The sequence below is a fragment of the Helianthus annuus genome, chromosome 2, assembly GCF_002127325.2.
Source record: "Helianthus annuus cultivar XRQ/B chromosome 2, HanXRQr2.0-SUNRISE, whole genome shotgun sequence".
Classification (NCBI taxonomy): domain Eukaryota; kingdom Viridiplantae; phylum Streptophyta; class Magnoliopsida; order Asterales; family Asteraceae; genus Helianthus; species Helianthus annuus.
The window spans coordinates 58,472,657-58,544,745 of NC_035434.2; the positions used below are offsets into that span (position 1 = coordinate 58,472,657).

Here is a 72,089-nt window from a genome sequence, read left to right on the forward strand (position 1 = left end):
CTTTCTCAGGTTTGTTTTCGATCTGAGGTCTTTGAACTGCAGGCTGTTGGTTTGGGCGATGATATATAGCTTGCTTGTAGTAATCGTTGGTGAATGGATTCTGATGATTCTTGACTTCACGATTAGGACATTCCCTCTTAAAATGACCTTTTTCTTTACATTTGAAGCAGGTGACTTTGCTTTTGTCAAACCCCAACTTCTGATCCGGTCCTGACAAACTATTTCTTCCCGTGATTTCCATAAAACGCTGAGCTCTCCGTACCAAACTTGCCATTCCCCACTTGATATCGATCAATTCCAGCTCCTCCGGGTCTATTTGATCGTAATCCTCTTTGGTCATGTCAGGATTTCCGATCTTGCCCGCAACCAACCCTTCATACGCCTCCAAGACCGATCCCAATAAAGCAATATGTTGTTTTGCTGCAGTTTCAGTAATCTCATTACCATTTTTGATGTTGATTGCTATATTACAATGCACCCCAGTCACAACTGTTTGTTGATTCGATCCACTTGAACTTTGAGGAGAATTATCTGAAGCTTTTGCGTTCGGCTCATAACTTGCAAATTTTGTTGTTTGATTTGTCTGATATGCGTTCGGAGTAACCGGAGAACTACTATCTGCACTAAAACCCGTATGAATTTTTGGACTTTGAACGTTTGTCATTGCAGGACTGCTCTTGAAGTACAGTGAGACATCTTGAGGTATGTTTGCCGAATTCATTTTCTTAATCTTCACTAATTCTAGTTCATGCGCCTCTATCTTTTCAATAAAATCACTCAAGCTGTAATTGATAAAATCAGTACTATTCTTCAGCATCATTAAGTATGTACCCCACTCATCGTAAGGAAGAGCATCACAAAGCTTATCAATCCATTCTTCGTTCGGTTTTACAATATCCAAACGTCTCATCTCCAACACTAAATGACAATATCGTTCGATCAGCTGTTTCGTTGATTCACCTTTTATCCCAGTAAATATATCGAACTCCTTTTTCAGCAATGCTGTTTTGCTCTTGATCATCGACGCACTACCCTTGAACTTTTTCTCCAGTGAAAACCATATCGATGCAGAGGTATCTTTATGCTGTAAAAGCACTAGGATATCTTCTTTTATAGCTTGCTGCAGGATGCTAATCATTTTCTTCTCAGCCTTAAATTCTACCTGCTCTGTATCTGTTAAGCTTGCAATTGATTTCTTATCCCCCATCCCGTCTACCGGAGCTACATACTCTCTTTCAATCTTGATCCAACTCTCCAAATGATTGGCTTGTACCCAGTTCTTAAACCTAACTGACCATCCCGAGTATTCATCTAAACTCATTAATTTTGGAGGTTTCTGCATCGTGCCCAACTCATTTTCTAGATTCACATTCTGCAAAATGTTGGTTTGGCCTTGAGTAGCACTTACACCCGAGAACATGTTGTAAAAGTCTTGACTATCCATTTTCAGATTTTGCGAAAAATTGATCAAACAGACACAAAAGTGATCCAGGAATTTTCAATACAAGCGGTTCACAAAGTACTAAGAGCGATCCAACACAATGAGCGATCCAGAGAGGGCTTTTGGAGCGATCCAAGAGATTGACAAATGAGCGATCCAGGAATCTTGACAAACGAGCGGTTCAGAAATCTTGACAAACGAGCGATCCAGGAATCTTGACAAACGAGCGGTTCAGAAATCTTGACAAACGAGCGATCCAGGAATCTTGACAAACGAGCGGTTCAGAAATCTTGACAAACGAGCGATCCAGGAATCTTTGAATTACGAGCGGTTCCAGGGCTTGAATTACGAGCGGTTCCAACACTTTGAATTACGAGCGGTTCCAGCACTTTGAATTACGAGCGGTTCCAGGGCTTGAATTACGAGCGGTTCCAACACTTTGAATTACGAGCGGTTCCAGCACTTTGAATTACGAGCGGTTCCAGGGCTTGAATTACGAGCGGTTCCAACAATGACATCAGGGCGGTCCATATTTCTCGAGTGTTTTTAACCCACTTTTACTCCGAATCTAGGTCTGAAACTTACAAGGGTTTACCACTACTGTATTTTCTACCTACTGTCCAAAATTCAGGTCATTTTCACCGCTGAAACAGTCTAGATCTGAAAAAATATCATAAAACTACCTCGAATCTGGCAACTAGCTTACAACTGGCTCTGATACCAATTGTAGGATCGAGTATGATCTCACTGAGGAGTCAATCTAAGCTAGAGCCTGCTAAAAAACGTGGCGGAAACACGTTTAAGCATGATACTAAGGTGTACGGTACAGAAATGAGTAGAAAACAGAAATATCTTCACTTTTAATACTTTTACTTCATTCAGCAACGATTGACAGAGAGTCAGCACTTCGACATACAATTCAAGACAACCGTTACAAATGAACAAGAGATCAGGGTATATATAGGAAACTGGAACCACCCATGTGACATGTCCACATGAGCGGTCCAGCCTGGGTCGCTTATGTGGACAACTGTCACAAAAGCGGTCCAGACCTATATACTTCATATAATTACATAAACAAACCCTGATCTATTACAAAACAACCTATCTAGACCATATATATGAAACTAACTTCACAAAGACGCAGGCTTTAGACACTATGTACTAACAAAAATAATATAAACCATCAAAGTATCATCACAAGTATCAACCAACCCACAACCCGACCAACCAATATATCATATCAATACAAACCGACTATGAGGATCAAAAAACAGCATAAAAATAAAACAAAAGATATAAATGCTCCAAGCACTGCTGCACATCCTCATGCATCTCCTGCTCCACCCTGCTGTGCACCGGTAGGCTCCTCCTCTCCACCAGCTGGACCCCCCTGCTGTGGCTGCAATACCGGTGGTGGCTGTATATGGAAGTGATCGTATAAAACCTGAAAACCCAACTGCATCTCATGCCTAACCTGCTCCACCCTATTGTACAAACCCTCCAAAGTCAACGGCTCTGGCCGCGGCTGCCTGAAAGGATACTCCCGTGCTGGGAGCTGGTGCCTCTGAAGTGGCACCTGATACCGCTCCGGAATCGTAGTGTGCGCTGCCTCCTCGGCAGTCGGATCCGGAGAGGGTGGTGCTGGCAGAATCTCTGTCCATGCTAGCGGCTCGATAAAAGTGACTATCCTAGCTAGCTGTAAACTCCTCAACTCCACGAGAGATGGAGCGGGTCCCTCAGTCATCCTCTCAGCCGGAAAATCAGTAAACACGCCCAAATTGGCTGCCAACATCGTGATATACGGCCCACCATACAATCTGGCCGTACCTCCCCCCTTCTTCGGCCTCGCTAGGGACCATGCCAAAATACTAGCTAGGTTGGCTGGCCGCCTCTCAACCATGCACATCAAACAAAACAAACTGTGCTGATTTACCTTGTCTCCCTCGTGCTTCCCTATCAAAGTAGACGCTAAGATCTTGTGCACGAACCTATATACCGGATCTCTAATGTCTGACGCCACCAAATTGCTAGAATATGGTGATGATGTGTGTAAAATGCAACATATAAAACACATCAATTAAAGCATAAAACTAACCCTTTTTAAGTACTAATGTTGGAAAAAGAGTGTTTTTGTCTTCCTTTTGTATTTTCAGGATGAAATGAGCTCAAAATCACAAAAGAAGCAAAAAGACCACTAATTCTACCATAAATACAAGAAAAGGAACAAAAGTAGACTGCCCGGACCCTCAACGGCACCTCCCAAAGCAAAAAGGAAGAAACAGAGTCTGAACACGCCCCGTGTCCAGCGAACACGGGGGCGTGCCCAGGAAGCAGCAGAAAAGACAAACCAGTAGAAGCTTCCATTGCCCACCACGGGGCCGTGTCCAGCGAGCACGGGGGCGTGGTGAAAGTACAGCAGGCGCATTAATTGTAATTCGCAATTACAATTAATGAAGAGAGAGAGTGTCAGGCGGGCACGGGGCCGTGTCCAGCGGACACGGGGCCGTGTCCAGCCTTCTGTTCAGCCTATAAATAGAGGAGCTTGGCTTCATTCTCTCTCATCCCTTGGCACACCACCTCTCTCACACCTCATCCACCACCCACCACCACCATAACACCATCATCCACCACCATCATCCATTGTCCATCGTAGAGTGTGTGAGTCGTCTCGGGATCCAAGATTGATCGTAAGAGTTCTTGACAATCAAGGCCATGTTTGCCTAAGTCTCTTACATCACTTGGTGAAGACAAGTGTTTAGTATAATACTTTTTATTTTTAATCTTTTGCACTTTTTATTTGGTTTTGTATTAATGACTTTAATAACTAGTTACTTATGTTGAAGGTGATCTTTCCTTATCGTTTGTCCGTGGTGTCTTGGCATTATTTTACTGTCTATATAAAATAAAAGATTTTCACCATTCATATCTCCACGGTCTATATGGAGGTATGTTGGCTACCTGGTCGGGGGTTAAGGGAATGGTTTGGTAAGGGTCTTGCCCTTGTTCAGCGTTTAGAGGTCCTGCTTGGGACCTGGGTCAAATTTAGTAGGATCTCCTTCAATGCCCATAGGTATTGGATGGCGGGGATCCAAACTCTTTGACCCCCTCATAAGTTAACTACTATTAATACTATAACCCGGCTATTTAGGACTGTATCCCTGCTGACTCAGACTACTTAGCCGAGGGTAACGTCACCGCCAGAAGCGGGGCCTACCACAATTTGCATTAATAACTTAATTCATTATCTTTCAATAATCCGACCCTTTAGGATTGTATCCTTGCTGACTCAAACTACTGGGTTGAGGGTAACGTCGCCTTCAAAAGAGGGGCCTACTACAATAACTAAGATAATCTCTTAAACAAGTGCAAAAGTGCGAAAATAATCAAAGGTTATACTAACACACGTGTCGGATCCAAGTGATTCATCTTGTCTATCTGTTTTTATTTTATTTTATTTTCAGCATTTAGTTAGTTTTTATTTTTCTTAGTTTAAAACAATTTTTTAACCTTTCTGATTTGATTAGACGTTGAGGATAAACCGGTATTAAAAGCTCTTGTGTCCTTGGACGACCTCGGTATCTTACCAACACTATACTACGTCCACGATGGGTGCACTTGCCCATATGTGTGTTTAGTGTTAGTGAATATCGTGTTTTATAAATTTAAAACTTGGCTAAAAGTGTAAAAAGGGCTTAAATATATATCAAAAATATATACACACTGACACGCATCAAGTTTTTGGCGCCGTTGCCGGGGACACAAGGATTTTAAGAAAGTTAGGAATCAACGGCCTAATCATATTTTTATTTTTCTTTAATTTTTTTAGATTTTTTCTTAGATTTTTAGCTTCTGCAGAGCTCAACACGGGGCCGTGCCTGCTGAACACGCCCCGTGCTCAATCATTGGAACTGGCAATCCTGTTTTAAGTCAGACAGTAGGCTGAACACGGGGCCGTGTCCACTCAACACGCCCCCGTGCCCAAGATTCAGTTACTGAAAACAGAACCGTTAGATCCCGGCGGTTGGTAATTTCTGACACAAACATGAGTGATAGTAATTCTTTTTACTTTCGGCACTCTTATGGTTTGTGGTGTCGAATATGTGGAGGCGAACATGAGGAATTAAAATGTTTTTTCCTCACTTATAGGCCCCACTATATAGACCCACCGATTCCTTGTAACCTTAAGAGGGGCGAAAGTAAAAATAAGCACTATTTCTCCCTCGAATGCGCCCAGCCAGATATTCTAGGAGAAATGCTCCTTGACGAGCTATTTCAACTAGAAGAACTACTTCTCAATTGGTCAAAAGAACTTAGGAAGGATTTTTAGATCCATCCCAAGATGATGACCATGAGGAAATGTTGGAACCGCATTCCGACAACCTCGTTGCTCCCGAAAATACCTTCTTACCTAGAAAAGACGCGGACGATAGTCGTCCCTATGTCGATTGTGCCATGAAGGACTCCCCATCGACTTCGTTCGATGCATACATAGACCTGAGCGATTCGGCATACACCTTCTTTAACGAGAGCCCGGGAAAGGGTTGGACTTGTCCACCTAGAATGAAAATAGGAATTACCCTCACCGACAACCTCTTGCGTTCTCGCCTTAGTATAGGACAATTAAGGTATCTTAGGCACTTTGGGGTTGTTCCAACAAGTCAAGAGCCACCCGATATAGATTAGCTCCTTAGTAGAAACAAAACTCCATAAAACAGCCTACCGACACGGGGCCGTGCCCGGTCAACACGCCCCCGTGTTCACTCAGAAGATTCTCTGCTGATTCTGTCAGAATACGGACAAAATGTGTCAGGATTTTCTCTGCACACGGGGCCGTGTCCAGCGGACACGGGGCCGTGTCCAGTGTGCTGTCGTTTTCTTTAAATGCAGCCTGAATTCTGCTCATTTTTTACCACTTCACCAAGCAGAGATTCCTGGGATCTTCACATATACCATCCTAGGTAAGTGCTAAAAGAAGGTTCCTAAGGACCATCTTGTCTTTTCCACTTTTGTTCATTTCTCCTTCTTCCAAAATTTTTCAAACCTTACCTCCATGGAAGCTTGGAAACCCATGATTCCAACCTTCTATGAAAGGGTTTGTAGGAATTTTTGCCACGGATTCTTGTCTAAAGTTAGTTCTATAACTTTGTTTTAAATTATCTAAGCTTAAAACACAATAAAGGTGTATTAAAATAATTTAAAAACCTGGAGTCGTTTGGCAAAAATCCTGCAGATAGCTGAACACGGGGCCGTGCTCACTGAGCACGGGGCCGTGTTCGAGGTACTGTTTTGCAAAAGTTTAGTTATCTTCGGATTATTTCGCAGAAAATGGCCAGCAGAAATAGCGGAACATCTTCAAGAAATAACCGAAATGGAAGGAGGTCGTCTACGGCAGAGGATTCCCTAGTAAACTACGTTTACGCTTTGAGGGAAGCCATAGACGAGATGACGGGAGTAGAGGAAGCTTTGGTGGATCGTATTAATCATCTGACGGTAGGTTTGGAGGGTTGCCTACGGGAAGTAAATCTCCTGCACCAGAGATTAAACCTTCTCGCTTCCCCGCCTTTGGTCCCGGTGATAACCCAAAGGGCGTGGAGTGTAGTACCCTAGGTTATCATTCCAGCAGAATGGCACGCCATGCACCAAGTACCTCGACCGAGGGTGGTGCAAGGAATCCCGGTGAGCGTTCCTCCTCAAGACACCGAAGAGAATGAGGCCACCTTTTACCTCCCTAGGGAGATAGAAGAATGGCTTTGAATGACAACCAAGGAGCCATCGGCTAAAGAGAGTTACTACATCAGGAAGTTATTCCCGAAATTTTCTTAAATAAGTAGAACTCTTATGATAACCTTATGTATCCCCTAGTTATTCAGCTAACTTAGTGTAATGTCTCTCTATGATTTGCAATGTTATGATGGTTTTTATGATTGATGGTTGTTTTGAGAATAAAACACACTCATGGTGGTAATGGATGAAAAAGGGAACGAGAAAAATGGAACCATGCATGAAGAACAGCGCAACCCGACAAAAATCTCCATCACAGAAGGCTCAACACGGGCCGTGCCCAACCAACACGGCCCCGTGCTGAGCCCCTGCAGAAAAATCACCCAGTTCAGGTAACTGGACACGGGCCGTGTTCAGCGGACACGCCCCCGTGTCCAGGCTTCTGTTTCAATTCTGAAATTTTTGTTACTGGCACTTGACCACGGGGCCGTGCCCGGTGAACACGGGGCCGTGTCCAGGATGCCAGTAACATAAATCTTTGCTTTTTAACACACTTTTATACATTCTAATCAACCAAAAATATTATTTTTGGACACATTGGGGACAATGTGTAATTTAAGTGTGGGGGGGATGCTAAAACCTTGAAATTTTGCAAAATCCTAAACACAAGCCTTACACAAAACTCTATTGGAACCGCTAAACACCCCAAATTTTTTCAAAAACTTTTTCATTTTTTTTTATTTACTTGTCTTGGTTTAAGTTGGGAATAACAAGTTCTAAAAAGGTTATATTTTTACAAGTTTACAACCGATAGCGTCGTGATAAAAAAGGAACCAACATAAGAAAATTATGAAACGGCATAACAAGTCTAGTTTAAAATTCGATTATATATGCTTGGTCACATTAAAAACCCATTCCCACAAAAGTGAGTTTTGAGCCTTTATTGAGCATAAAAATACACATATTTAGATTAAATGCTCATTTTTCGTTTCTTGTGTGAATAGCCGCTCGGTCCTTACAAATCTAGAACTTGCCACGACGATACATTCCCGGTCCTTACCAACTTAAACCCAAGTAAGTAAATGATGGAGGCATTAGGACTAACCATTTTTCTTTCAAAACCATTATTTTTCATTTTTTTTTACCTACCCAAAATCCCCCTAGAAAACCCCTTTGAGCCTAAACCTTTCATTTCATTACCCCAAAAACCATTTTTACCCACCAAAAAGCCTTTTTCATTTTTTTTCACCCTTTATTTTAGTAACAAGCTCGGTTTTTCGTCAACTTGCCCTTTCATGTGACATCAATATATATATATATATATATATATATATATATATATATATATATATATATATATATATATATGATGAAGTCAAAAACAAACAAAAGCTACAAGAGCTTGTTTGGAGAAATACTTCAAAAATAATAGGTCACTAAAAACAAGGTATTTTACGAAAACCGACACTTGTTACGATTTTCACCCTTTTTTACTAACCACTAACCAACCACCCACCTTTAAACCCAAGCCTTCACCCAAAAAGTCCTCTTGATATTTACAAAGGTAAAAAGTTAAAAAGGAGGAGGATTGATTGCTTGGCAAGCCTATGGAAAGACGTAAGTTCCGTGCCGCTCTCGAGTGATTCACTAAAATATACACCTTCGGCCGAGTGTTGAGTGATCTCCCGTGAGGTATGTGAACTTGTATATAAATGGAATTTTAATAAGGCATGCTATGCCCAAATAAGAAATTTATCTTATGAAAAGTTCAAAATAAATCATAACGAATAGGATTGTAAATAAATAAAAATAAAGCCTATAAAAACCTTGGATTCCCGACACTCTAGGACAAGCTAAAAACTTCTCTTCTACCTATTCCATTTGGGAGTGTAAGCCACATTTAAAGAGTTTTGCTTGAGGACAAGCAAAAGTTCAAGTGTGGGGGTATTTGATGTGTGTAAAATGCAACATATAAAACACATCAATTAAAGCATAAAACTAACCCTTTTTAAGTACTAATGTTGGAAAAAGAGTGTTTTTGTCTTCCTTTTGTATTTTCAGGATGAAATGAGCTCAAAATCACAAAAGAAGCAAAAAGACCACTAATTCTACCATAAATACAAGAAAAGGAACAAAAGTAAACTGCCCGGACCCTCAACGGCACCTCCCAAAGCAAAAAGGAAGAAACAGAGTCTGAACACGCCTCGTGTCCAGCGAACACGGGGGCGTGCCCAGGAAGCAGCAGAAAAGACAAACCAGTAGAAGCTTCCATTGCCCACCATGGGGCCGTGTCCAGCGAGCACGGGGGCGTGGTGAAAGTACAGCAGGCGCATTAATTGTAATTCGCAATTACAATTAATGAAGAGAGAGAGTGTCAGGCGGGCACGGGGCCGTGTCCAGCGGACACGGGGCCGTGTCCAGCCTTCTGTTCAGCCTATAAATAGAGGAGCTTGGCTTCATTCTCTCTCATCCCTTGGCACACCACCTCTCTCACACCTCATCCACCACCCACCACCACCATAACACCATCATCCACCACCATCATCCATTGTCCATCGTAGAGTGTGTGAGTCGTCTCGGGATCCAAGATTGATCGTAAGAGTTCTTGACAATCAAGGCCATGTTTGCCTAAGTCTCTTACATCACTTGGTGAAGACAAGTGTTTAGTATAATACTTTTTATTTTTAATCTTTTGCACTTTTTATTTGGTTTTGTATTAATGACTTTAATAACTAGTTACTTATGTTGAAGGTGATCTTTCCTTATCGTTTGTCCGTGGTGTCTTGGCATTATTTTACTGTCTATATAAAATAAAAGATTTTCACCATTCATATCTCCACGGTCTATATGGAGGTATGTTGGCTACCTGGTCGGGGGTTAAGGGAACGGTTTGGTAAGGGTCTTGCCCTTGTTCAGCGTTTAGAGGTCCTGCTTGGGACCTGGGTCAAATTTAGTAGGATCTCCTTCAATGCCCATAGGTATTGGATGGCGGGGATCCAAACTCTTTGACCCCCTCATAAGTTAACTACTATTAATACTATAACCCGGCTATTTAGGACTGTATCCCTGCTGACTCAGACTACTTAGCCGAGGGTAACGTCACCGCCAGAAGCGGGGCCTACCACAATTTGCATTAATAACTTAATTCATTATCTTTCAATAATCCGACCCTTTAGGATTGTATCCTTGCTGACTCAAACTACTGGGTTGAGGGTAACGTCGCCTTCAAAAGAGGGGCCTACTACAATAACTAAGATAATCTCTTAAACAAGTGCAAAAGTGCGAAAATAATCAAAGGTTATACTAACACACGTGTCGGATCCAAGTGATTCATCTTGTCTATCTGTTTTTATTTTATTTTATTTTCAGCATTTAGTTAGTTTTTATTTTTCTTAGTTTAAAACAATTTTCTAACCTTTTTGATTTGATTAGACGTTGAGGATAAACCGGTATTAAAAGCTCTTGTGTCCTTGGACGACCTCGGTATCTTACCAACACTATACTACGTCCACGATGGGTGCACTTGCCCATATGTGTGTTTAGTGTTAGTGAATATCGTGTTTTATAAATTTAAAACTTGGCTAAAAGTGTAAAAAGGGCTTAAATATATATCAAAAATATATACACACTGACACGCATCAGTGAAATAGCAATGGTGCGCCAGAACCGTGCTAAATCCTCCTTCAGCACACACGCCTCCGCCTCGTCTCTCACAACCTGCCTCAACAACCCTCTAAACTCGTCTGACCCAACCTCCTCAGCCGAATATAACCCTGTCGCCTCTGCAAACTGCATCAGACTCATATTAAAAACCTGTTTGCCCAACGCAAACGAAACCACATCCGGCTGGTCGAACCCTCCTGGGTGCCTATAAATGAATGTGGAGTGAAACTCCATAGTCAGCTCAACATACTGAGGCATCTCACACTCCAACGCCCACCTAAACTTCTCCCCTAGAAGCTCCTGAACTCTCTCGACCTGTCCCAACCTCCTAACCAAATCCCAGTCAATCCTCTTAAACTCTAACAACTTCACCTTTTTTATTGCCTCGAATTTCATGTACTCATATGATCCCACCGAAAAACGCAACAACGGGCTCTCAACCAGCCTCTCACTCTGCCCGTGTGGGGTCCCAGCATCCCTGTATGTGATCTCTCGAAGTACCGGAGCATCCGGCTGCTCCTGTGCAGCCGCCTGAGCACGAGTATTGCGCCTCTTGCGCTTCACACCCGAAGAGGATCCTGCACCTGACATCCTGTTCACAACAGATCATATAAACATGCAAAACAGGTGAACCGTTAGTAATCACAAGCTATTTTTGGTATTTTTGAATTTTTTGATTTTTTTGGAATTTTTCTGTTTTTTATTATTATTATTTTTTTATTTTTTTTATTTTTATTTTTTTATTTTATTATTATTTTTTTTTCAAATAAAATAATAATATAATAATGTACAATCGGACGACGGCCGTATAGCATTTCATTCGCGGCCGTTGTTCGATACAAGTGCATCTTACATAAACAACTCGAAAATAGGCCAAACCTCGCCCGAATGGAGATTGAGTACGAGCGGAGCGGCCTAAAGTCAAGCGATGCAATAGTACGCGCACAACATGACACTCACACGACGCAACACGACTCGATACGGACAAAACACACTAAACGACCCTAGATGACGCAAAAACTAGACTATAGACGCAACCTACGACACTACGACTCGAAAACGACACTCTAGACGCAAAATACACAAAAGACACACTTTTACCCCCTCCCGGCACCTTGCTCGCCCTCGAGCAATCCCAAGTGCCGAGAAACTACCAATAAACCCGAAGCGTGGAAGCAATGGAGGCGATGCGCGCAAAGGATTTTAAAATGGAGATTTTATGCGAAAAACGCGCGAAACGCCTCCCCACACTTGAAGGTTATCGTCTCCCAAATAATCGCTCGCAACATATTCATGTAAATCAATCATACTGCTGAAGAATCGAGCGGACAAAACCACCCCCCCTTCTTTGTGTTAACATCCCTGTCGCACACCGCTCAAATCAATCAACAATAGATCAAACCAACCCGGGCCCGTCCGCACCCTCGCAACTATTCAAAAACAAATCTGCTACGTTATAACGACTCGACATATGGAACTTTGAAACACACAGCAGCGCACTTTTTTTAACACTAAACTACAGACTCGACAAACAAGAGTAGACTGACCCGGACTTAACGACTCGACGAAAACTCAGCAGCGAACAACCTGACTCGACTCGAGACACCGAAATATGACCTGACCTTAACTTACAACCTACTGATAAGACTCGCCTAAATAGCGCCTGCATCAGGTATCAAAACAAACTGCGAACTGAACATCGGGACTTGACACAAACTGCAGACTGACCAACTGACTCAAACCCGACTCGAACTAAACTGACAAACAGACTCGACTCGTAAGTTACAGCAGGAAACACATACCTGATACGCGACCGAATCGGAGAGCAACTGAGGTAACTGTGGTGATGGTCTGATAACGGTGGACGGTCAGTGGTTGTGGGTGGTTGTTTCAGTGGCAACTGGTGCAAAATGGTGGTCAGTAGCGGTGGTAATGGTGGTCAGCGGCGGGGTGAATGGTGGTGATGAACAGGTGGAAGAATGGTGGTGATGGGTGGTTATGTGTAATCGGCTGCGGGGGTGGTTTATGGCGGTGATTAACAGTGGGGGTGGTGATGGTTCAAGGGTGGAGATTGGTGGCGAAGGTGGTGGTGGTTGTCAGTGGTGGAGATGGCGTATGGATGAATGGTAGTGGTGATCGGTGGTGTAATTTAGGGTAATCGCCGGAGTAGAAGAAAATGGTTTTAGGGTTTGAAAATACACCAATTGGGGGTTTTGAAGAGGTGCCGACTGATACTGTTCATGCGGCCCGCGTGAAGTGTGAAGCCAATATGAAGCGGGTCGCTTAAACTTTATTATTTTTAAAACCCTTTAACAACCAAGCGACCCGCGTGAAATGTAATGGTAAGTGAAGGCGGGCCGCGAGTGGGTGATTATTTTTCAACTCTTTTTAAGTCCAGGCGGGCCACGTTAAATAGGGAAGAACCCTTACGCGGGCCGCATGGACAGCAGAAACCTGCTGTTTGGTTAACAGCAACAGCAGTTTACAGCAGAAACTTATTTTTATTAATGCCCATTTTACCCCCTGCACTTATTTCCGCATTTTCAACGTCAAACGTACCTGTGAAGCTGTTCGGTGATCGACTTCGGCCCCGTAAAGGTAATGAAACCTGCAAAAATACTTACGACACACGCAAGACGCAAAAACACGCAAAACGACATAAAAGACGCAAAAACACACAAACGCTAAACTAAAGACACGACACGGACAACGACTCAATGTACAAACTCTACACTTGAGTTTTCACTCAAGAACCTACGTGGCGGTGCTAGGCGGGTCCGAAAGAGGAACGGTTTCCTCTTCGGCGGTATCGATGGGACCTCCTATGTAGTGTTTCAACCTATGCCCGTTTACCTTCCACACATGCGAACTCGCTTCATCAAACAACTCGACGGTGCCGTACGGGAAAACCTCCTTCATGACGTACGGCCCGGACCATCTCGACTTCAACTTTCCGGCGATCAATTTCAACCTCGAGTTGAACAATAGCACTCGATCGCCCACTTTGAACTCTTTCAACTTCCGCAACTTCCTATCATGCAACGCTTTCGACTTTTCCTTGATACTCCAAGAACGATCATACGCGGCGTCACGAAGCGCCTCTAACTCATGGATTTGGAAAAATCGTCTCCTAGCGGCCTCGGTCAAATCTAAATTCACCGTTTTGAGCGCCCAAAGAGCCCGATGCTCTAACTCGACCGGTAAGTGGCATGCTTTCCCATAAACGATCATAAACGGTGTCGTACCTAATGGCGTCTTGTAGGCGGTTCGGAAAGCCCACAACGCATCGTCCAACTTGTCGGACCAATCTTGCATACTCTTCCCTACCGTCTTCTCCAAAATCCGCTTCACGCCTCGATTCGCGTTCTCCACTTGACCGCTCGTTTGTGGATGATACGCGGTGGACAAGCGGTGCGTAACTCCATATCTCTCCAACGCCTTCTCCATAACCGCATTGCAAAAATGCGTGCCGCGATCACTAATAATGGCTCTAGGCGTACCAAATCGCGTAAACAACTTCTTCAAGAACCTCACCACCACTCGTGCATCATTCGTAGGCGAAGCTTGAGCTTCCACCCACTTCGCAACGTAGTCAATCGCAACGAGGATGTACCGATTTCCACTCGAAGATGGAAATGGTCCCATGAAATCGATGCCCTAAACGTCAAAGACTTCCAACACTTGAATGGGATTCTGGGGCATCTCATCCTTGGATGAGATGTTGCCGGTCCGCTGGCACCGGTCACACTTCCTCACAAACTCGGCCGCATCATCTACCACCGTCGGCCAATAGAAACCACAATCAAACACCTTCTGCGCGGTCACATGCGCACCATGGTGTCCTCCAGTCAATCCCTCGTGCACGTGTCTCAGGATCCCCGCACCTTCTTCCCTACTAACACACCTCCTCAGGACTCGATCACCGCCTATCCTGAAGAGATAGGGATCGTCCCAAATGTACTTCCTAGCGTCCCTCGTCAGCTTCCGCTTCTCCTGCAAACTCAACCTCTCCATCACAAACTCGTCGGCCAAATAATTGGCTATATCGCTAAACCACGGGAGGTCCACGGCTCCTGCCGTGACAGCATCGATAGACTCGTGAGGGAATCTATCTCCTATCGCCTCCTCACGAATCTCCTCACGCTTCGGATCCTCTAAGCGGGACAAGTGGTCCGCCGCCACATTCTCTGCCCCCTTCTTATCCTTAATTTCAATGTCGAATTCGGAAAGAAGCAGAATCCATCGTATAAGACGCGGCTTTGCGTCCTTCTTCTGAAACAAGTGACGCAGAGCAGAATGATCAGTGAACACGACGGTTTTCGAAAGAACGAGATATGATCGGAATTTATCGAACGCAAACACCACCGCCAACAACTCCTTCTCCGTGGTGGTGTAATTCTCCTGGGCATCATTCAGCGTTTTACTCGCGTAGTAAATCGGGTGAAAATGCTTCTCCCGTCTCTGCCCTAACACCGCACCAACTGCGTAGTCACTCGCATCGCACATCAGCTCGAATGGTAAGCTCCAATCAGGCGATACGAGGATCGGTGCACTCACTAACCTCTCCTTCAGAAACTCAAATGCTCGAAGGCACTCCTCGTCAAAGACGAAAGGAACGTCCTTCTCTAACAATCGCGTCATGGGGCGAGTGATTTTGGAAAAATCCCTAATAAAGCGCCTATAAAATACCGCATGACCGAGAAAACTACGAACCGACTTCACACTAGTCGGCGGAGGAAGCTGGCTAATCGTATCTATCTTCGCTCTATCAACCTCAATACCTGCTCGCGAAATCTTGTGCCCTAGCACAATCCCCTCAGTCACCATGAAGTGACACTTCTCCCAGTTCAGCATCAACTTCGTCTCCACACATCTCTTCAACATCCTCTCAAGATTCATCAAGCACTGATCGAAAGAACTACCATACACTGAGAAATCGTCCATAAACACCTCCATCGAACTCTCGACCATATCCTGAAAGATCGCAATCATACAACGCTGGAATGTAGCAGGAGCGTTACATAATCCAAATGGCATGCGTCGGTACGCGTATGTGCCATATGGACATGTAAAAGTGGTTTTCTCCTGATCCTCTGGTGCAATAGGAATCTGGAAATAACCCGAAAACCCGTCGAGAAAGCAATAGAACTGCTGACCCGCGAGACGCTCAAGCATCTGATCAATGAATGGGAGCGGAAAATGATCTTTACGAGTGGCGTCATTTAACTTTCGATAGTCAATGCACACACGCCAACCCGTAACAGTACGAGACGGAATAAGCTCATTCTTCGAATTCAGAACAACTGTCATCCCCCCTTTCTTTGGGACGACCTGCGTAGGACTCACCCAAGCGGAATCAGAAATAGGATAGATCAATCCAGACTCAAGCAACTTCATCACCTCCTTCTTCACTACCTCCTGCATATTCGGATTCAACCGACGCTGCGGCTGCACTACAGGCTTGAAAACGTCCTCCATCAGAATGCGATGCGTGCAAAAGGTAGGGCTGATGCCCTTGATATCGGATAGCCTCCATGCAATCGCATCACTGTGCTCTCTAAGCACCTCAATCAACCTCGCCTTCTCCTCCTCTGTCAACTTCGAAGAAATGATGACAGGCATACTCGGCTTCTCTCCTAGAAACGCGTACTCGAGATGGGATGGAAGAACCTTAAGTTCTAAATGAGGTGGAATCTCTACAGGAGTACTCTCATCACTAATCGCATCGAGCTCTAATGGTTCAGCACTAACCTCGTCACTCTCATCAAACTGCTCCTCCTCTACCTCATCTACCTCATCCTCAGAATACTCGTCAACCACTCCCTCTCCTACTAAATCAGCTCCAGTAATGTACTCGAAGCACGTGTCGACACAAGATATGAATGAATTGAGAAAGTAGACGGAATGACACGGCCCACTAACATCATCTCCACAGCTAGGATGCTGCATCGCCCTATCGATCTCGAATGTGACAACCTCGTCACCCGCACGAAGAGAAATCTTACCGTCAAAGACGTCAATGATCGCCTTTGCGGTTCGAAGGAATGGACGGCCTAAAATAATCGGAACTCTCTCATCGGCCTCCATATCGAGCACAACGAAGTCTACTGGGAATACAAACCTATCGACCTTCACCAGTAAATTCTCTACTATCCCACGAGGATACTTGACTGATCGGTCAGCCAAGGACAATGACATGCGCGTGGGTGTAAGCTCTCCTAGACCAAGACGCTCATACAACGAGAATGGCATCAAGTTGATGCTGGCCCCTAAATCGGCTAAGGCATGAGAAGGGGTAGCGGCTCCCCCAAAGAAACATGGAATCGTGAATGTGCCAGGGTCGGTCAACTTCTCTGGTAGCTTATTCAAGACTACCGCGGAACAACCTCCTGTCAATGGAATATTCGAAAGCTCACCGATTCTCTCCTTACGCTTCAAAAGATCTTTAAGGAATTTCGCATACTTAGGCATAGACTGAAGCGCCTCGATGAACAGAAGATTGATCTTCAACTGAGTAAACATCTCGAGGAATTTCCCGTACTCCTGAGCATATTTCTGCTGCCTGGCACGGGCGGGGAACGAGAGGCGAGAATAACCAATCACCGGTGCCGGCCGACCCCTCGTCGGCTGCTTCTCCACTCTCTGCTTTACTGGCGACTCCTCAGCGTGTGCTGTACTTACTGGGGCTAGCCTCGTGTGCACCTTGCCTGGAGCCTCCATCTCGATCTCCTCATCGACTTCATCCTCTGTCTCCTCTTCAACTCTCTCTCTCACGACCTCTCCCAAACTCTTCCCACTACGGGTCGTGATCGCCTTTGCTGACTGGTTCGCGGGATTCGTGAAAGTGTTTCCCGAAAACTGACCCGGCGGGTGCTCCTGCAACTGCTTAGCAAGCCCGCCTACTGTCCTCTGAAGATCAAGGAGGGCGGCCTGCTGATTCTTGAACTAGAGCTCGTTGTTTTTATTAATTTGCTTCTGATTTTTCATGAACGCATCGGACCGCGTCATCATCCGGGCGAACATCTCCTCCAACCTGTTCGTACTAACCTCAGGAGCCTTCCCACTACCCTGACTCTCCTGAGTCGGTCCTCCACTCATAAACTGACCACTCGAACCTGACCCACTAAACTGCCCTGAACCAGAATGCGTGTAAATACCGGGCCCTCTACTCTGATACTGACCAGATGGAAATCCAGGAGGATTTCCAGACGAACGATAACCACTCGAATTACCACTACCACGCCAGTTGGAATTAGAATTATTGAACGGATTCGTGGGACCCCTAGACTGACTGGCTATGTACTCTACCTGCTCAAGAGTGATCGTAGGACAATCTATAGTATCATGTCCCCCTCGACAAACCTCACACCTATCGACTTTCTTCTTTATCTCATTCAACTCCTGCCTCATCTCTTGCCTCAATTCCTCCTTCGCTCTCTCGACTGCAGCAGCTACCGATGAATCCAAGCCAACTTGGTTTACCCCTCGACCGGCCGAGGTGGTACGCACAGGAATGGAAGTCCTGCTGGTAGTGCTGTAGTCCATATCGGAGTGGGCAAAACTCTCAAATAAATCATTGCACTCCGCCACTGTCTTCTTTCCCATAAGCTGACCTCCTGCTGAAGTATCGAAACAAGCCCTAATCTCAGGAGTAAGTCCATTGTAGAACTTCTCTACTAACGCCCAGTCAGATAGACCATGCTGAGAACAACGGGTAATCAGGGTCTGAAAACGCTCCCAAGCTAAGTGATAAGGCTCATCTGGCTCCATACGAAATGAGTGGATCTGGTCACGAAGGCGAGATGCCTTGGCTGGCGGAAAATATTTGGCTAAGAATGCATCGTGAAGGCCTGCCCAAGTAGTGAAAGTGCCAGCAGGCTGGGAATCGAACCAGACGGCTGCGCGTCCAGCAAGTGAGAACGGAAAAACCTGAAGATACCTAGCATCAAGATTGACACCCTCAATGGAGAAGGTGCTGCAGAGACGAGTGATGCGATTGATATGGGTGGGGGCATCCTCGTCGTCACGACCATGGAACTGGCAGGAATTGGTGATGGCGGTCATAATGTAGGATGGTATCTGCCAAGACCGATCGTTCGGGATCTCGGGAAGGGTGATGGGGGAATTACCACCGGCGAAGCCGGTGGTAGCCTGGTCGTAAACTGTCCTACGGGCCATGTGAGCTACGGGTGGTGGACTAGGTGGGCGGGTGGGTGGCGGGGAATTGTGGGGTGAAGATTTTGGTGTAAAATCGAAAACTGGGGTGGACTGAGAAAATGAAGTAGAGCTAGAAGCACGTACCTCGGACGTAGACGACAAGAAGGAAGACTTGAGTGCAAACGGCAACGGCGGCGGTCCCTGCGAGCGCGTATGGGGCATCCACTGCAAAAACCGAAAACAAACAAGTAAGAAGACTCTACTAAACGACTCGACTAACTATAAAAAGACACTAAATTACTTAGACACCTACGACTCAAACAAAGAAACAAAATAGCACGTAATATGTCAAGTAAGTCCAAACAAAGTAATCAGCGCAATCGCCAAGAGTCCCCGGCAGTGGCGCCAAAAACTTGATGTGCTGAAAATGGGTCAAATAAAACTAACTAAATTACCCTATTTCTAGACTCTCTAAGCTTTAAATTTATAAAACTAAGACTCGACCTAAACCCTAAAACACGCAACCGGCAAGTGAACCGATCGACGTAGTAAAGCTAAAGTAAGTCCGAGTGTCGAACCCACGAGACTCTACTGACTACGCTACGACTCTATCTAGACTCAAACTGACACGACATACTAAATTGTTTATTAATTTGGGGGGGGGGAGTTTCTAAAAATCCTAAATAAAATAATAAAATAATACTAGAAAGCTAGACACGAACTCAAGCGAAGGGTCTGATCAGTGAGAATGAAGACTACCTAGGCTAGACGCAGGCTAAACTTAGAATGGATTCCTATATGATAATGATGTGGTGTGGAACCGGGATCTTCTAATGCTAAACCTATTAAGATACCACTAAGCCCCTCAAACACTCTCGAGGCGATTCTTGTGGCACTACCTAGGATGTTACGCTCACCGGTTTTCTAGATTTCTTGTCCGTCCTCTAGTTTCTTGAAAGTGCTTATGTAAGACGCTCTACTTTGCCGCGCGAACGTCTAAAGCAACTATGGGTTTAATCTTGGCTTAATAGACAATGGGTGGTTAATTCCTTATAACTACTCCGAGACCTATTAATATCCTCGAGCCTTTCCGCGACGAGTCTAGCAGCACACTTGATTTTAATTAATTACCGAATATTGTTCCTAAGGTTACTAACGCGTTTTCTCCCTAAAGGATTAATGACTTATTATGTGATATAGACACTCACCTAAATCAAGAACCCTAATCCGACTCTATTCCGTGATAAAGACCGTCACCAAGAATCGAATGAAACAATAAACAATAATAAAATAATCACAAGCACACATACGCACCAAGACAAACTACCATAGCGTTTACAATACAAGAAAGATCCACAACCACATCAATAATCAAATAAAAATCCAAACTTTATTATGCCATAGTCATCGCCTAGGTAGTTTATGGTTTTAGCCGGAAAACATCATTAAGAACATAATCAAAAACATTGTATAATCTGAATTCATGAGTAACAAGGTTTAAACAAACGAAGAACGAGAGAAAAAGGTATGTAGAACCCGAATCTTCACTCTCGAATGCTCCAAAGTGCTATCCCAATGATTCCAAGCTTCCAAGATGCTCCAAACACGTCCACAGCCTTCAATCAGCAGCCAATCCTTGCCCTAAGATGCCCAAGTTCGTAATAATACGGTTGTACGTGCTTATCCTTCATTTATAACCTTCAAAACCCTAAAAACCATGCAATTCGCGACATGTTGCCGACACAGCGTCTTCGGGCGGCCCGCGTAAAGAAATGGGCTGAGCTAACGCGGGTCGCCTAAGGGTTTAAAAACTCAGATTCGCTTTACATGTCTCTCGCGGCCCGCCTAATAATTCTGATTAAGTTTACGCGGGGCGCGAGCAGTTAAGTTTATTTGATTTCTCCTTTTAGTTCATGCGGGGCGTGTGAGGGTGCCTGTTAAGTCCACGCGGCCCGCCTGGGAGCTCCAGAACTGTAATTTCGCTTCGTTTCAGCTCCCGACTTCCTCGGTTTCCATGCCAGCCTTCCGCCTTTCCAGATTTCTGCTCGTTTTTACTCCTTTTGGCTGTAAAGACCTGGAAACACAAATAAATCAAAAGTATGTACATTCTAACCTAAACCGACACTAAAACTAACAGACTAACGACTAAAACCGACGCGAATACCGATGTATTTTGCAATACATCAATATTCCTTTATCACAGACTTGTGATACACTCATGAGATTGTAGCACAATTCTGGAACATAGTTTACATTTTCCAACGTGAGGGCTTCAGACACCACATCTCCTATTCCAACGATCTTCCCTCCCTTCTCGTCTCCAGCGAATGACACGAAATCACCATCAATAAAACGAAAGTTCTTTAGAAGTTCCTTCAACCCTGTCATGTGTCTTGAACATCCGCTGTCGACATGCCAGATATATTCCATGAGCATTCGAAGCCATTTCTTGAGTTTATTCTGAAATACAAGAATATACACAAATTAGATTGATTCGGGAACCCAGACTTGCTTCATTTTGTATCTATCATGGTTTTGAGCCACGATGTCCTCTTTTTGTTTCCAAAAATAGGCTGTTGAATTAACCAGATTTTTAACAGATTTCTTAAGATAATCAAGCTGATATGTGAAATTTTTGACAGAATCATATTTTGGTTTAGAAAAATTCTTGTTTTTACAATGTTTCGTTGTATGTCCTAAATGACCACAGCGAAAACAACGTTTACATCTGGGTCTTTTGGTGTTGGAAGATGATGTATGTGATGAGTGTCTTGAGCTTTCTGCTTTCTTCATTTTCTTGTCAACTCGACTTTCATCTTCTGAACATTCTTCATCATTGTCAGAATCTGATGAACTTTCTGATGTTTGATATTCACTTGAATTTTGCTCTTCACTTGCTTCGTAACTTGAATCACTGCTGCTTTGATCTTCACTTGAACTTTCTGAATTTTGATCACCATTTGTTTCGTCACTTGAACTTTCTGAATCACTGCCGCCTTGATCTTCACTTGAAGTCTCTTTTTGCTTTTCTGAGGCAGCAATGCTTGAGTCTTCTCTGTTGTGATCTTCAGCGACTTTCTTTTCTGAATCTGTCACACCTGTTCGAGATGGAGTAAATTCTGGAATTTCCTTGGTTAGGAATTTTCCAAAGCTATTCTTTTTCAATTCTGGCACAAATACAGGAGATTCACACACATTTTTATCATCACAAAATGCAGAATTTAAATCATGACATTCAAACATAGCATGTTCACGATCACGGGTCTCAAATGTAGGCACATGGCCCTTACAGTCATCCACATAGTTAAATTTAGGCACGCGACCATTACAGTCATCCGTCCTAATTAAATTATTACATTCATCCTGAATATTGTTTTTCTTAGAACAGTTCCAGGCGAACCAGTTAACGGTGGAATAACTGTCGACTGAATAACCTATCCCTATTTTTGAACCGCCGCAGTCTCCATCCTCATCGCACACATCTTCTTTACACACAATTGGATCTGCATTACTTTTAGAAATGTTAGCGGTTGTTTCGTTTTCAAAAGAGTCGTTTTGTTCTACAGAGGCCTTTTCATCAATGAAATCATTTTCGGGATGAGGAGTTGGCATAGGCACATAGTTTTTGCTATGTGGTGGAAAGAAGAGTTTTCTTTCATTTCCTTGCCTATCCTTATACCGGATCCCGTCTTTCACATACGTTGGTCGTTGGCAATTTTTGATGTCAGTAAAGGCCTTTTGACTGACATTCCATTTGTCTATGATAATTTGCAATTTATTCTTTTCGTTCAAAGCTTTTTCTAGTCTATCTGTGAGATCGTTAATGATAAAATCTTTTCTAAACACAAATTCTTTTAGAGTTTGCATTTCAGCTAAAGTTGAATTCAACTTTCTCTGATATGCGGCCTCGTTCTGTTTAAGCTCTTTGTTAAATTTTAAAGCTTTGTCTTTCTGTCTCTCAAATTCTAGATTAAGAGACTTGTAATGTGCCACGACATCAACGCATGCTGGTGTGCATAACTTTACTTTAAAGTTATGTGGAATACTATTTACCAAGTCTTTGTCAGCTTTTTCTTTGGAAGATTTTGTTTTCATTGCTGCGGCTGAGACTTTTTCTTTGTCTTTCTTCTAGTCAGATGACTCCTTAGGAACATGCTCCTTAGCTTCTTCAAAATTCTTTTCTTTCTCAGGATCCGGGGAGGTGAGAATGCTTTTCAGACCCTTGTCAGCAATGTTGTCACCTTTTGGAATTCCAACAGTCTGTTTCTCAAACTGTTTAGATGATGACCCACTTAAGATCTTTGCCATGAGAGCTTTGTTGACTTGTTCCTTGGCTTCAGCAATTTCTTCACTCCAATGATAATCTTCAACAACCAAGGCTTTTGGTGTGTTAGGAGACGCGTTGTTTTTGTTTTCTTCGATAGTGATTTGTTTTACAGCAGGAGTAGCTTCAATGTTTTCTTCCTTCAACAAGGGGCAATCACGCTTGAAGTGACCAAGATTCTAGCAGTTGTAACATCTTAGTTTGGATTTGTCAAAGCCAGCTTTTCCAAGACCCACACGCTTCCCGGTCTTGTCCTGAAATTTCTTCAACCTTAGAGTGATCATGGCCATCTGCCACTTCAAATCCATCTCCTCCATGTCATCTGGATCAACCTAATACATGTCTTCAGTAGTGAACATCTCCTTCTTGAGCTCTCCTGACATTAAAGCTTCATAGCTGCTCAGAAACATGTTAAAAATTGCCATGTTTTCAGCAGACACTTTCAATGCTTGTGTATCTCCAACCATGACAGTCTTCTCACTAGGTTGTGGAGCTTTTGATGCGCTTGTGGAAGTGTTAACATAGATCATGTCAGAAGCTTGTTGACTGATGCCACCTGAAGCAAGAAATTCCACATTCTTCATTCCAGCAGAAGTCTGATTGATCTTTGAGGTGTAGCCAGCAGTGTTCATTTCTCGTTTGTTGACATCCATTTCAAAAGCTCTTAGAGTGTTAATTAAGTCGGACAGAGTGACAGGATTTGGATTATTGAGGAAATCCTTCTTGATCATCATGCATTGCAAACTCCATTCCTTTGGGAGTGAGTCCAGGATTTCCTGCCTTCTTCATTTTGGTTAGTGACAGGATTTCCTGCCTTCTTCATTTTGGTCATCATATTCAGAAAGCGACTGATATGATCGGAAAGACTTTCTCCACGAACTCCACAAAACATGTCGTATTGCTTCTGCACCATGTCTCTCTTGCTTTCAATTAGCTCTTTATTTCCCTCATAATACTCAATCAATGCATTCCAGAGTGCATTTGCAGTTCGGTGTTCTTCAAACATGATGCAGTCATCAGTTGACAGAGCCATGGTTAAGGCGGCATATGCACGGCGATCGCGTTGGATTAGGGCCTTGCCTTCGTCAGTGAAGGTTGTGGCGTCATTGTTAGCGACTACCGCATCTCCTCGAACCACCGTTGGAATGTGGGGTCCAGCGGTGACTGAGAGCCACAGATTGTAGTCCGTGTTTTCGAAGAACGACTGGATACGAGTCTTCCAAGTACTGAAATCTTCAGCTCCTTTCAACTTTGGTGGTCTAGTGGTGGTTCCGGTCTCAAGTTCAGCTTGAGCAATTGGACTTAGCTGATTCAACGACATCTTGGCTTGTTTTTGATTAACGAAAGCTGATCAGATGTTAATTTCGCTGATAAGACTGCTGGTGAACAATTTCGCCGGTAAATAAGATAATTTCGCCAGAGATCTGACTGAGATTAGAGAAACAGAACCAAATTCGCCGATGATCTTCGCTTATCTATTGTCTTCGCCGGTACATGGAGATATCATGCATGAGCGAAGAAGCTAATTCCGCTGATACAATAAACACACACGTTAGTTTGGCTTATTTCGCCGTACACCATGATAAAAACGCTGTGGTTCTTTATCACAGTTCTCGAAGTCGCCTTCGATAATTTCGCAAAAGGGACACTTGGCACTATTTCGCCGGCAATCAACAACTTCGCTCGATTTTTAGTCGGCGAAATTGATGATAATGCGATGTTTTTCAAAGGTTGTTCGCTATATTCAAAAATGTCTTCGCTATATTCAAAAATTTCTTCGCTATATTCAAAAATAACTTCGCTGCCTTCAAAATGTCTTCGCTATATTCAAGTTAATTTCGCTAACCAGAGGGTTTAACACTAACTAAAACCCTCTAATCACTCAAAAACGACTCAAAAACCATGTTTTGATGCATCAAAATGTCCAAAATGACTCCCTAATCACATATTAACAACAACCAATCGATTAAACACACCAAATCAATCCATTTTAAGTCCAAAAATTTGAAAAACCTTGAAACTTTGAAAAACCTTCAAAACTTTGAAAAATCTTAACAAAAACTCAACAACCAAGAGCACTAAGGCTCTGATACCAAATTGTAGATACCAATATCAATCCGGATCACAGTGGTTGATTGTTTTAGTCCAAAACACCTATTGATTAAGTGTTTGAACTATGAAAAAGTTAAGAATAATCAAGAATGAAGATGAAGCTAGTGGATTGATGAATACAACAAGTGTTGTATTGAATCCAAACAAGTATATAAATCAATAGAGCACCTTGGAAATCTGATTAGAGCACAATATCAAAAGATTGAATGTAAACAACACTTCATTCACCAAAGAGCCAAAAGCTTGGCTAGGGCTACAATGCTTGGGGTATTTAACCTATTTTTTTCCTTGATTATTGTTGAAAATATATGATTAATTCATATACTATACATTTGTTGGTTGTATTATTTATTGGTCCTTGTAACAGTTGTTATGTATAACGGATTGCTGTTATGTATAGCGGACTGGGCTTATTTGGCCTATTTTGGGCCTGTTATGTACAGCTGTTGATGTTATATGAACTGGGCTATTTGTTCAGTCTTTTGTAACAAACTATTGGCTGAAATGGTAAGGTTATATAAGTGAGAGGGTTGGAAGTGTAACCTTTCAGGGGTTACGATCAGTTGTAGCTATTCTTGTGGGGGCAAAGTGTATTTTTGCTTTTGTAGGATATAAAAGACTGGTGATATCAGTTAGGGTTTGGCTGATTCATTCTTCCTTGTTACGCATACCAGTCAGTCTCTCTTACTTGTTTTCTCTTGGTCTCGTTGAAGATTGTTCATCCTGTTGAAGACTTATTGAAGATCTATTGAAAATCTTGTTCATCTTTGCTTCATTCGTATTGCTAATCCTGCGAATCATCTTAGATCAAGTTGTATCATTTTATTCTTGTTGTTTTATTTCGATTATTCAACTGATTATTATCAGTTGATTATGTATGTTGTATTGTTTGATTTCTGATCTTACCGTTTAGTAAGATCTTGGGTGGTTTGGGGTTGGTTAGCTAATAAAATTTTATGTCACCGTTTTGTCTCTTCTCCTGTGTTTTATATGGTTTCTTGTGGTGTGTGTTGAGCATCATACCATTTTGACATGGTATCAGAGCCATAAGGCCCCGATTCTGTTGTTCTTCTGCTGTGGTTCAGTCTTGTTAGTATAATTGGGGATTTGTATTTTGAAACCCTAGGTTGAATGTTGAATGATTTGAACAAATAAAATGCGTTTGATTTTGATAAAAAAATTTCTACTATTTCTAAAACAAGGATCCTGTAAATGTTAGTGTGGCAGTGGAGGTGAACAGGAGGATTGGTCTTGGTATGTCGTGTATGTGTCGGAATAAGCAGAGTTTTAGGGTGATTGATGTGCAGGGTTTTGTTGTTGATGTGGCGGGGCAGTTGGCTTTGGGACCTACCGGTAGTGAGCATGTTGATGACATTAATTTTTTGAAGAACAAGGCTACTGTCGTGGCTTACAGAAAGGCAGTATTTAAGGACTTTGATGAGCATTATGATCAGGCATCTATTAAAGAACCGGCCCGTCAAGAAACATCATCTAAAGATATGTTGTTTACCTGTGTTTTTCTTTTTTAACACTCTTAGTTCCTTTCGGGTCTTAAAAGCAATAACTGATACGAGTAAATTGATTAATTTTTGTTTGTTGTTTGAAAAATAAAACTAAAATTTTGTTATAAAACCCCTGGGATTTGATTCCTATCTGAATCCCCTCATCAGAATCTCTCTTCTAGGGTGTCGATAGCTTGCACCACCTACAAGTTGTTGCACATCATTCATTCATTTTCGATTCTTCAGAGGCATGATTTCAACTTGTTATCCATTACTAATTATCTTTTTCATTTGCTACTACTTGTTTTTCCTACACGTATAAATATCGAATATTGTATTACAATTTCATACAAAAATCAGATAGTATGTGTAGAGTCTGTACCAGTATTGTTACTTGAATCCTAGGGTTATGGAAATGTAGGTTGAGCTATAGCTCTTGATTCTTGTTTTTTGGGGTTCCTCTGTGTTCTTGTGGTTGAGTCTGTTTTTTGGTTACCGTTTAGTGTTTGTTCTGTTTTGATCTTTTGTTTGAAGAGTGTGCAAGTCAGATCTGGTGAGTTCTGTTTGATTCTGGTGTGGCACAAACCCTAAGTAGGGCTTGTTGACATTTGGAAGAAGAGTGCATGTCTTCTTTTTTGAAGACCTGTGTTAGTCTCTGAAACCCTAGAAGATTCAGGGCAAACTAACCAGGTGTGTTTGATTGTAGCTTGATCAGATTGTGTTGTTCTTGAAAACTACAAATTTTTGATCTCTCTAGGAGTTAAATGCACCCTCTGTAAGGTGTTTCCATTTTTGTCTTGTTTTATTTTTTTTGTTGTTGATTGAGTTAGTTAAAGTCGGGGTAGTGAGGACCGGCACCTACTTGTTTGTTCTGTGTTCTTGGTTGTCTGTGTTTTCTTGTTGTTTTACATCTGTGTTCTTATTGGTTTCAGTGTCTACTGTTGTTATTGTCATTTATTAGGTTGTGGCTCCTGAGTAAAGGCATGTCCAGGCACCTTAGAGTGATGAACCTGGAATCTTGTCCCTGACTCAGCTTCGCCTTAGAGTTGGTTGCTTCTGTGAGTAGTTTTTCTGTTTGATTTCTTGTGGTTTTCTTGCTTGTTTTCTGTTTGTATTGTGTTTGTTTATCTGATTCTCTTGTCGGATTGTTCCATGTAATTTCTGTCTGTTCAGGTACTTTCTTGAGTATGATTGTATGATTGTAGGCTAGTATATTAAACATCTTATAATACTTAATCATGAAGGTTTTTGAAATGTTTGTGTAGTAATGCTTGTTTTTTAAAATCTGTCATTACTTGCAAATTGAGCATATTCTCTTGTATCGTTTGTTAGGTTGTTCTAACAAGTTTTAAAGGAATTTTTAACTTCAAGAGTATTGTATATGAGTTAAACTTGAAGTATTTCTTTTGTGATTGTTGCAAAACTGAATGTTAGATCTTTCTTATTCTTAACAGTAGTAAGTTGCAAGGTTCAAGTGGTTTTGTTGTATGTTTAGTCTGTAACATAACTTGTACAGTGAGTGAAAAATATTCTTTGAAACTATTTTTTCAGGTTTTTGGGAGCATTTGTTTTTTTACTACTGTTTTATAATGAACGACTATTATAATTAGCAAAATTACATACGAGGAGGAATGTGCTATGTTCAGAATTATATCATACAATCTCTACTTCAAGTCGCAAAAAAATCAACTAAACAGAAATTGGGTTATAAGACCGTGTCTACTATAGTTTGTATGTTTGGTAACTTGATTCTTATGTTAGAGGAAGCTTATCTTCAGTTTGTTGAACCATGTGGTTCAGAGTATTGATTCAAGATTGGTTCTTGAATGGTTTTATAGTTGTGTGTGTAAGATATTAAATCATGTGATTTTGTATTCCATTATTTGTTTAGGTTGTAGTTGCTGTTTGGTATAGAAGTGTGTACTTCTTGTTATTTTCGATATTGTTTCTCTCTACAACTTGTCTGCTTTACATGTACTCATCATAAATTTAGAACTCTTAGTTAGAATTCTGTTAAATATGAGTAGTGTTGTATTATGTTTGAGATTCGTAAGATTTTTTTCCTTGTAACTCCCGGACTGTTTGTTCCCAAAGTATCTATAGTTTCTTACATTTGCTTGTTTCTTGTAGATTTTGTATAGGTTATCGTGTGGTAATTTGTAAGGTTGTCTTATGGGAGTTTCATGTTGTATTTGAGTATCGTTTCTTGCTTCTTCAAGTTTAAAGTTGGTTATTGCTGTTTGATGCTCGTGTTAACAAATCTTGTCTTGTCTTAGAAGTCGTGTGACTTTATGTTTATCGGATGTGTGTCTGATAGTGTTATGCATTTGTATGCTTTTGTGATAATAAATATTTGGTCATTGAATTTTGTGATTCTGTATTCTGGTTGAGTTGTTCAGAAAAATTGTATCTTTGTGTATGTATCGTCTTGTTGTTAAGGTTTTAAATTTAAAAATATTGTCTTTGTTTGTTTGAGAAATGCTATATGTCAAGGGTAGTTTGAGCTTCAAATTTTTAAATGTTCAATAAATTTGTACATGTTTTCTTGGGTTGTTGAATCTCAAATCTTTATGTCTTGATAATAGAATCTTATATTTTGTTGATGCTGGATTATTTTTTTTTGTATTTCAAATATAACCAGGTGTATTTGTGTTTTCAAGATTGTTCTTGATGTTGTGTCAGCATATATTTGGAGTCTATACGTTGAGGATATTTGTCTTTTGTGTGCAGTCTTTATATCTGCTTGTCTATGATCCTGTTCGTATGGTTAGTTGAGCTGTGTGGTTCATGTTTAACCGATAGTATTGTCAGGATTATTTTGTATATGTGACAGCCTTATATGTTTTCTCGTGTGGAGAAATATTGTTCTGGTTACAAGTTGTGTAATTTTGTGTTTAATCAGGATTTGTTTGGCTGTGTCTTATAGTCTTGGTTCTTGAATGTATGTGATGTTAGCGTTGTATGTTCTCTTGTGTAAGAGATGTGTTTCTGGTTGTGTATTTTGCCAGAACCGTGTAGGCTATCATTGTTGTCTGGTGTTCTTAGTCATAACAGTTTATCTGTTTTGTTGACTCTCTGTTGTTGAGAGTTCTTTGATTTGTTGTTGGTATTTGTGTTTTCTTCAAAGAATCTCATGTCTAGTCTCGTCTTTTAACTTGTTTGAATTCTTGTTTGTCAGAGTTAGGGGTTTGATTATAGAAATCTTACTTTTGATTTGTTTCTCTATGTTGTTGTGTATAAGGCTCTGTTGTAAGTGTTTCGAGTTGTATTTTACATTGTATAGTTTGTTGGTATATACTTGGTGTTAAATGCAGGTTTCTTGTTAAAATCTAGTAAAAGTGCCATATTAGTTTCTTTGAATTTTGTCTTTTAAGAGGGGTCTAAACATGTGAATTATATCTGATTATTTGGAAAATTGTCTGTGGTGTTATTGGTCCTGTTAAGATTGTTTCTGTTTGTAAAATTGCTGAAGGTTTGAGTTGTGAGGTGTTTGATGTTATGAGCAATAAGTTGGAAATGGTTAAAATGTATAGTATATCAATGATGGGGGCATGTTGAAAATATATGATTAATTCATATACTATACATTTGTTGGTTGTATTATTTATTGGTCCTTGTAACAGTTGTTATGTATAACGGATTGTTGTTATATATAGCGGACTGGGCTTATTTGGCTTATTTTGGGCCTGTTATGTACAGCTGTTGATGTTATATGAATTGGGCTATTTGTTTAGTCTTTTGTAACAAACTATTGGCTGAAATGGTAAGGTTGTATAAGTGAGAGGGTTGGAAGTGTAACCTTTCAGGGGGTACGATCAATTGTAGCTATTCTTGTGGGGGCAAAGTGTATTTTTGCTTTTGTAGGATATAAAAGACTGGTGATATCAGTTAGGGTTTGGCTGATTCATTCTTCCTTGTTACGCATACCAGTCAGTCTCTCTTACTTGTTTTCTCTTGGTCTCGTTGAAGATTGTTCATCCTGCTGAAGACTTATTGAAGATCTATTGAAGATCTTGTTCATCTTTGCTTCGTTCGTATTGCTGATCCTGCGGATCATCTTATATCACGTTGTATCATTTCATTCTTGTTGTTTTATTTCGATTATTCAACTGATTATTATCAGTTGATTATGTATGTTGTATTGTTTGATTTATGATCTTACCGTTTAGTAAGATCTTGGGTGGTTTGGGTGTTTTGGAGTTGGTTAACTAATAAAATTTTATGTCACCGTTTTGTCGCTTCTACTGTGTTTTATATGGTTTCTTGTGTTGTGTGTTGAGCATCATACCATTTTGACAATTATCTTCTACATATTTAAGAATTCCTTAGTGTATATATATATTGCAACTACACTTTGGTTCCGAGTTGTTCTACTAGTTTGACCTTTTTCATCTATAGTTATTTACTTTATTCTATGAGATTGACCCTTAGAAATTATAGCCCAAATCAACTTATTCACAAGTAAACGACTTGTTCATCCTGAGCCAGTCAAATAAACAAAATACTTGTAAAAGTTTGTCAAAGATAGGGAGCATACCAACAGGTATACCAAGTGGGGAAAGAAACAATAACTGAGTTACTGCTAATGATGCTCTTGCTGAGATTACCTTCTCCCACACCGAGTAGCCTTGCTACTGATATACCATATAACTGCCGACAATTATAACCTCCAACTGCCAACAAGAATGTTGATAGCCTATAATAATGAAGTATTTGGTTTGTTTTAAACACGATGAATATGTGAAACTAGAACTCTTGTTTTCTCTAAGAAATACATTTGACTTCTTGTTTAACTTTCGGTCCTATGTGATTAGCGATTCGTACCCATTTATTACTTTAATCTAAAAGTCAGATATCCACGATTTAAAAAGTTGTCTATGTCAATTGGATGAAACGAAATCTACAATGAAGAGTCTAGCGCGTTAACTCCACATCCACACGCGACCTATATTCATCTAGCAAACATGTCACGCCAAACTTGATAATAAGTACAAACTCACAACTATGAATCCATTCAAAAATTTCCCTAATAATAATTAACGGCAGCCCATAAATAGCAACAGTCAAAAAACAGTTGTGTTTTGTTGAAAAAAACTCCATTCCCATGGACCACTAAATCATTGCTATGTTTTTCTTGACATTAATTGTTTTAAATTAAAGAACGACAAATACATAGATGTTTTTGTCTTTGTTTTTTTGTAAAATCATAATTTTTAAAATCTTTAAAGCACGGTTGGATTAACATAACCAATTAATGTATAAAATATGTTTATTTTAATGTATACACATCAGAAAACTTTTAGACAATTTTTATGTAATAACTATTTACATATGTTTATTTTCTTTGCAAGGGTTTACCATCTTTCAAACAAATATAATGCGACAACATAGATTTTTTAATATATAAATAAGATTACATTTTTAGTATTGCTTGCATAGTCAATTTTGAACTTGAAGCGATATAATACTCAGTGGCGAAGCTTGAAAATTTCCACCGGTGATTCGAAAGTCACCGAACCTAAAAATTCTATATAAGTAAATTTCTTTTTTATAAAACCGGGGGGTCGAAAACGTATATACCTAAAAAAATTCTATACAAAGCGTACATACGTAACACTATTGAGCGAAAAGTCCGGGGGGTCGCCCCTCCCGGCCCCTTGAAAGCTACGCCCCTGATAATACTATCCTGATAATTTCGGTCCATTTACTCACAGATTTTGTAGGGTTCATTCGCAAAACTGTCTGCATGGCGAGTTGTGTAAGAGTACCCGGTGTAAATGCAATGTGATGGTTCTCTCTTATATATTGATTATCCTCTGTAACGCAGATACTTATTCTCACGCTTAGGGTGTCACAGGGAGATATCAGTTTTAGTAACGAGGCTAACAACGTTCAAATTAAAAAGAGTAAATTACAAGTTTTGTCCTTTATGTATGTCCAAAATTGCAGACGCTGTCCTTTGTCTTTAAAATTGATGAGTTTTGTCCTTAATGTTTGCAAATCTTGCACGTTATGTCCTTTAGGCCAAACCCAGTTAGATTTTTTGGTTAAATGAAGGCATGTGCAGGGCACATGAGGGTAGAAATGTCATTTCACCTCCCACTTGTTTTTTCCCTAATTTAAAAAAGGTTTTAGAAAATAAAAAAAATTATATATAAACCTCTCTCTCTACTCTCTACTCTCTACTCTCTCTCTCTCTAAAACACCCACGCTCACCAGTCACCTCCACCTCCCCCACCATCTGCCATCACCCACTCCCACCCCGACACCACCACCGCACAACCACTGTCACAAGCCAACTGTTGCAGCAGAAATAACAGTTCTCCTTGACTCAGAGGCAAAGGATTTCTTGCTAATAGCCCCTGTAAGTGTTTGTTTGACCAAATTCAAAACTAAAACATGAGAAATGTCGTACAAATCAAACAATTTGCAGATATGTAAAAGATTAAATAAAATACCTGAGAGCATAACCAAGACACGATCCTGACATCGCTTCTTTGAAGGACAGCAGTAAAAGCTTCTTCGTATTTGTGCTCGTATACAAGTCTAGAAAGCTCTTTCGTTGTATCCAGAATATGATGTGTGTGTATATATACATCAATATAAAACTATATCATAATCTGACCTTCTCATGGAAACTGCCAATTGGTCCATTGCTTATTTGAGTCATCAATGGGTTGACTGATTCTGGATTTGTCCCTGCAAGTGCAAGATCTACCAACTTCCTTTGACCTTCGGCTATTTCACCACCACATCACCTCCGTCCTCCACCCACCACCTCCCTAATCGGCTAATCCCACCCACAGTCAACCCATCCAAACCCACCACCACCGCGAAACAAAAAAATCCCCAAACTCTAACAAATCCCCAAATTCACCCATTTCTTCGATCTAAATTCACGAATCAATCACAATGAGCAATCAAGCGGAATCATCGGACTCGTCAGTCACACTTCAGTTCAGTCGATCGTCACGGCGGAACCCTAGCCGCCGCCTAGGGTTTAGATCTGCGAAGGAGGTTGTGGTGGATTTTGGTCTGCAGCGGCGGAGGAGCACGGCGGCGGTTGTGGCGGTGATGGTGGTGGTGTGAAGGGGATGGTGGTGATGATTGTGGCAGTGATGTTGGTGGAGGTGGAGTTGAAGGGGATGGCGGCGGTTGTGGTGGGGAGTGAAGGTGGAGGTGAAGGGTATGGCGGCGGTGGTGGAGGTGAAGGGTATAGCAGCGGTGGTGGTGCATCTCCTCCGCATATGGAGAGAGAAGAGAGAGAGAGTGAGGGAGGAAGAGAGAGTGCAGGTTTTAATATATATTTTGATTTTCAGATTTTTTTTAAATAATAGAGATAAAAAAGACTATTATACCCTCATGTGCGTTGCACATGATCAGTTTTAACCAAAAAATCTAACTGGGTTTGGCTTAAAGGACATAACGTGCAAGATTTGCAAACATTAAGAACAAAACTCATCAATTTTAAAGACAAAGGACAGCGCCTGCAATTTTGGACATACATAAAGGACAAAACTTGTAATTTACTCAATTAAAAATTTGATTAGACAATCCAAGTCAAAAGTGTGCAGAGTTCCATTTTGTAGAAGTATCTATTCGGATCCTATTGGTGCCGGATATTTGCTTCTTTAGAAAGAGAAAGACGTATATACCCTTCGAGGGGAAGCTTCCAATGCGATTCTAACCCTTGTAAGTTGTAATTATCCAAACTCAAAATAAAATATTCAATAGTTTGGAACTTTTACAAAAAAAGGATTCATTTTTTTCAATTATATTGAAGTTTACGAACAATAATACAAGTGAACAATGCATATACCATTTTCAAACCCATGCATGAAGAGGAACAAGGTGTACCCGTGATGATATTGACCTCATGAACATTTTTGAGGGCCATGGTTGAAAGCTTGTTCACCTATAATATATTTCGGTGCACGTACAATTTAACATAGAATTGAGCACATCTATCCAAAACTCTCCGCCCCACATGTCGACATACATCAACTTCTTCGAAACAATTGCTCGTGGCGCCCTCCCACTTGACCCACTTATTGACCTACCACACCGTTGGCGGCTAACCCTTCGATGACACTACGAATCCTTAAGGCGAATAGTAAGCTAGTTTTACAAGTTTGTGATGTTCTAATGAACAACATTGTTTAGATAAGGCACTTGAAAAAAAAAGTTATGGATAAGGTGGAAATGGTTGATGCACAATCTGATCATGCTAGGTCTCCGACATGTTAGCAAGCCATCAACAATAACAAAGAATCACATGTATGTCTGTGGGTTTTAGTTTCTGGCTGTCCCGGTTTCTATATGTTATATAAAAGTTTTTTTGAAGTTCAAAAAAGGAAAAAAAAAACAAAGAATCACATGTTTAGAGAGAGCTAAAATAATGCAAAACGGTTAATATATAATTTAACCTATGATGTCCTTTTAGGGAAGCTATTTTGACATCGATATGTTGTATCATAATCATGTTGGAAAATACTAAAAAGGACTGGTGTTATAAAATTGTCAAAGATGTGCTGCAAGACGATCCTATCAAAAGTTACTACCGATGAAGAGTTGCTTGGAGGGGAATCCGATTTTAAATTCTCAGAAACCACATGATTATATAGCCAAAGGGGAATATGTCGTGTCTAAAATCATCCCAAGCGCTGCTAAAAAAAAAAGCAGAGAAATTTATAATATGACCTCTCACTTTAATAAAGTCATTTTTTCTTTTCTTTACCAATTTACATTGCAACCCCGGAAATTTAATAAGGTTAATTACACCCCCACTTTAATAAACTTTTTTTATACATGTTGATGCTGCAATGTACGGGATAAAATACTATTTATATAATTATTAATAAAACTAATGGGTTATGTTTGCTTTTTTTTTTTTTAACTTATAGTATTTCGTGACGTGTTTATTTTATCCAAATTTGGTTCATTTTCTTTTTTAAAAAATGTGTTATAGTATTTAAAAATATAGGTGTGACGTGTTTATTTTATCTACGTATAGATAAAAGTATTGTTTAAAATTGAATGTGTCATATATAATTGATATTTTTCCTTTTTCGTGAAATTTCGAACAGATATCGTCCGAACAACACTAGTACCACGTTCCGGTATATATTTTGTTAAAGACGAAAATATATTCGCAATAGAGTATTTTCTAGTATCGTAAATTATGTACTTATGTATAAACGAGAATGGGATCAGGAGAGAACGATTTGAAGTGTGAGAACACTGAGAACGATTTTCAGCCATAGGATCTTTGTGATTTGTGGCTAAGATGATGCGGTGGCATTTTTATAAATAATGGGAACCTCATAAGTACCAGGAGGGGTAATATTGGAAGATCCAAACAAGGGTGCACATACTAATCACATGTCATTTTCCCCCATCATATTTAAACGCCAATAACTTTTTTATACGTGATTATTATTCTAAAAAAATTACACCATAAAACTCAGCGTTTTTTTTTATCTTTCCAACGAGTATACTATTGATATACTTTTCGAAAAAAATGAAATGGGTTTTATGGCGTTTTTCTGAACTGGGTGTTTTATGGCGTTTTTGAGACTAGTTATTTTTATGGCGTTTTTCTGAACTATGTGTTTTTATTGCGTTTTAACTACGTATTTTCATGACGTTTTTCTGAACTGAGTGTTTTATGGCGTTTTTAAACTGAGTTTTTCATGGCGTTTTTTCTGAACTGAGTGTTTTATGGCGTTTTAACTGGGTTTTTTCTGAATTTGGTGTTTTATGGCGTTTTATTTGAACACCCAGTTCATGTGTGTGGGTTTTTTTTGACAATATTACCCGTTAGTGTAATTTAACATCAATTCCACATGTCAACTCCAAAATCGTTCTCACCGTTCTCATACTTTTCACCGTTCTCTCTAAATCCTGACCCTGTATAAACATTAATTTTTTCGCGATTTAATGTACCAAAACGCGCTCATGATAAGTAATAGTTATGTTAATTTGTTATCGGCAAACATTTACAGGCTGCTTCAAATCGTTTAATATATTTATGTTGTATTACAAAGGCTTAAACTGAACCTGGTTTTATATTGCCGGTGGTTGGGCCATTGGGTCAGATTATAAATAGCCTAATTTATTTGTGCTGTTAAATTATTTGGGCCAGACTATGTAGAAGGCTCACGTATTGGGCTTTTAGCCCAGATCATTAAGGGTTCAACTTTATGTCTTTATGTTTTCATTTATCCATTTATGAAAATGAAAATGATATAATCCTTTTTAACATTTTAAAAATATATATATATTTGTGTCATTTAATTTTTAAAATATAATGGAAATCAGCAAGAATCATAACGATTTCACTATAAGGAATTTCAAACAAAAGTATTATATCAGTGAACCGAAAAAAAAATGGTTGATTTTGATCTATGATAATGGTTGTCATTATGTACATGAATATATCTAGAAATATTGGTTTATCTTGTGACTTATAGAAAGAATTATTTTCATTATAGTTCCGCTAGTGACACCATTGATATCACCACGATTTCATCGTTGAAGTAAAACTTGGCTCGAATATCCTTTGACCCATGGCTAGTATATGACGAGGGTCAAACTCCATCTTCCTCTTGTAAATCTGTGGCCACTTTTCTCCATAGTGATCCATCCACTCTTGTTGTGTGGTGTAATGTGGCAAGTACTGTTTGATACCGATATTTTGTTCTTCACAAAATTTTAAAATCCGACGGTTCTCATCACTCAGTCGCTCTAATGTCAATGCTTCTTCACCATTTTGCAATGCAGATCTGAGCAACGCCACCAAATAAAACACGTCCTCATTTGGTGTCACCACTGAAGTTTCTTCGTCCCACCTAAATGCACACAACAAAGATTAACACCTAACCAAAATACGGCAAACATAAAAATAATAATGCATATTGTACAACTTATTAAAGGGTCCCACATTCTATATCTCATCCAACATGTTCGAGATGCATGGTCAAACTATAATGTCATGATTCCCATATGTCATGTAGATGTGCATGAAACACCATAATATAGTATAACATCATATGGATACATGGATGAATAATATATCCTTACTTGTTTTTGTTCATGGGATAGATGAGAATGGGCCCACTTGTCTTATTCCCCAAAATACCCTTGAAGACTCCTTGGTCAAAGTCAGCAATTCTTGACTTGGGTACAAACAAGTTGAGCCATGGGTGTGGTACATCCCATAACCCCTTGGACCGGAGTTTCAACTCGGCTGTGTGAACCCGGTCCAAGAAATCCACATATGGGAGGTCAGTGGTGAAGACTGATGCTGGTATATAGTTTAGTTTCTTTAACAAAGCGTCCACTTCCTGAATAAAATAATAATAATATATTTAAATACCAAAAAGAACAAAAAGTGTATATATAAATTATAAAGTTATAAAAGACACTTCTTTTTATAACTTGTGTAGCTTGCTTTTAACTACATCCAGCTGCATGCATTATTAGCTGCTAATTATTTGGTGAGTGGATGACATCGGTTTATACAAACAATTCTCCATTAATATATTACTTATGTTTGTCGTCAATCATCGTATCAAATCACACAAGATCTCATGTGTTTTCTTCTGTCATGTTTGTTTTATTTAATCACCAAAATAATAATTTTAGGTGTACTATAGTTGTATATAATATCAGAAACAAGTCACTAATTTATTCATTAAATATGTCACAAAGAGTTGCATGTCTACTTTTTTTTTTCTCTGGTATAAAACACCATATATTACGTATGTATTTGATATGTCACATAATTATATCTAATTAATAAAAGGGCTAAATAAATGTTCCTCTCCCTTAAATTTTCATTCTACTTACTTTAAAAACATTAAATCAAATATTTTTTTTTGTCTTTTAGTATAAAATTAGGGGAATATAATCAATCCAACAAGTTGAAAGAGAGGATGCAACACGTAAAAAAGAAGGTAAAGTTACGTTTAGCACAACCTATAAAAAATAGTCAAGAGAGATTTAAGATTATAATTGTAGTACCTGATTGACGGTTTCTAGATCGGAATGATGGTAGTAGTTCTTCGTGATTTCGAGGCAGTATAAGACATTGCCACCCGAAGAAACCGAGGAAATTTTCACCGGATTGCTTGGGGAGAAGAAGGAGGACCTCCAATTGTTAATCAAACCCTCATCAACAATCACAAAACCCTCAACATAGTCAAACTTTTGTGAGTTTGGTTGACCATGAAGAGAAATGAGGTACTCTTGATCATGTGTAAAACTTGAGAAGTTTGAATATAGTACCCGGATCCATCTCACCTGTTATCATAAGTTCATAACATACACAATTAGATAATTATTTTTTTTACCACTTTTTATTTTTTTAGAGTTAATTGCCAAAATCGTCCCTCAGGTTTGTGCAGGTTTGCCATTTTCATCCAAAACAACTTTTTTGTACCATATAGTCCTTCACTTTTGGGATTTTTTGCCATTTTCAGCCAAACGTCTAATTTGCTTTATTTTTTCTATCAAACATTTGGATGAAAATGACAAAAAAAATCTCAAATCTCAGGGACGATTTTGGCAAAAAAAGTCAAACATTTGATGAAAATGACAAAAAAAATCACAAAAGTGAAGAACTATATGATACAAAAAAATTGTTTTGAATGAAAATGACAAAATGCCCAAACCTCAGAGACAATTTTGGCAATTTACTTTTTTTTTTATATTTTTATTTTTTATGAAGATTTAAATAGTTGGTATATATGAGGGAAAAGCTTGAGAAAGTGATGTTATGTTTGTTATGATGAAATAAAAATAATAAGTGACACGTCAATAGCAATGTCAACAGTTTTGATTGGCTGAAAAAACTCAATTGCCATGGACCACTAAATCACTGCTTGTTTTTCTTGAAAATTATTGTTTTGAGGTCGACAAATACACATAAGTTTTTGTTTTTGTTTTTATAAAATCTAACTTCAAATCTTTAAATCACAACCAATAAAACTTTAAACAAAAATATTCAATTTTTTATGGTGTCATCACTCTTTATCTTTTATCATGTTATCAGTATCGCTATCAGTGTCACAGTCTTTGTCCGTTAACCCTTCGATCTATCAAATTCTATCAGTAATTACAAATATTTAAAAAAAAATCATAATTTTGTTAAATAACGACCAATAAATTCATAAAAATATCAGTCCAAATCTTTAAATCATGACCAATAAAATTACAAAAAAATATAATTTTCTGTGGTGGTGTCTTCAATATCTATCGTTAATCAATTTATTCCAACCCATCCATCTCATATTGGTATCAATGTCGGTATCAGAGTATGACCTAAGTCTCCGGTCTATCAATTTTTTATCAGTAATAATTTTATACAATATAAAAAGACATTCTTCAACAATAGGTCCCCCGTCAGTGATCCAAATTTTCCGTTAAAAAAAAAGTTAAAAAAATCATTTTTGCAAGGAAAAGACATAAATACCCTTTGAGGAGAAGGTTCCAACGCGATTCTAGCTCTTGTAATAATCCCAAATTGTCCTAACCCTCCCAAAACAGCATGAAACAACTCCGAATTTTGATCCTCTGTGCATGTCACCAGCTCCCCTTTCCCTACACCCCCACAAATCACACAAAACTATTAACAATACTGTATAAAGAGGCGAAGTATAGAGGGGGTGCGCCCGACCCCCGAACTTTTCGCTCAGTAGTGTTATATATGTAGTTTTCGTATAGAAATTTTTGGGTATATTTCGACCCCCAGTTCTATAAATTTTTTTTGGTATATACGTTTTCGACCCCCAGTCATTCGGGTCAAGCTTCGCCACTGTTTATAAAAAACATATATAAGAAAACATCATCTTCAAAATCATGCATGACCAAAAAAAAAAAAAGTGAAGCAATGTACCTGTGACTACATCAACTTCATAAACGTTACTAATCTGAGGGCCATAGTTAAACGCTTGTCCACTAATCCCTGCATTAGAGATTGTACCTCCAACAGAAAGGTACAAGTAATCAGTCCATGATTTTGGCGCCAGTCCATATGTTAAGGTGCACTTGAGCACATCAATCCAAAGCTCTCCACCCCACACATCAACATACATCAACTTCTCATTAACAACTGGCACCGGTAACGGTGCAGCAACAGGCGACCGCGGCGAACGGGTCATTTGCACCACCACCCCATTTGCCGTGGTCGCCTGGCCGTTTATCGAGTGTCCGTGGCCTCTGGCAGACACCGCGAATCCGTACTCGTACGCGAGTTTTACTAGATTCGCGATGTCTGTTGGGGACGACGGATGCAGAACCGCCACTGGGGATTGGGTAACGGTTTTCCCGAAGTCGGATGAGGCTGACTGGATGTCCGTACGGTTGAAGGATAACTGAATTTCGGGTTCGATGAGGTGGAGGTCGTTAGGGTTTAGTGTTAATCCGACGATCACGATTAATCGGCATATCGCGGTCAGCATTAGGAGTTTTGGCGCCATGGTTTTGCGCTGGTGGTGGCCGGAGATGGTGGTGGTTTTCGGTGAAAATTCGGTTGGTATAAATGGAAGGTTTAAAAGAATATATGTATATATATTTTAGTAATTTTTTTTTATAAAAAAATGACACACAGTGAGTGTGTTTGTGTGTGATAACTGGTAAAGGAGTTTTTCTGTCAAGGATATGAGATGCAGGTTCGGTATTTATAGGACACGAAGTGTTTGGTGCGCAGTGCGCACACAGGTTGGAAGTCACGTGGGAATATTTGGGTATCACGTGCCATATTGTGACTATTTTTTCTTTTTAAATAAAGCTTGAGTGTTGTAGTTTTACCGGTTGTTAGTGCTTGCATGATTTGTGCGTTAAAATAAAGATTAGTAGAAGACTAAAAAGTATAAAACCGTGTTTTGACTCATTCTGTTATGTCTTGTGTTGACGGATCATATATGATTATATTTTAATTTTTAATTAGTGTTTAGTTAGGCAAGATAAAAGAATAGTAAAATGATTGGTTAAAAGCATGTAAAGTGATATGATTTGTGTATGATTTCAACAATTATTACTGATATGGGAATTGACTAAAATACCCTAATGCAAAACTATGTATGTGTGTCCATGCTCAAGTTTGGGAAAGAAAGAGCACTTGCCGAATGATAACTTATTGTTTTGAAGATGTAACATATAATTCATAAAGTGTAAGGTATGTAGAAAGCTATGACTGGACTGACTTGTTTGTGAGAGAAAAAGCCAGAGCTTTTGGCCCCGGGTTTCCATATTAATGTTTTGTCTTGAATGAAGTCATCAATTGAGAAGTTTAAATGTAAATTAATGGAGTAGCAAGAACCACGACAAGGAATGTAGAAAAAGAGTAATCATCCATTTTTCACTCATTTGGATGAGCTTGTTCATGCTTTTATAGTAGCGTTGGTTTTTATTGCTTTTATTGCTTTTTTTTCTATGTACAAGTGATTCTATGACTTAAGTCTCAAAGATAAATTGACACTTAAAAGGTAAGACAAAACTATTTTTATATATTTAATTTTGGGTATATGGTTAAAGATAAATTTACACTTAGAACATAGAACATCCGTAGTCGTCCAATTTTCGGGCGTTTTTTACAAATGCACGTCCAATCACGCCCATATAAAATGACCGAATTTTCCTTCTCATTAACAGAAAAAATGGATGAAGTTAACCCAATGGACTAAAATGGCAACAGTGAAACCTTTTTGGACCCACATGCAAAAAATGAAACTTGTGAACTAAACTGGTAATATGACTCAAACCACAGGACTAAAATGACATTTAACTATTTTTTTTTAATCTTTTTTGTGTTTTTATTACACTTTTACCTCTACTTTCAGCATTACTTAAAACCCCTTAACTTTTTAAAAACTTTATAATCGAGTTTTACGTGTTTATTTTTATGTACGTATAGTTATAAATTGAAGTTAATTTACGTTTATAGGTAAATTTTTCCCGGAATTGAGTTGGGTCAAATATAATCTGTTCTTATGTAAATTACTATGTACATTTTTTTTCTTTTCTGGACTTTTTTACTCTTCTTTATGTTTAATGTTTTAGTTTTAAGTTCCTTTGTCATTAAAGTTATATTTAAGATAACGTTCACGTTTTGATTTACAATTAATTTAAAATCAGTCTGTCCGCGGTACAATTTAAATTCATTTTTATGATTATCGGTCGATATAAAACACGTGTCAATATTCTTTTGAGCATATTTCTTTCGATTGATATACCGAACCAAAATAGATATCGACCGCGTGCAGATAATTGTAGTTGATTACATTTGTATAAAGGGTTGATAAGATGTGTAGACGATTGTTCATAATGATACAACGAGGGAAATTGAAAAGATTAGCTCTAATGATTTATCGTTTGTTGTGTCCAAAGATCTAACACTTACACTAGTGACGTGTATGAAACTCTCAAATTACCTTTCATGGGATCTAGAACGCATCAATTATCTTAACAAAATAGAAATACTTTTCTTCCATTTTTTTCTTATTTCAAAGAGAAATTGAAATAATATATTGGATTTCCCTCATTACAGTTGGAATATCTTTACAGAATGGTAATATAAAATAAGTCTTTTTAATAAGTATCATTACTATATAATTTAATTTAAATATGACTAAACTCCTAACACCAACTTAGTCAATAGTCATATACCAACTTGTGTGGGTCATACTAATATAAATTCAATTCAACTTATTATTATTTTTTAACTGTAAAAGAAATATATAGCATAGAGTTTACGTATACGTATGTTTATATTAGAGGAAACAACTTACATATGTTAATATATTTGCTTGAAAAGGATCAAAAGTATTGATTGTAGCTTGCACGGATTTATAATTGTAGTTATAAATGTGTTTACTAGCCCTCAAAAGTTAAATTTTATAGGAGTAAGTTACAAAATTTGTGACCACAACCATACATGGATGAATGAAATATATTATGGTATTTAATTGTTCATATGTTGTAATGAATTTTGTAACTAAACATCTCAACAAAACAAGCTTCAAATAGTTATATTACGAACAATTTTATACATACATACATACATACATACATACATACATACATACATACATACATACATACATACATACATACATGTTGGGAATTTCGTGTAACTATTGGAAAATAATTTTTAGTCAATTTGTCAAACAAACTGAACGCAGCGGAAAACATGTACACGAGGTTCGGTTCTAAACCGTTCCCACCAGTGATCTCTTTACAATCAAAATAGGTTATAATAAAATTAAAGAATCATGACATCCAAGACAGACACCTTGGTTCAACGAACGATCTCGCTAGATGATCGTTGACCACGAAATCGAATTTGTTCGTTTGAAACGATTTCAAACGAAACCTTTAAACTAAAGAAAAATAAAGTTCATAAACTTTACTTACCTTTTTGCGTAATTGAAGAAACACGAACTTAAAGAATTAGCATCAATTAGAAGCTCCTCTTTCTCTTCTTTTTCTATTTGCGACGGCCAAGAAAATTGAAGTTCGTATCCTATCTTTTCTGTATCGTTTCTAACTTCTATGAAAGCATCAAAAACCTTTTTAAAAAGCATACGAAAACTTTTAAACTATAAAGGTCCGTATACATATACATGTTAATTTGATAGTTATCTTGAGATAATTTTGGGAGTAAATATATAAAAGATATATATATCTTTTAATTTTAAACTAATTGTATTCTAAACACAACTCCTCCATAATTATCTCATAATTAAAACAATTATCTATCCTTTTAATTATCTAGATAACTAATAATATATATATATATATATATATATATATATATATATACGATTTATTATAATTAACAAATTAATTATAATATTAAATCAGCTCTCTGTAATTATTCCAAATAATCACCCGTTACTTTCATTACGCTTATTATTCGTGATCCGATGATTAACGATTTAAACACCGTTGCATGTTCGTTGCCCAAAGTGTAACTCTTTGGGTCGTACCTTGACGGCAACGTTGAATTATAATCGACAATTGAACATTATATCCAACAATCTCCCACTTGGTCGATTGGCCGATTAAGTTTCAATGTAGACAATAGTGAGTGCCTAGCTGCATCATATTGCCCCCGGCAAGGTATGACAAATTTATGTCAACTTATTCTTTGCACTAATCAAACCTTTGGTTATGCAAATACTATAGCCCTGGTTATCGACTCATTTATCCCTCTGTATTGAACACTTGTTGAACATGAGACATGGATCCAATTCATTCTCATATATTATTCAACCATTTCTAATTTCGTTCTTGATTTGAAGTGGTTTATCAAACTATTACTAGTTCGAGCGTGGCCACGCGTTCAACACCAGTTCAAATCAACGAAAGACGCCAGAGTGTTCTTCTTCTAAGTATAGAAGTACAGATCCCTTTGGCTACAAACAACTCCCACTAAACTTCAGATCATTCCCAAAACTATCCTTATTACTGCCAGTTACGTACAGCGTTAGATAGAATCAAAGAGCAACCATTCATTTAAGTTAGTTCTAGTATGTACCGCAGGTCTAAGGATACAATGATCGTACCTATTCAAAACGTCTTATGACTAAGATTCATGAAGATCATTTTGAAACGAGTTACGCCCAATATGATTCAACTAATCATATCAGTGAATATGGTTCTCAACACTTTGAGTATCCATTATATAGATCAACCATCTAATTCACAATAGTCTTTTACCAGATTGGTTCTCACGAATCTGATAGACTACGGACATTTTAGAATACAATATTCATAGATACCTAACGTACTAATATTTGAACACAAACACAATAGTTTAAAAGACATTCAACCATTAAATTCAAATAAACATAAAATATTGTTTACAGTTCAAAATGCACCAAATTACTAAATTACAAAATCAGACCCACTGTCTAGCATATCTAAGACCTATACTATCTGCATGCTTCTCGTGTTTCACTTGAGGTATAGGCTTAGTAAACGGGTCCGCTAGATTCTGATCAGTATCAATTTTCTCTACTACGATGTCTCCTCTTTCCAAAACTTCCCGTATGTAGTGGAATTTTCCAAGAATATGCTTCGTGCTGTGATGCGACCTTGGTTCCTTTGCCTGAGCAATTGCACCTGTATTGTCGCAAAATATCTCGATAGGCTTCTGTATGCTTGGTATAACTTCGAGATCAGCAATGAACTTTTTCATCCAAACAGCCTCCTTAGCAGCTTCTGAAGCCGCTATATATTCTGATTCAGTGGTCGACTGGGCCACCACGCTTTGCTTAGAACTCTTCCAAGTTATAGCACCACCATTTAAAGTAAAAACATAGCCTGTCTGAGATCGTGAATCGTCACGATCCGTTTGGAAGCTTGCGTCAGTGTAACATTTTACTTTCAGCTCTTCTTCCAAATCGCAAAATATCAGAAACATATCCTTAGTTCTTTTTAAGTACTTTAGGATATTTTTCACAGCAATCCAGTGACTTTTACCAGGATTCTGTTGATATCTGCTAGTCAAGCTCAGAGCAAACGATACGTCCGGTCTAGTACATAACATGGCATACATGATGGAACCGATAGCAGAGGCATATGGAACCTTTTTCATATCCTCTTTATCTTTGTCCAATTTGGGACACTGATGACTATTCAGTACGGTTCCACTTGCCATTGGCAAGAGACCCTTCTTGGAATCTTGCATTGAAAAACGTCGAATGACCTTATCAATATATGTACTTTGACTAAGTCCAAGTAGCCGCTTAGATCTATCTCTATAAATCTTTATTCCTAGAATATAAGAAGCTTCTCCAAGATCCTTCATTGAGAAACATTTACCAAGCCAGGATTTAACGTCCTGCAGCATCCGGATATTGTTTCCAATGAGAAGTATGTCATCTACATACATGATTAGAAAAGTAATAGAACTCCCACTTGCCTTCTTGTAAACACACGGCTCATCTTCATTTTTGATAAAATCAAATTGTTTGATTTTCTGATCAAAACGAAGATTCCAGCTTCGAGATGCTTGTTTCAACCCATAAATGGATTTATTCAACTTGCAAACTTTCTTTGGATTCTTAGGATCTACAAAACCTTCAGGCTGCTCCATATAGACATCTTCTGTAAGGTGTCCATTTAGGAACGCGGTTTTGACATCCATTTGCCATATCTCATAGTCATAATACGCGGCTATGGCAAGTAGAATCCTAATAGACTTAAGCATGGCTACTGGCGAGAAGGTTTCCTCATAATCAACTCCTTGAGTCTGAGTAAATCCTTTAGCAACCAACCGAGCCTTATAGGTTTGCACATTTCCATCCATGTCTGTTTTCAACTTGAAAACCCATTTACTTCCTACAGTCCGACATTCGGGAGGAAGTTCAACCAAATCCCAGACTTGGTTGTCATACATGGATTGCATCTCGACGCCCATGGCTTCGAGCCATTTTTCAGATTCGTTACCTGAAATCGCAGCTTTGTAGGTTGAGGGCTCTTCTTGATCTATTATCAAGACGTACCTATCAGGTGAATACCGATTAGGTTCATGACGATCCCTCGTACTTCTGCGGACGCCTAGTGTTACATCAGATTCCCGAATCCTCTCAGGTTTAGGTTCAACAATATTTTGTTGAGAGGCAGATTCGACTATTGGTTGATTAATTTGTGGTTCTCGAATTTCCTCAAGATCCACAAGATTATCTCCAATTCCTCGCGCCATAAGCTCATCCTCTAGGAATGTTCCTCGGCGCTTAGTGAAAACTCTATTTTCAGCAGGATTATAGAAATAATAACCAACCGGATATGCATATCCAATGAAAACAACCTTTTCACCGCGAGGATCAAGTTTGTCCGAAGACTCACTGGTAACATAAGCGTTACATCCCCATATGCGAAGGTAAGAGACTTTAGGTGGTTTACCATGCCACATCTCATATGGTGTCTTTTCTACTTTTTTAGTAGGAGCAATATTCACAAGACGTGTAGCAGTTTCAAGAGCATAACTCCAAAAGGAGTGTGGTAAGTTTGTACGACACATCATTGATCGAACCATATCTAATAAGGTTCGATTTCTCCTCTCAGACACACCATTGAGTTTTGGTGTTCCGGGTGGAGTTAGTTGGGATATAATCCCACACTTCTTGAGATGTTCATCAAACTCTTGGTTAATGTATTCACCACCTCGATCGGATCGAAGTGCCTTAATCGTTTTCCCTAGTTGATTCTGTACTTCATTTTGGAATTCTTTGAACTTTTCAAAGGTTTCATGTTTAAACTTCATAAGATAAACATATCCATATCTACTATAATCATCAGTAAATGTGACGAAGTATCTTTCCCCGTTCCTTGACATAGTCCTGAATGGACCACATACATCAGTATGTATGAGTCCTAACAGGTCTTTGGCCCTTTCACTAGTTCCGGTAAAAGGGGCCTTAGTCATCTTGCCACTTAGACAACATTCGCATAAATCATAAGTCTCCTGACCCGTGGATTCTAGAATCCCTGCGGTCTGGAGCTTCCTCATGCGATTAATGTTAACATGGCCAAGACGACAATGCCAACGATATGTTTGATTAAAGCTAGTTTTAACACGTTTAGAGGAAAGAGAGCATACTATATTATTTGATCTATTGTTAGAAGTATCTATTTCATAGACACCATTGTGAGGCTTAGCCTCAAAATAGAACACACCATTTAAAAATGTAGAAATGCTACCATTAACAATATCAAAAGCATAATTGAAACCTTGTTATCTTAAAGCAGAAACAGAAATAATATTCTTAGTCAAACTAGGAACATAAAAAACATTGTCTAAAGTAATAAACAATCCAGAAGGTAATTCAAGAATAAATTCTCCAACTGCCTTCACAGCAACATTCTGCCCGTTCCCAACGTGCAGCTCTAAGTCACCTTGCTTCAGCTTCCTAATCCTTTTTAGTCCCTGCAAATCATTACAAATGTGAAAACCACATCCAGTGTCAAACACCCAAGATTTGCTCGAAAAGGAAAATAGATCAATAACATGTATACCTGAGGATTCTCCAATCTGCAGCTTCTTAAGCTTCAACTCAGCCAGGTACTTGGGACAATTCCTCTTCCAATGCCTGATCTCATCACAGTGAAAACACTTGGCATCTTTATGAGGCTTTGCCTTCGGAGTGGCAACCTTTTTGCCTTTGCCCTTGTCTTGCTTACTCGCCTTGCCTTTTCCCTTGGATTGCTTCTTCTTGGTAATTCTTCCTTCCCTGATCGCCAGCACTGGATTGCCCTTAGTTGGGATGTTTGTCTCAGCAGTTTTTAGCATCTGATGCAACTCTAGGATCGTTCTTTCCCACCCATTCATGTTATAGTTCATTACGAACTGATGATATGAATTGGGAAGCGAGTTAAGGATCACATCCGTAGCTAACTCATTACTAAGGGGTGCGTTCAGACGCTCCAGTTGATCAACGAAAGACTTCATTTTCAGTACATGAGCACTGACCGAAGTACCTTCCTGCATGCGACATGTAATGAGAGATCTCATCACCTCAAAACGCTCACGACGAGCTTGCTACTGAAACATGTTTTTCAACTGCTCACTCATCTCATATGCGCCCAAGTTTTCCAGATTCTTCTGAAGTTCTGGAATCATCATAGCAAGCATAAGACATGTCACATCTTGGGAATCATCAACATGTTTTTCCCATGTCCTACGGGCTGCACCCGTATTAGCAGCAGGTGCTTCGGGAATTGGTCCTTCAAGGACATAAGCCTTTTTCTCCGCCCTGAGAACAATTTTCAGGTTGCGGTACCAATCCATGAAGTTAGAATTATCAAGTTTAGCATTTTCAAGGATGGACTTAAGTGAGAATTTGGTGTTATCAGAATTGTTTGTAGACATCTGTAGAATTTAGAAGAAAATTTTATTAGTAATTTTCATGCATTAACCTAATTCAATTTTGACCCAAGATATACAAAATTTTAGGAATTAGGATGAGATCCCATCTCCCCATAACTCAGTGAATGGACTTAGCACTCTTCACTGGCATAGATTGAAGGGTAGGTGACGATCACCAATTGTGTCAACTACACAATTCTCGGTTTGGGGTCGCATGACGAGTGTTGTCAAGCATTGGTACGTTAACCCCAACTACGCCCACTTTCACAACCGTAGAAGACGAATGCAGGGTAAACACTAACATTCGCTCTCGTGTCGCAAAAGTGATATTTGTCCTCAAATAAGAACCGTAGCCCGGCCCATGTAAGCATGGAAATCGCGAAACCACCCCTAACCAAAACCGTAGGCCTGGATGCAGGGTAAACACTAGCACCAGGGGTTCGGATAGATCAGTTCAGGTGTTCTTAATTTAGGGTGGCGTAGAATATCGATTTTAATTTGGGTTATATTTTAAAATTACCAGTTCGGGTCGTTTTAAAATACTTGTACGGCCTATGGCATGAACATAGGCTATACAATTCCTTTGTAAAAATCAATTTTACGTTTTAATTTGTGACGACTTGAAACACCTTTCAATCACTCGACCGATTAATTTTAAATACCCTATTTAATCTAAGTTGGTCGTGTCGCAAATTTATTTTAATCAATAACTTTTATTAATTATGGTTTTCAAATTAACTTTTAATTTTTGAAAAACCAATTTTGATTTTTGTATTTTAAAATAAACTGTTTATTTTAATTACCTATCCAATACTTAATAAACCTTTTATTAAAATTGCCGTTTTAATGATCGTGTATTAATTATTAATTTTATGTACGTAACAAACATCTCATGGCAAAACGCATAATAAAATAAATAAATATGCAATTCCGGGTTAAGATTATATTCGGTTCCTTCGAGCCCAAGAATATGAACCGAGCCCATTAAGTGTAGCACAAACGCTGTTGTGCTCCCACTTAATTTTAGATCCAATCCAAATAAAAAAACTTTAATATAAAGAAAACTTAAATTTCCTTTAGATATTGTAACGAAAAGACTTAACAAAATTTTAACTTTATTTTTAAAATAAAGTCTTTCGTTACGTTTTTTTTAATATTTTAGTTTGGTATATATTAAAAATAATTATTTTAATATATTCGTTTTTCTTTAAACTAATTTAACGCGTGTAGCTCCAAAAACTAATTTAGTACACGTGTTATGAAAAACGATTCTAGACCCGGATTTGCATACTACGATCATTAAGCTAAACGAAATAGGTTAAGGCCAAATATTTTGTCAACGAGAACTTTGACAAGTATTCATGTTTGGCCTTAATAAAACTTGCCTATAACTATTATACATGACAGGATCCTATGCCAAATCTACTCGATTTTAAGCATGCAATCCTATAACTATTTTATAGATCCACGAACACATGTATAAAATAACATACTTTGATTTGTAAGGTGGCTCTGATACCACTGTTGGGAATTTCGTGTAACTATTGGAAAATAATTTTTAGTCAATTTGTCAAACAAACTGAAGGCATCGGAAAACATGTACACGAGGTTCGGTTCTAAACCGTTCCCACCAGTGATCTCTTTACAATCAAAATAGGTTATAACAAAATTAAAGAATCGTGACATCCAAGACAGACACCTTGGTTCAACGAACGATCTCGCTAGATGATCGTTGACCACGAAATCGAATTTGTTCGTTTGAAACGATTTCAAACGAAACCTTTAAACTAAAGAAAAATAAAGTTCATAAACTTTACTTACCTTTTTGCGTAATTGAAGAAACACGAACTTAAAGAATTAGCATCAATTAGAAGCTCCTCTTTCTCTTCTTTTTCTATTTGCGACGGCCAAGAAAATTGAAGTTCGTATCCTATCTTTTCTGTATCGTTTCTAACTTCTATGAAAGCATCAAAAACCTTTTTAAAAAGCATACGAAAACTTTTAAACTATAAAGGTCCGTATACATATACATATTAATTTGATAGTTATCTTGAGATAATTTTGGGAGTAAATATATAAAAGATATATATATATCTTTTAATTTTAAACTAATTGTATTCTAAACACAACTCCTCCATAATTATCTCATAATTGAAACAATTATCTATCCTTTTAATAATATATATATATATACGATTTATTATAATTAACAAATTAATTATAATATTAAATCAGCTCTCTGTAATTATTCCAAATAATCACCCGTTACTTTCATTACGCTTATTATTCGTGATCCGATGATTAACGATTTAAACACCGTTGCATGTTCGTTGCCCAAAGTGTAACTCTTTGGGTCGTACCTTGACGGCAACGTTGAATTATAATCGACAATTGAACATTATATCCAACAATACATACATACATACATACATACATACATACATACATACATACATACATACATACATACATACATACATACATACATACATACATACATATGTAGGGTAGGGTTCTAGAGTGAACACTAGGTTGAGAGTGAACTGTGTGAACTAGTCTGGGCGATTGGATTACATCATCTAAAGATTTTTAAACAATGGCAAGATTATAATTATAAGGGTTATTGGATTTTATCATCCCTAACTATTGGCTATTGGCCACTGCCACCCCCAACTATCACTTTGACGCCCGCCACCCTCAACTTAACACTTAATGTGTTATGTCACCATGTCGTTAACTGATTACTAACTTTTGATCCTGTTACTATACCTTTGGGGTGTCCTAAGATTCCCATGACACCCCCAAAAGTATAGTAATGGGATCTAAAGTTAGTGATCAGTTAACGATGTGGTGACAGAACACACTAAGTGTCAAGTTGAGGGTGATGGACGTCAAAGTGATAGTTGGAGGTGGCAGCGGCAAATAGCCAATAATTTAGGGTGATAAACTCCAATAACCCTAATTATAATGTTGTAACCTCCCTTTAAATTAATTGACATAAGGGTATTTGCGTCTTTTTGTAAATTGCATTTATTAAACAATATAATCAAAATCCCTAAAATCTCGCTAGTTTCCGTATATACAAGATACAGAGCTGTTAATGTATACACATGTGTACAGTTGATGTGCGTGTAGTGTAATATATTTTTGATGTATATTTTAAGCCCTTTTTACACTTTTAGCCAAGTTTTAAATTTATAAAACACGATATTTACTAACACTAAACACACATATGGGCAAGTGCACCCATCGTGGACGTAGTATAGTGTTGGTAAGATACCGAGGTCGTCCAAGGACACAAGAGCTTTTAGTACCGGTTTATCCTCAACATCTAATCAAATCAAAATGTTAGAAAAGGTTTTTAAACTAAGAAAATAAAAACTAACTAAATGCTGAAAAATAAAATAAAAATAAAAACAGATAGACAAGATGAATCACTTGGATCCGACTCGTGTATTAGTATAACCTTTGATTATTTTCGCACTTTTGCACTTGTTTAAGAGATTATCTTAGTTATTCTAGTAGGCCCCTCTTTTGAAGGCGACGTTACCCTCAACCCAGTAGTTTGAGTCAGCATACCAAACCGTTCCCTTAACCCCCGACCAGGTAGCCAACATACCTCCATATAGACCGTGGAGATATGAATGGTGAAAATCTTTTATTTTATATAGACAGTAAAATAATGCCAAGACACCACGGACAAACGAAAAGGAAAGATCACCTTCAACATAAGCAACTAGTTATTAAAGTCATTAATACAAAACCAAATAAGAAGTGCAAAAGATTAAAAATAAAAAGTATTATACTAAACACTTGTCTTCACCAAGTGATGTAAGAGACTTAGGCAAACATGGCCTTGATTGTCAAGAACTCTTACGATCAATCTTGGATCCCGAGACGACTCACACACTCTATGATGGACAATGGATGATGGTGGTGGATGATGGTGTTATGGTGGTGGTGGGTGGTGGATGAAGTGTGAGAGAGGTGGTGTGCCAAGGGATGAGTTGCAATGAAACCAAGCACTCCTATTTATAGGCTGAACAGAAGGCTGGGCACGGCCCCGTGTCCGCTGGACACGCCCCCGTGCCTGTCTGACACTCTCTCTCTTCATTAATTGTAATTCGCAATTACAATTAATGCGCCTGCTGTACTTTCGCCACGCCCCCGTGTCCGCTGGACACGGCCCCGTGGTGGGCAATAGAAGCTTCTATAGGTTTGTCTTTTCTGCTGCTTCTTGGGCACGGCCCCGTGCTGGCTGAGCACCGGGCGTGTTCAGTCTTCTGCCTTCTCTATTTTGCTTGGGAAGATGCCGTTGAGGGGTCGGGCAATCCACTTTTGTTCCTTTTCTTGTATTTATGTTAGATTTAGCTGTCTTTTTGCTTCTTTTGTGAATTTGAGCTCATTTAATCCTGAAAATACAAAAGGAAGACAAAAACACTCTTTTTCCAACATTAGTACTTAAAAAGGGTTAGTTTTATGCCTCATTTGATGTAATTTATATGTTGCATTTTACACACATCAACAGTCTCCCTAGTATTAGTTTATACAAGATATACAGATCTTAGTTTATACACATGTGTACAGTCTCGCTAACTATCAGTTTATACAAGATACACAACTGTTAGTTTATACACATGTGTACAGTCTCGCTAACTATCAGGTTATATAAGATACACTGCTGTTAGTTTATACACATATGTACAGTCTTTTATACATCTATGTATTATATTCAAAAAATGGTTACATATGTGTATATTAAAAACATGAGTAGGGTTCCTGCGGAAAGTGTGTTTTTCCTACAAAGTCTAGGAAGCAATAAGAACGCCACATGTGGCATTGAAGGATTTTAACTAAAAGGGCAATTGTGTAATCTGAATATTATTTTAATTATGAATTATTTTATTAGGATAACTAACTAACCAGAAAATTATGGAAACTAAATATTCCATTTAAATCAAATTGACAGTTTCAATTTAAATCGTACAAGACGTTGTGTTTCTTGACGCTGTGTTTTAACAGCAAGCAGATTTCTTGACGCTGTGTTTTAACAGCAAACAAATTGCTGGAGGATTCTTGACACTGTGTTTTAACAGCAAGCAGATTGCTGGAGGATTCTTGACACTGTGTTTTAACAGCAAGCAGATTTCTTGACAATGTGTTTTAACAGCAAGCAGATTTCTTGATGCTGTGTTTTAACAGTAAGCAGATTTCTTGACGCTGTGTTTTAACAGCAAGCAGATTGCTGGAGGATTCTTGACACTGTGTTTTAACAGCAAGCAGATTGCTGGAGGATTCTTGACATTGTGTTTTAACAGCAAGCAGATTTCTTGACATTGTGTTTTAACAGCAAGCAGATTTCCTTGACACTGTGTTTTAACAGCAAGCAGATTTCTTAACGCTATGTTTTAACAGCAAGGCCCTGTCACATGATCCTTGGAAAACACATGTACCACATACCTACACTCAAAAATGTAGATAAACCAAAATCAAATACATGTTTTTTTAATGTGTAAACTAATTTAATACGAAAAAAAGTGGTGTATGAAAATAACTTACGTCTCCTTCATCTAGCTGTAAATGTGCTCTCAAATGTTTCCCTGAATTAACAGTCTTTCGATTAATATTAGGGCAGCCAGTTTGAATATCTTGCGTAGATAGTGTTCTTCTTTGGTTCGGTTAGGGAGAGAGAGAGAGAGAGAGAGAGAGAGAGGAAATCCCATAATTTTAAGGATTGGTTATTCATATGGCAGTTTCTTGATTGATTTAAAACACTTCCAATTACCAAAATACCCTCACTATATTAAAAGTCTCTAATTATATAACTCAGATATTACGAAAATGCCATCCTTTGATCTAAGCCATTAAAAACACCAATCGGAGGGCCTAGATCGCTTCCTAGACTTTCTAGGAAAAACACACTTTCCGCAGAACTCCTACTCTTAAAAACATATAGTACATTATGCATGCACACGAGTAGATTTATATAGAAACTATGAAATTAATGAAAACGAAAATATCACATGTATGCAAAAATAAATAACTTCATCACATATTCAAAAAAAGAGTTAATGCCAAAAAATAATTACAATTTCATTCTCACAGAAAATTTTCAATATTTATTGAAAATTATAAAAAGTTAAAAACAATATATTATGATATTTATATATATAGATAATAAAAGAAAAACAATATTAAAGCTAAAATTAAAACAAAATCTATGGATAAAGAAATGGTAGAGAAATAATTAGAAATGATAGAGAGAGAGAGAGGGAGAGAGTTAAGAGAGGAGAAAATTAAGAGATTTTAATTAAACATACCTAGTTAATGTCAGTCTTATCCTTTTAATCTAAAAAATTATCAAGGGTCAAGATTAATTCACAGAGTTCATTCTCAAGAAGTTGTTCACTCTTGAACCTAGTTCTACATATATATATATAGAGGAACCGGTTCAAATGAAAACCACCCTCAGTTACAAGAACAATAGGAACCACTCTCCACTAATCAGATAATGACACATATACATTATTATTTTAAAACCTAAAGGGCAATTCAGTAATTTACTCAACCCTGTCAAATCATCTCTTATGTCACTGTTACTTTTGACAAACTTTATATCACTCCCTCATCTATCTCTCTCTCTCAATACCAAACTAATCTATTTCCCCCTCCACCACCACTCCAGCACCACCGCCTACGCTTGACTCCACCATCGAACGCTTGTCTCCACAGTCCAACCGCCATCAAACACTTGTATCCACCGTACCGATAGAGTATGTACCTCCGCCACCGGATTTTCTACTTCGATGAAGAGCTCATGCGCCTCCCCGTATCTTCCGCTCCAAGCTATCCGGTTCAAAAACCTTACGAGATAAAATCCACGTGGTTGATTCTGATTCGAAGGTGAAGCGGTGGTTGTTTGGTGTTCTGGGGGTGCACAGTGGGGGCTGGATGGCAGTGGTGGGGTGGTCCGACGGTGGTTTTGTGACTGGTAGTGGGGGTATGGGGCAGAGGTGGGGTGACGGTGTTGGTGGTGGTGGTGGTGGTTGACGACCTCAAGAGAGGTGTGGGTTTTTGTGGTGGCGGAGGTGACTTTTCGCCGATGTCTGGCGACCTGAGGTTAGTAGATGAATTGATTTTGTTTGATGTTTCTGAATTTTCCCCGCTTTCCTTCACTGATTTGTTTGGTAGAGTTTGTTTGGGCTTGATTCAGATTGGTGGGTTTTTCATGTATATTGTTGATTTCTTTTTGTGTATTTGGTGTATTTTAGCATAGGGGTTTTACAGTTTCTTGCTTGGTGGATCAGAAGAAACGAGTCGTCATTAAGGGTATGGGTTTAGTGTCTCTGTTTTCGAGAATGATGTGGATAAGTACTATGAGAAGCTGTTGATGAATCCGGCGACCTGTGGTGACTTTCACCAATGATTTTCACCGATGTCTGGCAACTCATTTTGATGAGTCCGGTGACTTGAGGTATCTCCCGCCTGGCACGACCCCGTGCCTATCTCTCTCTCTTTTCCTTATTAACTGCTTGTCAGATGTTGTACTAACACGACCCCGTGTGTCAATGGTATGGCCCGTGGCCAAAGTACTTGCTTTACTATCGTAGATTCTACAAATATTTGAGTTGACCACGCCCCGTGTTGGCTTAGCACGGCCCCGTGTTGGCTGCCATTTTTGTCTTTTGCAATTGTCTTTTTCTTCTGTCCAGTATCTACCCTTAGACACAGTTCGTGTCAATTTGACACGGTCCCGTGTCAGCCTTTTGTTCTTGTTATTTTGAGGTTTGGATATGAATCGGGGCTTGGCGAACTGCGACAATTCCTTCTTCTTTACATTTATGTTGGATTTTGCTGTCTTTTTGCTCCTATTGCAAATTTAAGCTCTTTTATCCCTGAAAATATAAAAGGAACGAAAACACGAGCTTTTCCCAACATTAGTAGTAAAAAAGAGTTACTTTTACGCCGTATTTGACATTATTTATATGTTGTATTTTAATCACATCAGCATGTTTTATAAATGGTAACTTAATAATTAATGTTTTTTAGGATAAAACAAGAAAAACCCTTTGGAAACCTTGAACTCGCCAACTATATGTTGACACCATACTACATGCTTGAACCTAAAGAGCATACAGGCTGAAAGAAGAGTTGCTTTTAAAAGCAAGGGAAAGAGTGATAAAGAGGTACAACAAATTTTGTCTTCAGAATTCACAAAAGTGAATAGACTAGATGTCACACCCCAACCGATGGCGGAAACATCGGGGTGAGGCACTGAGCGAAACAGATTGTCCAAGAGATCCACAACAACTAAAATTACCAGATATTTAATGTTACGTCCCATACCATAACATATCAAATAAAAATAGTTATTACAGACATATTGTTCTCAAAGACAGTCATTGTTTCGACAACTCATAAATTGTTTAATTTGTTTCTAGACTCACCCTAGCTCGGTTCCATAGAAATTCAGCAATCATTGCAAGCATCCTAAACACCTGTCACATACGTTAAAATAGAGGTCAATAACATATAGTGTAAAGGTGAGCATACAAGTTTAATAGTATAATAGATAGCGAAAGCGGTTTACGCATAACCAGCATGTAACATGTTGAAAAGTGAAGCTAGCAGGTTATCGACAATGAAATATGCACAGACATGACTGCGAGTTGTAGAATGCGCAACACATATCACCACTGTGACACATGAAGTAAAACCCTTAACAACCCCTGTCCACGACAGGTGCTGAGTCCAAATTATAGTACTATCGTTGCTAAGGTGTCAGGCAACAATCACTGTGTAAACATAACATACAAACATTCGTCGAGTAACACGTATAACATGCAGTAACGGTTAGCATATAAAAGTGTTTGCGTCATGTGTCGATTGTGATTTTGAAATAGGTAACGTATGTAACACCCAAAAGTGCGTAAAGCAAAAAGGGTTCGAGTATACTCACAGATCATGTTTAAATGAATAAACACAAGCTTGGATTGAAGGGAGAGCTGGAAAGTTATCCTGATTACAGAACAATAGTATAAGCGATGAACAATGTGTTAAACAGCGTGGCGGTGGAGTAAGTGACGAATAGCGATCCGATCGGATGAAAATCCGGACGGATGGTCATCCGGACGGATGACCATTCGGTCGGATAGCCATTCGTTTGGGATGGATGTGTTTGTGTATGAGCTTTGAAGTACAAGATTTGAGATGAAAACTTACAAAAATCGCGAGGAATCGAGAGGGAAAGGACTGAGAGTTCGCTGGTCGGTTGAGAGCTGTCACATCACGTGAACAGTGATGGGACAGGTGAGTATTTATAGGTGAAGAGGAGAAAGACGGTGCAGGTGATTGGGTCGGAGGGCCCTTCGATTGGATGGCCATCCGATCGGATGGTCATCTGGACGGATGACCATTCGATTGAATGGTCCTTAGATCGGATGGCTCGAATGAGTTAGTTTCTGACTTTTTGTTTCGTGCGTTGAGCGTTGCGATGCGTTTAAGCGAGTGTCGAATAAGCAATGCGATAGTTTTAAATAATAGTTACACAAATAACATAACTAACATAAAACAACATAAGTAAACTTGCGTTTCCAGTTCGCGATGAGATTGCGTTGCGATAGAGTTACGTTTGCATTTGTGATTAACACCTCAAACATATAATAAACATGCACAAGTAACACATAATATCACACACACGTAAAACAATATCCAGACTGCGATTTAAGTTGTAATGCGATAGCGATGAGATAGCGTTAAGTAGGTTAGCGATTAAACTGCGATTATTGCATAGATACTCCACATAATACAACTAAAAGAACATAATCTAAAGTGTCGATTAACAAGTCAAAGAGTTCAAGTAATAATTAAGCAAGGAATGACAGATCGAATTAGCAATCTTTTCTTCCTTTGACTTTGACTTTGACTTCAAATAGTCGGGTTGTTACACCCTCCCCTACTTTAAGGAATTTCGTCCCGAAATTAAGGAGCAGGCATAACGAATAGCTGTGGATACTTAGCCTTCATGTATCTTTCGAGTTCCCAGGTGAACTCTGTGCCGCGTTTGCCTTCCCAGCGAACCTTCACTATGGGAATGCGTGAGCGTCGAAGTTTCTTGGTTTCTCATTCCATGATCTCGACAGGCTTTTCCACGAAGTGTAATGTTTCGTCCACTTGTAGATCCTTAAGTGGTACGTGTAAATTCTGCTTGGCCAGACACTTTTTGGGGTTCGAAACATGGAAAGTCGGGTGGACGTTGCTAAGTTCCTCCGATAGTTCGAGTCGATAGGCCACTTTGCCAATCCTTTCTAGAATTTTAAAGGGTCCAACATATCGAGGCGCGAGCTTTCCTTTCTTGCCGAATCTGATCATCCCCTTCCAAGGTGAAACCTTTAGGAGTACGTGATCGCCAACGTCAAATTCAAGGGGCTTGCGGCATCTATTGGCGTAACTTTTCTGACGACTCCGAGCTTTCAGCAGACGTCTCGAATTTGGAGGATTTTTTCAGTCGTTTCTTGCAACAGCTTAGGACCGCTAATTTGTGCATCTCCGATCTCGTGCCATACAATAGGCGATCGACATTTTCTTCCGTATAGTGCCTCAAATGGTGCCATTTGAATGCTAGAATGATAACTGTTATTGTACGAGAATTTGACCAATGGTAAGTGCGCATCTCAATTACCACTGAAATCTATGACACACGAGCAAAGCATGTCTTCAAGGGTACGAATTATTCTTTCAGTCTGACCGTCAGTTTGGGGATGGAAAGCGGTACTTAGATTAAGGGTAGTACCGAGAACAGATTGAAACATTTCCTAAAGACGCGAGGTAAACCAACCATCGCGGTCAGAGATGATGTCACGAGGCGTCCCGTGTCGACAGATGATTTCATCGGTGTAGATCCGTGCTAATCGTTCTACCTTAAAGTCTTCTCGTATCGGCAGAAAATGAGAAGATTTTGTCAGACGGTCGACGATAACCCAGATGCTATCGTGACCTGATGGCGTGCGGGGAAGTTTCATTACAAAGTCCATAGTTATACTCTCCCACTTCCACATAGGGATCTTGGGTTGCACGAGTAAGCCAGAGGGTCTTTGCTGTTTCGCCTTGACTTTCGAACAAGTCAGTCACTTCGAAACATAGATAGCGATATCCTTTTTCATTTTGGGCCACCAATACCGTAGACGAAGGCATGGTACATCTTGTCGGCGCCAGGATGAATGGAATATCGAGACTTGTGTGCTTCAGTTAACAATATATCTAGAAGGTTATTGCGACTTGGAATCCAGATGCGATCAAGGAAATAATAGATACCGTTCGATTTGGTGACAAAGTGCGATTCAGCACCACACTTCTTCATTTCCTCTCGCAAGGTATTCTCAATGAAACAGGTGTGCTGAGCGTCACGAATTAAGGCTTTGAAGTCGTGCTGGGCGTGAGCATTACGAACGCTATGCAAATAGCTTTGTCGACTTAGAACATCGGCAACGACATTTACTTTGCCAGGGTGGTAACGGATCTCACAGTCGTAATCGTTAAGAAGTTCAACCCATCGGCGTTGGCGCATATTCAGTTCCTTTTGGTTGAGGATGTGTTGTAGGCTCTTATGGTCGGTGTAGACCGTACACTTGGTACCATAAAGGTAGTGTCGCCAAATCTTCAATGCAAAAACAATTGCACCAAGCTCGAGATCGTGGGTTGTATAGTTCGTCTCGTGGATCTTGAGCTGACGAGAGGCGTACGCGATAACCTTGTCCCATTGCATGAGAACACAACCGAGACCAAGGTTCGAGGCATCGCAGTAGACAACGAAGTCATCGTTCCCGTCGGGTAACGCGAGGATTGGTGCATTGTAGAGCATATGCTTCGGAGTCTGAAAGGCTTGCTCTTGTTCGGTTCCCCAAACAAAAGACTTGTCTTTATGCGTCAGAGAAGTATGCGGAACGGTGATTTTAGAAAAGTCAGTGATAATCGACGGTAATAGCCCGCCAATCCGAGGAATGCGTGAACTTCGGATGGTGATTTTGGTGTAACCCAACTCTTAACAGCTTCGATCTTCGCAGGGTCGACGTGTATACCTTGACTATTGACGATGTAACCGAATAATTGAACCTCTCTAGCCAAAATTCACACTTGCAGAACTTGGCATAGAGTCGATTCCCTTGGAGTAATTCGAGAACCAAACGTAGATGCTGCGCGTGTTCGGCTTTCGACTTCGAATAGATAATGATATCATCGATGAACACGATGATGAAACAGTCAAGAAAGGATTTACACACACGATTCATCAAATCCATGAAAACCGCGGGTGCGTTGGTTAAACCAAAGGGGATTACGACGAATTCATAATGGCCGTATCGGCTTCAGAAATCAGTTTTAGGTATATCGTCATCCTGGATTCGTAACTGGTGATAGCCTGACCGTAAATCAATCTTCGAGAAACACGTAGCGCCTTGCAATTGATCAAACAATTCATCGATTCGGGGCAGGGGATAGCGATTCTTGATTGTCAGCTTATTCAACTCCCTATAATCGATGCACATCCGGAACCATCCGTCCTTCTTTTTGATGAAAAGGACAGGTGCGCCCCAAGGAGAGGTGCCAGGGCGAATAAAGCCTTTGTCAAGTAATTCCTAGAGTTAACCGAGAGTTCGCGCATTTCAGACGGAGCGAGGAGATAAGGAGATTTAGCAACAGGATTTGCTCCAGGAATGAGGTCAATACAGAAATCAATATCACGACTCGGGGGTAAACCAGGTTAATCATCAGGAAAGACGTTAGGAAAATCACGAACCACAAGCACCTTATCCATTACCTTCTTTTCTTTTTCCTTCGCTACTATGATGTGTGCCATGAAAGCTTTGTATTCCTTGCGGAGATACTTGCTTGCTTGGATACACGACATGAGTTTGAGATTCTTCTATGCGACTTCGCCATAGACACAAAGTTGATCACCATTAGCGAGTGAGAAACGAATCATTTTATCAAAGCAAACGACTTCAGCATGATTTTCGTGAAGAAAATCCGTGCCTACTATGATACCAAAACTACCAAGCTGCATCGGAATAAGGTCGATAGGGAAAACATGATTGTTGAGTTCAAGCATACAATCACGAAGAACGAAATTAAAAGTAACGGTTCTTCCAGTGGCAACTTCTACGTCGAACGTCGAAGGGAGGTTAGCGCGTTTATGTTTTAGGAGCTTTTTGAATTCTAACGATACAAAACAGTTATCGGCTCCAGTATCAAATAAACACGAAGCATATATACCATTGACAAGGAACGTACCATTAACCACATTGTTGTCTGCTTGGGCCTGGCGGGCGTTGATGTTGAATGCACGTCCGCGGGTTGCTGGCTGCTGCTGCTGCTACTGTTGATGTTGTTGTGCTGGTGGCTGCTGTGGCTCTTGCTTCACCACTCTGTTTGGGCATACATTTGCAAAGTGGTTGGGATCACCACAAGCAAAGCAGGCTCTTGCGTGAGCAGCGAGGGTAGGAGCTGTTTGTTGGCCCTGGGGAGCAGGAAGAGGAGCTGGCAGTGCAGGAGCTTGAACTTGAGCTTGAGCTTGGCTGGGACCAGTACGACAGTTGGCAGTAAAGTGGCCGTACAGGTTACAATGAACACAAAATCGGCACGCGATCCTAATAGGATGATGATAAGTACAGGTAGGGCATAATGGGTGTGGACCAGTATATGCACGCTTAGCTGGCGGTGCATTGGTCACTGGTGCTGCTACTTGGCGGTTCTGCGGTTGCAGTTGAGCAGGGACAGCTTGGAGCGTAGCGGTTGTGACAGCACAGTTCTTGTTGTTGTTGTTCTTGCGTTTGCGGCGTGAAGACTTGGAGGCTTGCGGTGCGGCGGTTTCAGTGGTGGGAGAAGCGGTAGCTTGATGAAGACTTTTGGTGGTATTCTTGGAATAACCAGCCAATACTCGCTTGTCATTAATCTCGGCAGCGATTAGGTAAGTCTCTTCGATGGTTGTCGTCTTTGCGGCTTGCACGAAGTCAGCAACACAATCTGGTAAAGCACGGATGTATTTCTTGATTGTCATATCAGGTGTTGCCACCTGGCTGGGACAAATGATACTCAGCTGCTTGAAGCGGGCAGTTAGACCGGCGTTATCGCCACCATCCTGCTTGATGTTCTAGAACTCGTTCTCCAGCTTCTGGAGTTCACGGGGTGGGCAGAATTCCTTCATCATGAGTTCTTTTAACTCATCCAAAGTAAGCCCATAGGCTGCGTCGTTCCTACGTCTGTTCCTTGCGGCTGTCCACCAATCCAGAGCCCTGGACTGGAAAACGCCAGTTGCGTTGATAGTACGTAGGTGATCGGGACATCTGCTCTGGCGTAGCGTGACTTTAACTGAGTCGAACCATTGAAACATAGCGCTTGGTCTGACTTCACCTGTGAAGTCTTTTGGGCCACAGGCATTAAACTGCTTGAAGCTGAAAGTACCCTTTGGAGAGTCGGTCCTAGATTCCTCAGAGGACTTGCTGGTATTCTCATTAAGCTCACTGACAATTTGCGGAATGACCTTAGCCATCTGCTTTGCGATTAGAGAAGCGATACGCTTGTTAGCGTGGTTTCGTCGTGCAGCGCAGGAGGTATGCGAACCGAATGATGACATTGTCTGCAACAGACATCGCCATAGGACTCAAACACTATATAATCGAATCTCACCTCACAACACACTACTACTAAATAAAGCTAGGAACACATCGGCATATCACACACAATCACATAATCACATAGGCACATAATCCACATAGGCACGTAAGCACATAAGTACGTAAACACAAAAGCACGTAAACACATAAGCACATAGCCTGCCGAAATCACGCTTTACATTATATTTTGCACGTATTCACCTACACATATTGCACGTATTCACCTATCATTCAAGTTCGCGAGGCGCGTTCGAGAGTAGCGATTGCGAGTAGCGAGTATCACAGCGTATAGTATAGCGTAAGCGGGCAACATAACATGCGATTTGTCAACGTTTTGAGATAGATATGCAGTGCGGGTTGTGCGTGTTGATCAAAGCGAAAAGCGAAAAGCGAATAAATCACCAAAATTGAAACACATAAACATGTAAAAACCACATAAAACACATAAACTTCCTCATAAAAGCGATAAATCACAGAGTCAGCGGTCGTGATCTCAGAATCGAAACACATAAAATCAGCGATTGGAGCGTCTGGGTGCGTAACATCGACTACCCAAAGTGATTCGACTATTCTCAAGGTCTTCGAGTACACGCTTTGGCCTAATAGACTGTGCTCTCTCTCTCACCGACATACGGTGAATGTCACGCATCCTTTTGGTTATTCACGCAACTCGAGTCATTAGAATCCTTCGAGACTTTGGTGGGAGTTTTGTAAAACCATCATAAAGAACGGAACGAGTCATTAAGATTCGGGTTTCACCCCTAGCTTAACGACTGCATTCCTGTTTGTGTGATTGAATCACGAGATAGAGGGGGAGATTTGCGTCAAAGTGTGGATTTTAATCCTGATTCAACGCAAATTCTCGTGCTTATAGTAAAAATGCGCGTCGAGCAAGCGATCTAATCAAGAGTTTGCGGTTTTCACACCTAGTCTCGATCCAATCACTTGTTCATTTTCGAAAATAGAGTGTGTGCTGCTAGCCTTAGGAAAGGTCGATAGAGTGTAGTATGTTTGCGAGTCGATCGAATAACAGAAATAGGCTTGCGTGGAACCCCTACCGGGTTCGCACAAGGCGGTCTGTTGGTACTTAGACTATAGACTAGGTCGTTTCTAAGACATCGACCCGGACTAGGTCGAGTCTTGCCTAATTCCCTATAGTTATGGCTCTGATACCGATCTGTCACACCCCAACCGATGGCGGAAACATCGGGGTGAGGCACTGAGCGAAACAGATTGTCCAAGAGATCCACAACAACTAAAATTACCAGATATTTAATGTTATGTCCCATACCATAACATATCAAATAAAAATAGTTATTACAAACATATTGTTCTCAAAGACAGTCATTGTTCCGACAACTCATAAATTGTTTAATTTGTTTCTAGACTCACCCTAGCTCGGTTCCATAGAAATTCAGCAATCATAGCAAGCATCCTAAACACCTGTCACATACGTTAAAATAGAGGTCAATACATATACTGTAAAGGTGAGCATACAAGTTTAATAGTATAATAGATAGCGAAAGCGGTTTACGCATAACCAGCATGTAACATGTTGAAAAGTGAAGCTAGCAGGTTATCGACAATGAAATATGCACAGACATGACTGCGAGTTGTAGAATGCGCAACACATATCACCACTGTGACACATGAAGTAAAACCCTTAACAACCCCTGTCCACGACAGGTGCTGAGTCCAAATTATAGTACTATCGTTGCTAAGGTGTCAGGCAACAATCACTGTGTAAACATAACACACAAACATTCGTCGAGTAACACGTATAACATGCAGTAACGGTTAGCATATAAAAGTGTTTGCGTCATGTGTCGATTGTGATTTTGAAATAGGTAACGTATGTAACACCCAAAAGTGCGTAAAGCAAAAAGGGTTCGAGTATACTCATAGATCATGTTTAAATGAATAAACACAAGCTTGGATTGAAGGGAGAGCTGGAAAGTTAGCCTGATTACAGAACAATAGTATAAGAGATGAATAGTGCGTTAAACAGCGTGGCGGTGGAGTAAGTGACGAATAGCGATCTGATCGGATGAAAATCCGGACGGATGTGGAAGACAATTCGGTCAGATAGCCATTCGTTTGGAATGGATGTGTTTGTGTATGAGCTTTGAAGTACAAGATTTGAGATGAAAGCTTACAAGAATCGCGAGGAATCGAGAGGGAAAGGACTGAGAGTTCCCTGGTCGGATGAGAGCTGTCACATCACGTGATCAGTGATGTGACAGGTGAGTATTTAGAGGTGAAGAGGAGAAAAGCGGTGCAGGTGATTGGGTCGGAGGGCCCTTCGATCGGATGGCCATCCGATCGGATGGTCATCCGGATGGATGTCCATTCGATCGAATGGTCCTTCGATCGGATGGCTCGAATGAGTTAGTTTCCGACTTTTCGTTTCGTGCGTTGAGCGTTGCGATGTGTTTAAGCGAGTGTCGAATAAGCAATGCGATAGTTTTAAATAATAGTTACAAAAATGACATAACTAACATAAAACAACATAAGTAAACTTGCGTTTCCAGTTCGCGATGAGATTGCATTGCGATAGAGTTACATTTGTGTTTGCGATTAACACCTCAAACATATAATAAACATGCACAAGTAACACATAATAGCACACACATGTAAAACAATATCCAGACTGCGATTTAAGTTGCAATGCGATAGCGATGAGATAGCGTTAAGTAGGTTAGCGATTAAACTGCGATTAGCATAGATACCCCACATAGTAGAACTAAAACAACATAATTTAAAGTGACGATTAACAAGTCAAAGAGTACAAGTAATAATTAAGTAAGGAATGACAGATCGAATTAGCAATCTTTTCTTCCTCTGACTTTGACTTTGACTTCAAATAGTCGGGTTGTTACACTAGAAGATTCTGCAAAAAAATATCAACCAAATGGCTTCATAAGGACTAGTAAACATTCCTGAGCTTAGAAAAGCCCTAAGGGAATATTACTTGGAATTCATAATGAAGAACAAGAGCTAAAATTAACTTGTTGAAGAAGACCAAGTGGAGAAGCGATCACATAAGAAAACTATAGGTCGGAATTATTAACGGGTGGTTTGTAGGACAACCCTTAAGTGGTATAAATGATAATAAAATCCTACATTTAATCGGGTAGTTGTCTACAATTAGATAACTATGATTGTTTCTGTTTCATGTACAAATGGAACTTAAAATGGAAGGAATATGGAGCATAAATGAAGAAAATAATTTATTGGAATTGAAGAATTAAGAAGATAACATGATAGAGGACGAAATTACGAGAACGTGGGCGAAAACGACGAAGAAAACGGAGTTGAAACGAGAAAGTTATGAAGAAAACAAAATTGCTTGCTGAAGCCTACCGTAGCTTACGGTAGCTAGCGTAATTTACGGTAGACACTGACAAAAAATGACCACCGTAAATCAGTTGCTTCTGGGCGAAGCAGTTTTAAGGCCAACGTAACTAGTGTAAGTTACGGTGGAGCCCAACAACTTTTGTAACTCCTTTTATGGACAATTAAGTTTGCCTTTTCACGATTCCAATCACTGTGAACGTTTTGGAGCAGCTTGGAGGCGAAAATTGGGAATTCTTGTGTGTTCTTGAAGTTTGAAAACATTAAGTTTGTTTGTTTGATTCCTATGAACAATACTTTTGATGTTATGATGATTCACCACACTATGAGTGGCTAATTCGTTTGGTGATCATCCTAAGTGTAAGGTTTGCTTGAGATATTTTTGTTTATTCTTGATTTCTAGAATAATAAACTTTGCATGTTTGTTTAGTTTGTTATGGTATTTGGATATTCGTTTGTAAAGTGTTAATTTGTGTTTGATCATAGTTCTAAACCATACGTTCTTGGTGTCGTTGGTAATCGAGATATCGTGGGAGGGATTAGGGTTGGATATTTGTTAATTGGTCATTGGGTAACAACCTCGCATTCTAGGAATCTGAGTACTTAGTTGCCTTTCATCACAAACATTTAATCAGACATGAGCCATGTCTATGTGGTTCTTTCTAGTGAGCATGAATATTAGTATTGCTTAAAACCTAAAACTTGGGATGATCGCTACTTGCTTAATTTGTTTTCAAAAAACTTAACTTTGATTTGCAATTTAATTTAGTTCAATTTAGATAATTAAAACCAATAAATCCAAATTCTGAAATTTACTTTTCGAAACTTAATTTAAATTTAGCCACTTAGAAAAGCTACTTAGATAATACATTTTTCACAAACTTCCTGTGTTCGATACCCACTTACCGCTAGCTATTTAGTTATAAATGGATTAAATTTGAGTGAGAGTTCGACCTCACATCAAATTTTGGCGCCATTGTCGGGGAGTAGTGCCCAACGTGTGTTATCTTTTGTAGTTTTAGTTTGTTATTTTTTTGGGTTTATGTTGGTTGTGTTTATTGTGCAGGTATTGATAGGTGCATGCATACGAGAGGCTCTCACAAGCTATCACCACTAGCATTCGATCAGGAAATTGAGCTGTGACAAAACCGAGTCCTGCTTCGAGAAAACAAAGTTATTAGTTCACCTACTACACCTACTACACCAAACAGCACAATGGAACCACGACCTCCCACTATGGGTCAAACAACACCAACCACACACCCACTAGTTTCTACTACCAATCCTACACCAATAAGTGAACTTAAACCAACCAATACCACATTACCTACAAGTACCCAAACCGAACATTCCTTTAGCTACCACCCCTCATAGATCGTTCCACCTTTTACATCTTTCTTCCCAACCTCCGGCCAATCATCATCTTCTTAACAAATACCACCACCACCACAATTTCAACCAAATCCATCTATAGTCCATACTACCCCTTCTTTTGAACCACCATTACAACCAGGTTTGCAATATCAACAACCTCAATTTATACAAACTATGGGAATGAGGTCTACCAAATCCTTGCATTGCATCCGTTCTTTGCCCTTGCACATAAGTGTAATCCTCTTGATCTCCATTACCCCCAAAACATATCCTTCCTCCTCATATGCAACAAAAAATTGTGCATTAACAAGTACCTTAACAAAGACCACAATTTCAAAGGCCAATGCCTCAACAACAACAAGTGGGTCAAATGTTTCAACCACCCCCTCAACAATTTGCACCTTAAAGACTGATTCAAAGACCAATGGGTTCACCACATCCAAGAGTTCGATTGGGTGTTCCTAGAAGACATAATCGCGAGGTAGTGAGGGGTATTAAAGCACACTTTAGGCCGGTTATCACCAACAATCCTTCACCAGTAGTTATTCCTCAAAATCAACAAGGGAGAACATTTGAGGTTAGAACAAATTCACTCCAAAGTTTGCCAAAGAACTAGGGGTTAGCAACAGAAGAACCCTACTTTCATTTGGAGGCATATGATTCTATATGCAACACTATTGGTGGGCAAGGATTTTCTTCTGATGATGTTAAGTTGGTCTTGTTTCAATTCTCATTGGAAGATAAAGCGAAGAGATGGTTTTACACTTTACCATCGGCCTCAATTTATACTTGGGCGGAGATGCAACAAAGATTTTTGGAAGAGTTTTTCACGACCCAAAAGACAAATGATACAAGACGGAGTTTGAGAAGTTTTCAACAATAATCGGGGGAAATTTTTCATGAGGCATTTGAACGTTTTAACATGATGATTAAAAACTGTCCTCATCATGGTATTGAGTTGTGGGAGTTATTGAATGTATTTCATGAGGGGCTGAATTCTGAAGATGCTTGTGATTTAATGTCCATCACCAATGGCACATTTGGTACCAACTATGAACAAGACGATTGGGCATTTTTGGAGCGAATGTCGGTCACGTCAGAAAGAAAAGCTCAATCATCAAGGAGAGTGAGACCAGCTATTACAAGAACCCAAGTACACACGGCGGATGATGGTAATGTTCAAACTTCCAACCAAATTTATGATGTGTGTGCAATTTGCAGCGAGTTGGGTCACGCGGCTGAAATTTACCTAGGAGGTGATGGGCAATATGAGGAGGTGAATGTTATTAAAGTCCAAGGGGGAGGTGGTAGGAATTATAACATGAACTCGAACACCTACCACCCTGGATTACGAAACCATCCAAACTTTCGATATGGAAATCCTTCTAATCAAGCCAATCCTAATTTCCAAGGAAATCAAGGAAATTTTGTTCCTCGCCAACCATTCAATAATCAAGGATTTCAAGGGCAATTTCAATCGGGTAATGTGCAAGGTGGATCTTCGGGTCATGTTGTTTCTAGTGGGAATGAAGTCATGGATTTGCTCAAGGCGATGCAACTAGAGATGCAACGAAGAAATCAAATGGATAATGCTTGTATTCAAAAAGACGAAATCCATGACAAGGCAATTCAGTCTTTAACCACTCAAATGGGTCAACTTGCAAGTGAAGTGGCACTCTTGAAGAAAGGAAAAGGTCAACTACTAAGTGACACGGTGACAAATCCTAGAAACATTAAAAGTGTTAACATCAATGTGGTAAGCACCGTTCCTAATAGTGAATTTAACGAAACATTTCTAACCTCTTCGTGTTAAGTGAATGCAGGTATAGGAAAGGACTCCGAAGTTAAAAATGACAAAGAGCATGGAGCACCACTCGTGCCTATCCGAGTGGGAAAATTAAAATTTCCTCAAGCATTGTTGGACTACAGGGCAGGCATGAGTGTGCTACCAGGCGATTTATATGACATGTATGACTTTGGTCCGCTGCAAAATATAGACACCATGGTGAGTTTGGCAGATGAAAGCTGGAGGCGTTCACGGGGAGTGGTTAGAAATGTTATGATTCAGTTGGGAGAATTCGAATATCCGATTGATTTTCTGGTTTTAGATTATGCTTATACCAAAATGGCATCACAACAAAGGGTAATTTTAGGTCAACCGTTTCTCTATACAGCAAATGCTCAAATCAATTGTAGGGACAAGATCATTACTCGAAAAGAACTGTAAGTTATCCTTTGATGTTCAGACTAGGGTGATTAGTTATGAGTCTATTGAGGAGAAGGGTAGAGAGTCTAATGATCATACGAAAAGTGTGTCAAAGAATGAAAACGAATAAATCACCGGGTCGTAAAGAAAAGCATGAGGGTTCAATCAGGTGCGTATTTGATTACCCACCGAATGGACATGTGATGGATGCATTTAACCTAATGGCACAATACAGTAATGGAGATGGTAGGAACTCTACATTTGAGCCACCATAAACGGGGGTGGCACGGTCTGGCTGTAGACCCGAAAACTTAGCGCTGCTCGAGAGGCAACCCAGGGTTTTACATTAATCTTGTTGTTCCTTTATCTTTCTATGTTTCAGGGCTATGGCAACACTCAAGTGTGGGGAAGATGTGCGGATATTTGTGTGAAGTGGTGATAGGGAGTCGGATCACCTACAACATATGAACATGCTGTGTCAAACTTCATCAGGTTCATGTACTCTTTCCTTAGTCTTGTTATGTTCTTTAGCCTTGAAATACTAGTAGTTAGTTTGTTTGCTTTTGCTTTATATAAAAAAAAAGAACTTTGGTGTGTTTAGAGCGATCTTTCCCTTCAAAGCCATACATTGGGGACAATGTATCCCAAGTGTGGGGATGGGGGGAAAGTTTTGAAAATTTTTAAAAT

The 72,089-nt window shown here is 39.5% G+C and overlaps 1 protein-coding gene and 1 pseudogene across 1 annotated transcript; both read right to left on the reverse strand.

Moving 5' to 3' along the window:
- Positions 1-37,266: 37,266 nt before the first annotated feature.
- On the reverse strand, positions 37,267-41,579 carry LOC110935805 (cytokinin dehydrogenase 5). Its single transcript, XM_022178158.2, has 5 exons — positions 40,821-41,579; positions 40,398-40,525; positions 38,948-39,226; positions 38,006-38,268; positions 37,267-37,773 (listed from the first exon to the last, which is right to left on the reverse strand). Exons 1-5 carry the CDS (start codon positions 41,401-41,403, stop codon positions 37,440-37,442), a joined length of 1,587 nt encoding a protein of 528 aa, XP_022033850.1. The 5' UTR covers positions 41,404-41,579; the 3' UTR covers positions 37,267-37,439.
- Positions 41,580-70,049: 28,470 nt separating this feature from the next.
- On the reverse strand, positions 70,050-70,150 carry LOC118490028 (annotated as a pseudogene).
- Positions 70,151-72,089: the final 1,939 nt, after the last annotated feature.

Coding starts and splice junctions, on each gene's coding strand:
- LOC110935805 (XM_022178158.2), bottom strand. CDS start 41,403: ATGGCGCCAAAACTCCTAATGCTGACCGCGATATGCCGATTAATCGTG. Junction 40,526..40,820: donor TGAAGTTGATGTAGTCACAG/GTACATTGCTTC, acceptor GTGGGGGTGTAG/GGAAAGGGGAGCTGGTGACA. Junction 39,227..40,397: donor TGGAACCTTCTCCTCAAAGG/GTATTTATGTCT, acceptor TTATGATAACAG/GTGAGATGGATCCGGGTACT.